The sequence below is a fragment of the Miscanthus floridulus genome, chromosome 8, assembly GCF_019320115.1.
Source record: "Miscanthus floridulus cultivar M001 chromosome 8, ASM1932011v1, whole genome shotgun sequence".
NCBI classification, from domain to species: domain Eukaryota; kingdom Viridiplantae; phylum Streptophyta; class Magnoliopsida; order Poales; family Poaceae; genus Miscanthus; species Miscanthus floridulus.
The window spans coordinates 78,084,516-78,156,604 of record NC_089587.1 but is presented as its reverse complement, the minus strand read 5'-3'; the positions used below and the strand labels follow the sequence as shown (position 1 = coordinate 78,156,604).

Genomic DNA, 72,089 nt, shown 5'->3' with positions numbered 1-72,089 from the left:
GGCCAAATGCCCTCCAATTTTGACAGGAGCTAGATACCTAAATTATCTACAACTCTTGTATTCACTACATCCACAGAAAATCAAAATATCATGGGGAACTTTCTAAAGTCCCCAGATCTGTCCAGAGGGACATAATGCAAACGAATAATTAACAACTTATGATGTAAACACACAATTGGACAAAACTAACTCAACTCACATGTCATACATGTCACAAGAACACCAGCAAGTAGGGTGTTCATCACCAAAACATTTGCCTCTAATACCTTTCTTAATTTATTTAATTAATTAGAGGAAATAGTAATCATATATGAAAACTACACCATTCAATTTACAAAAATTACAGTAGATACTATATGCCCTAAGTAGACTACCATAAAAAGTTCACACCATTTGAGTAAGTATAACAAGCCTACACAAAATTGGTAAGGCAGAATGGCTTAAAATGGCATAATTAGGAAACCTTAGTGAAAAGTGTCAAGCAATAGATTTCATATTTTTCCAAGCATCCTTAAGGTACTAATATACTACCTACCAAGTTTCATGGTCATAGGATTCCTAGATAATTTACAAAAATTCACACAAGTATCCACCAATGATAAAAGGAAAATCTATAACCCAAAAACTACACATGCAATGACTCTCAAATTTTAACCAGAGCTTCTACTAAGCAATACTAGCTTACTCACAAAATTTCACAATTTTTGGATCAGAGAAACTCAAGATATGATTTAAATAAGTTTGCATGCATTCAAAAACACTTTTCAAGTTCCTATTTAATTCATCCAAAATTTATACATAATGTGCTCAAGACATATTTTTCTTAAATACTATACCTCACAGTGAGTCTAACAAAATTTGAATGATATCATTTGGATCTACACATTTCGAGTTACAAAATTCACAAAACAGCATTCAAATCAGCAATTTTGAACTAGCCCTATGAACAACAGTCACTGACGCGTGGGACCCGGGTGTCAGCCGGACCCACAGGTCAGCGACAGCGAAACAGGGGAGGCACACGTGACGGCGCGGCAGTGGTGGAGCTCACCGACGGCGACTCCTCCGGCGAAACCACGGCTACCAGCGTGTTCCCCAAAGTCTCCCGCATCGATTAACCCCCTAAGCCTAAACCCTAGCGGACCCTAAACACGCCGGCCATGGCGCACGGCGGTGCGCGGCCGCGTTCCGGCATGTCCGGACCGGCGTGGTTGGTAGCGTCTTCACAGGAGCAACTACACAAGATGGAGAAGACGAGACGAAGGCTAGGAATGGAGGAGCGGTGCGGTGGTGCGCTGGCCACGGTGAGCGCCAACTTCGGCGAAGCTCAGCCATGGCGGGCGGTGGCGGAAACGGCCGGAGGCCCTCACCTAAGGATGGTTGGCTCAGCTAGAAGGTGGAGAAGGTCGAGAAGAACATGGCGGAGCTACGGTGAAGGCGTAGTGCGCATTTTTGCAGTGGTGAGCAAGCTCTGCGATGGCACGGTTGGATCGGCAATGGCTAAGCGGCTGAGCTTGCTTGCGGCGCGGTGGAAGGTGACTAGAGTGGAGAAATTGAAGTGGCGAGTGCGTCAAGCAGGCGCGCGGGGGTGTTCACATCGTGGCCGGTCGTGCTAGGACGCCCGCGGCGCGTGGCCTGCGTGTTAGGTGACCGGTGATGAGTGGCACCACGTGGTGTTCGTTTTCTGAAAATGGACAGACACTGTAGCTGCCTGAAACGTTGATTCAGTGCTCCATCACTCCGACTGACAGGCGATGTTCGATAGGGATTAGCTCCTAAACCGTGACGTATTAGTGGAAGCAGTGAACATGAAAGTTGTAGAGTTAAGCTGGGTCTACAACTTTGCTTTAGAAACCAATAGCCAGTTCTCCATGGATCAAGAGTTGTATCAAGCCAAAGTTGGCTCAATCAAACTGAAATGGCATTTAGGACTTAGAAATATTTTCAAGTGTTGAATCAGCTTTCACTTCTGACTTGTGGGTCCTTTTTGAACATGTTGTGCACATTTTCATGACTTGGCTTCTAAACAAAGTTTGTTCCTTATAAAATTTTCTACAACTTTGTTTTAGGTTGCTCAGACATGCAAATATCCTAAGCTACACTTTTTAAACAGTCAAACAAAAGGGTTTAGGGGTCAAAATTGGTCAAACCATGACTTGGGAACCTAATTAGTCAAAATGATCAACATGAACAATGTCCCAAATGACATTATAGGTGTAACTAAGTTACTTAAAAGAATTTTTATCCACACCATACATTGGTCACACAAGAATCAAGCAAGGGATGTATTGAAACAATGAAAAACACATGAAATGTTACAAATCTTTCATAGTCATGTTTCACATGTTTCATGATCTTGTTGCATAGTATTAACTAACTTTGTTTCACTAAAGTGAGTGGCACATGTTGCACTTAAGTGTTGCACACTTTTCATTTCATAAAGGAAACAACACACATGAAACATAACGATACGTTGCAATGTTCCAAAAACATGTTTCGTGTGATATAAGCTTGTGAATGAATGAAGCTCATGTTCATGAAATGCAAGTACAAATGTGGAAGCCAAACACCTAGGGTTGTTACAGCCCTCCCCCCTTATAAAAATCTCGTCCCCAAGATTTGAAAAGCATACCATTGTTGATAGAATTCCTTATAACCATCCCTCAAATAATCTTTCCTTTCCCACGTTGCATCGTGTTCACTACCCTGATTACTCCACATGACTTTGTAGAACTTGACCACCTGACTCTGAGTCACTCGCTCACGAGTGTCAATCACTCGAACCAGGCTTTTCTTCAAAGGTCAAATCAGATTTTAACTCGATATCCCCTAATGGAACTCTCTCTTCAGGGACGCGAAGACATTTCTTCAATTGGGATACATGAAAGACATTGAAGATAGCACTCATCTCTAGAGGTAATTGAATCTTGTATGCCACTTTACCACTTTGTCCAATGATTTCAAATGGACCAACATATCTCGGCGCAAGCTTTCACTTCACACCAAAGCGTTGGACACTCTTTATAGGTGAGACTTTAGATAAACGAAGTCTCCAACTTTGAACTCAATAGGTTTTCTACGTCGATCAACATAACTTTTCTACCTAGCTTGAGCTACGGCCATGTGGGTTTGGATAGTATGGACTTGTTCTTCGGCTTCTTGAACAAAATCAATTCCATAATATCTCCTTTCACCGGCTTCTACCTAGTTCAACGGGGTTCTACACTTCCGGCCATACAAAGCTTCAAACTGGTGCCATCTTTATACTCTCTTGATAACTATTATTGTATGAGAATTCAGCTAGGGGTAACCATTTTTCCCATGAGCCCTTCGCCGAGATGACACATGCTCTCAACATATCTTCCTAAGATTTGATTCACTCGTTCAGTTTGCCCATTGGTTTGCGGATGATAGGCAGAACTTCTTACTAGCTTAGTTCCTAACAATCCGTGTAAGTGCTCCCAAAAGCGAGCAGTGAACTGTGGTCCTCTATCCGAGACAATAGTACGAGGGATCCCATGAAGTCGGACTATCTGATTGAAGTACAACTCTGCATAGTCGGTTGGACAAAGTCTATGCAGGACAGGAATGAAGTGTGCCGACTTGGTCAGTCGATCAACAATCACCCAAATTGAGTTAAAATTCCTCTGAGTAGTAGGGAGTCCAACAATAAAATCCATACTTATCTCCTGCCATTTCCAACCTAGGATAGACAGTGGCTGAAGTAATCCAGCTTTCATGTGCACAGCCTTGACCCGACAACAAGTGTCACACCTAGCCACATAAGCGGCTATCTCTTTCTTCATTTTGGTCCACCAAAATCGAGGCTTCAAATCATGATACATTTTACTACTACCAGGATGAATAGATAATTTAGAGGAATGAGCTTCGGATATGATGTGATTTCTAAGCTCTCTATCCTTCAGAACTACCAACCTATCCTTGAACCATAACACGCCTTCCTCATCTACTCGAAAATGTTTGGTTTCTTGCTCTTTCATCTTGCTGCTTGATAGTGAAACACACCGGCATCTATCTTCTGTAGCTCGATAATTCGACTCTGTAGAGTACAACTGATAGTGATGTTGTGAAGGACTACAGGATGAAGGAGCTTCGACAACTAGACATCACTCTCAATCAATGAGTGGCAATGAGACTTTCTGCTTAAGGCATCCGCTACGACGTTTGCCTTGCCAGGGTGATAGTGCACTTGGAGGATTATAATCCTTGATCAACTCGAGCCATCTTCTCTGACGCATATTCAACTCTAGGTTGAGTGAAGATGTACTTGAGACTTTTATGATTAGTGTAGATGTTGCACACATTGCCAAGCAAATAATGTCTCCATGCCTTCAAAGCATGAACAACGGCAGCGAGTTCCAAGTCATGCGTTGGATAATTCACTTCAGTGCTTCCTAAGTTGGCGAGAGGTATAAGCAATGACTCTACCCTCTTGCATAAGAACACCTCCTAACCCAATACCTAATGCATCAGTAGAACACATCAAAAGGTTTCTCGATATCCGGTTGTGCCAAAACCGGAGCTGAAGTTAGAAGAGTTCGCAGGGTATGGAAAGCCGCATCACACTCAGGAGTCTAGACAAACTTCATGTCTTTTTGCAGCAACCGAGTCATAGGCTTGGCTATTTTAGAGAAATTCGGGATGAAGCGACGATAATAGCCAGCCAACCCTAGAAAACTCCGAACCTCATGCACCGAGATGGGAGCCTTCTAGTTCAATACTTCTTGCACCTTGGTGGGCTCGACCATAATTCCACCATTGGACAACACGTGTCCAAGAAAAGGTACCTCACGAAGCTAGAATTCACATTTGCTGAACTTTGCATACAGCTGGTGTTCTCGCAATCTAGTAAGAACCACCCACAAATGTTCAACATGATCTTCTTCATTCTCAGAATAGACCAGGATATCATCTATAAATACCACCACAAATTTGTCTAACTCAGGCATAAACACTGAATTCATTAGATACATAAAATGTGCAGGGGCATTGGTCAATCCAAAAGACATAACCTAAGTACTCATATAGACCATATCTTGTAGAGAATGCAGTTTTTGGGACATCCTCAGGCCAAATTTTGATTTGATGATACCCAGATCTCAAATCAATCTTGGAAAAGACTTTTGCTTTAGACAACTGATCAAATAAGATATCTATGCGTGGCAGAGGGTACTTATTCTTGATTGTAACTGCATTCAAGGGTCTATAATCTACACACATGCGTAGAGATTAATCATTCTTCTTCACAAAGATAGCTGGGCACCCCCACGGAGATGAACTAGGATGGATAAGGCCTTTCTTTAGAAGTTCATTCAACTAGGTCTTAAGTTCGGCTAGTTCATTGGGAGGCATTCTATATGGCCTTCTAGAGATGGGAGCTATGCTAGGAAGCAACTCTATCTTAAACTCCACTTCCTGATCTAGGGGCAATCCAGGCAAATCATCAGGAAAAACATCCAGAAAGTCACACACGACAGGGATATCTGCCAGAGACTTCACTTGCCACCGAATTGGTCAGTGCAAGAAAGATTAATGTCTTGGGGTAACTGTACTAGAAAACCCTCCTGATTACCAGGATCTCTGAGCATAACTACCCTAGTCGATGTATCAATAAGCACTCCATGACGGCTCATTCCAGTTCATTCCCAATATCACATCGATACCTAGCCCTGGTAAAACTACCAGATCAACCTGATAACTTTACCCCTCTATCTCAATTTGTACGTCCCCAACTACCAGCTTGGTTGGGATAATACCACTGGTAGCCCTAATACAATAACCCTCACCCTCAACAGTATATGTTTTCTGCATAAACTTGGATGCAAATGCTGGACTAATAAAGGAATGCGAAGCACCTGAATCAAATAGTACAACTATGGGGTGTTGATCAATCAGAAACTTACCAGCAGTCACTACCTCTCCTAAAGGAATCTCAGTAATATTAGTGTGGTTCACTTGTCCCTAACGACCACCTTGGTAGTTATTCTTCTTAGGGTAAGGGTACTCCCTAGCCCTAGTGGCCTATCTTGTTGCAGTTCTAGCACGACATGTTGCTTGGAGGAGCCCTAGAACTGCCCTGACTGGTAGTGCCCTTGGGAAGAGCAACTATAAATGCCTTGCAAAACCTAGTCTTGGCGGGATTCTTCTTCTACGGTGGGCAAAACTTAGCGGCTGACTGCTGGAAGGATGGAATGGAGCCCTCTGGGTGACTGGGAACCTTGGATTGTGAGGCACCCGCCTCATAGGCCCTCTTATGACTTTTTGAAGCAGCATACACAGCATTGTTGTTCTCTTGCGATAAAGCATTACTCACAAACTCATTAAAATGAGCATACTTGCAATTTCCCATGGTCTTCATCAGTTTGGGGCTAAGTCCCCTGCTTGAAGCTAGCAATCTTCTTGGCATCGGTGTCCACAAACTCGGTAGCATACCTTGCAAGGTTGTTGAAAGCTTGCAGGTATTCATTCAGGCTCTTATTCCCCTAGGGTCAGCTTCATGAACTCTGTATGCTTGATCGCCATGAGACCAGGAGGAATGTAATTTCCCCTGAAAGCAGACTTGAACTGATCCCAAGTGATTTGGGCATTAGCGGGCATAGTGGACCTGATGATGACTCCACCAATTGCCAGCTTGGCCCATGCAGTTGGTGAGATGCGTACTCAGTCTTCAGCACCTCAGTCAAGCAGGAGCAGATGGAACTTCTGCTCGAGAGTATTCAACCACTCATCAGCTTGTAGAGGCTCCTCAGCCTCCTTGAAGATTGGGGGTTTCGTGTCAAGGAAATCCTTGAAATCACTGTATTGATTTGGTTCCGGTCCTTGGCAGTGGACCATGGCCATCACGATTCGCAATCATACGGAGGGCCTCGGCCATAGTGCGCTACCCTTCCGCAAGCATTGCTATTAATTCTGTTGGTGTGGGATGGTGGTGGTGGAAGATCATCATCATCACCCGCACCGATGGAACGAGTATGAGGACATCTGCACAATGTGCAACCAGTAATTATTGATGATGTCAGCACATTGGAGAGGAACAATATAATCAGTGCCAAATTGAATTTACTGACTAAGAATGAAAACTTCATACAATAAACAGAGGCAATAATTCATTCTCCAATCACCACATCATCAAGTAAATTACTAGCATCATACGCAGTGCATTCCAACATGACAAGTTTTAAACTTAACCATTACAATACGCATCCCGAAGGTAGCGAATTAAAGTACATTACATGCCGAGTTCGAATTTAATAGGGTACATCCACATCAGTCTTCGTACTTAAGTTCATTACATCAATGACTGCAAAAGCTTAACTAGTGAGACTTGCTAACGAACTACTCGTCGAAGTGATCGCTGTCCACATCGGAGACACCTTGGACTTCTTCTGGGTCTTCCTCTTCTTCATTCATCTACCAGCTCAGCTGCATTGTCATCCATCTGCACGTCCTCTTCTTCCTCATCGGCCTCAATCACTTAAGGTCCACCCACATTTGGATACCTTGGTATGGGGCGAGGAATAGGAAATAGATGGTTGTGCAGTTGATGGTGCTCAACCTGAAGCTCTTCAAGTTGTTCTTGTAGTGCTTGCTCCCTTTGAAAGGCGTTGTGGTTAGCCAAAATCCAACCCCGACGTCTTTCTTCTGCTAACTCTAAAGCTGCATCCCTATGACGGGTCACACGATCCAACTCTTGTGTAGCCTCATCTCTCTCAATAGTGAGGTTCATCAGCTGGTTATGAAGCTCGTCTCTCTCGCGTGATGTTTGACCCCACTTTTGCAGACGATAATTTGCAATACCGTGAATCTCCTCAACTTCTTGCTGAGCTCTCCCACATGCATCCGCCCTACGGTGATACTTGCGGGCTCACAACCTGAACTTGTGCTAGGGCTTCCATTGCCTTGCTAGCTTCATCTAGCGCACTTGAAAGGGTGTTTTGCCTGACTCAACAAAACTTCAAGACTGCCATCATAGCACTCATTCCAGTGTTGTCGCTCTGCACATGTTCGCCACGGCCTTGAACCAAGGCCTGACCAATGTCCTGAGTCCACTCAGCCTCAGTAGGAGCCACTCGGGGAATGGATGAAGCAGGTCCACCCACTAACTCATCCCCGAAGCTCTGTGCTATATCCATCAGCACATCTAGGGCAGCAACCTGAGCGACTTCCCATGGGCTTCGTCCATCAGTCTCAATGCTCCACCCATGCCACAACGGTCTTGTGGGGTTTTGTGGCACTACAAAGGTCATGACGTACCATGGTACATCTCCCAATGGTACCGCCTACCTCCATGTGTAGCTGGGTGCCTCCGGGTACCCAACTGAACTAAGCACCCTCCAGAGCAAGGTGGGAGTACCGAACTAGTCCAAAAAGGTGCTGCTACCAGTAGGAAACATGGGCGTGGCTATCTGTATCAAAAAGGGATGCAATTCATGTGAGAGGATTATTTTGCTGAGAGATTGCACTTCACACTTGGGATAAGCAATTATAAGGGAGGGAGTAATGCAATATGAACGACATGAGTGAATATGATGCATGCTCAGTTCTGTACATCCTCACAAACCTAAGAAAATTTAAGCTTTAGTAGGATATACGGTGGCATACATACGTTCTCTCAATTAGCGGTAACTAGTTGATCTACACGGTGCGTTGTTAGCGTACCTGCAGAAAAAACTTCATTGCAGCCCAACCCAACAAGATATAATGCTAATTACACAAGTAGTAACTAAGATACTCTCTATATATACATCCCCCGATATATATACTTCGGTATCCAAACTACCCGACAAATGTACCCACAATTAAGTACCTTCATATATACATGTATGCAACATGTAAATACTCCAGTAACCACAACTAACTCTCTCCTAGACCGACGGTTGGACGGTCATGCTCTCGCAACTCACACTTACCGTTAGCGTAGAGGCAATTGATCCATACATTACCATTCAAACGAATGGCATCCATGCAATATCACGCCGCATGGACAACGAAATAGAAACAATCAATTCCCCCAAGTTAGTAATTATATATAAGCCACCTTGAAGTCCTTAAGTGGGCTATATAGGATGTGATCACCAGTATACCATAAAAATTTTGATTTTTGAAACACTTATATATAACTATAAGTTGGAAAACCGTTTTTACAACAAAAGCTTTTGTTTTAAATAGCCGTAAGACATGTTTAATGTTGAATCTAGCTCTGATGCCAGCTGTCACAGAACCGACCAATTTATAAGAGCACAAGTACAAAAATAACCGCCGAAAACGATCAAATTCTCGAACTTGAGCCCATATAAACCCGGTAGTCAACTGAAATCTCAAAGGATTTCAAACCAACTTGCATACAACCAAGATCGCAGTAATTCAACATAACATATCGTACTTTACAACATTTCATAGACGTTTGCAAATAGATTACATCATCACAGAGTCATCGTTATTACAAAACAAGTCTTGTAAAACATGCGGAAGCAAATAGTTTAACTCACACACCGAGTTCAAATACACATACTAGTTCACTGATCACAGCCCGCAAAAGCATTCAGATAAGAGAACAGAGATCATGCCCATGATCTAGTCTTCGTCACCCGCCGGGTGGAGACAATACTTACAGAATCCCTGATATAGAAGGTCATCTGCAACAAGAGGGAAATAAACCCTGAGTACGGGAATGTACTCAGCTAGACTTACCCATCGAAAACCAAACAAATGACACCAAGGATTATGCATAGCTTAATGTAGTGGATCTGCCTGACACTTTCTTTTTGCAGAAAAGCATAAGTAATAATGATCGACTCTTAACCTGAACTAGCAGTGACTTTTAGCCATTAACCTGTCAACTATATTAGCACCTGTACTAAGCAATCATTTTATTAGGGTGCAAACATTAATAACCATATTAGGTATTCATTGTGGCAACCTTGTCATCATCATCCATTTCACCATATCAGTTAAATTAATTGAATCTACTGTTGCCGCTGCTCAGTCAAGTTCTCACTATCCGGGAGAGACGGCGATTCGAATCGATTCCTATCCAGCTGGAGGGGTATTCCTAAACACAAACCCTGCTTCCCCCATCAGGGTCGCAAACAAGTCACCTTTGGTATGATTCAGGAGTCATGAGTCTGAACAGATCGGCATTCTCTGAGAACCACTCTGCCAAGGTTGTTCGGGACTCTAACCCGCCTTGGACTTATACCAATGGCTCTCCGCACATCCTTACTACCTCCAGAATGCACGCCACTGCTCGCGTCCCTAGCCTGAGTCGAGCTACTAGGCTTCACGGTTGGAACGACTTGTCCAGCCAGCTAAGTGTTACGCTGCATTCAACATGACATGAGGACGTACAACGTATCGGTCCTTAAACGACTTAGACGGAGTCACTATGTCCAAACCTACACAAGACTCCGCCCGGTCTTAATTCATTATTAACATGGTTCTTTTCCACGATAGCAAATATAGCCAACCATGATCCACCTCATCCTAAAGCTCGTAGGTGATAGGACATCACTTGACTTTTACCGCACTAAGCATGGCTAAGCATTTAACCCGTCCTAACTTAAATAGGATTCCAGTGCGATATCTAGACAAGGAAGGATATATAATGTAGCAATTGGTTCCAACCAATTCCTTATACTTAATGCATCATCAACAATAAAATATACTCAATGTATTTGTAAAAACTATGGGAGGCTTAATATGCTCCAGGGCTTGCCTTTCAGGAACGAGGAAGGCTGGTGGTCAGGGCACTCGGGCAATTCCTCCGCAGGCGACTGCTTCGCCAGGCTTCCTACACTTCGGGTTCCTCCTCCTGGTTGGCTCCCTCGAACTCCTAGCAACGTCACTCCCTTCGGCACACCTATTGCATGAATGCGCAAGATAAATATCATAGATGCATATGAACGAATGTCAGGGATGCTCGGAGAATGCGCATGTTCGCTGTAGTTTGCATATTCCAACTTAAGCCCTATTCAAATCACTTTCACTTACCTAAGTTTATACAACCTAATGTATAATTGCTCATCTTCAGTTAATGACCTAGCACCTGCACCTAAGCATATTCTCAAGTTAGGCTAACCCCTAACAATCAACTGGAAACATTGCATCAAGCATACACTCAAGCATTTGTATTTCAGCAAAAATGAAGACTATGTAGCTGGTACAGTAAACTAGCCATAACTGAAGATTTATAAATCCAATTGACACACAACAAGACAATCTGGAAAGCTTATGAAATTGTCTACAATTCATTTTCAGACCTCAAAGCATGATTCAAAGCTTTACCAGGTCGAATTCATAAATCAACAGAACTCTATCCTCATAAGGCAGAGAGTAAGCAAAAGCTGGAAACCTAACTTTAAATAGCTTGTAGTTTCTAAACTACTGGGCCAAATGCCCTCCAATTTTGACAGGAGCTAGATACCTAAATTATCTACAACTCTTGTATTCACTACATCCACAGAAAATCAAAATATCATGGAGAACTTTCTAAAGTCCCCAGATCTGTCCAGAGGGACATAATGCAAACGAATAATTAACAACTTATGATGTAAACACACAATTGGACATAACTAACTCAACTCACATGTCATACATGTCACAAGAACACCAGCAAGTAGGGTGTTCATCACCAAAACATTTCCTCTAATACCTTTCTTAATTTATTTAATTAATTAGAGGAAATAGTAAACATATATGAAAACTACACCATTAAATTTACAAAAATTACAGTAGACACTACATGCCCTAAGTAGACTACCATAAAAAGTTCACACCATTTGAGTAAGTATAACAGCCTACACAAAATTGGTAAGGCAGAATGGCTTAAAATGGCATAATTAGGAAACCTTAGTGAAAAGTGTCAAGCAATAGATTTCATATTTTTCCAAGCATCCTTAAGGTACTAAGATACTACCTACCAAGTTTCATGGTCATAGGATTCCTAGACAATTTACAAAAATTCACACAAGTATCCACCAATGATAAAAGGAAAATCTATAACTCAAAAACTACACATGTAATGACTCTCAAATTTTAACCTAGAGCTTCTACTAAGCAATACTAGCTTACCCACAAAATTTCACAATTTTTGGATCAAAGAAACTCAAGATATGATTTAAACAAGTTTGCATGCATTCAAAAACACTTTTCAAGTTCCTATTTAATTCATCCAAAATTTATACATAATGTGCTCAAGACATATTTTTCTTAAATACTAGACCTCACAGTGAGTCTAACAAAATTTGAATCATATCATTTGGATCTACACATTTGGAGTTACAAAATTCACAAAATAGCATTCAAATCAGCAATTTTGAACTAGCCCTATGAACAACTAGTCACTGACGTGTGGGACCCGAGGTGTCAGCCGGACCCATAGGTCAGCGACAGCGAAACAGGGGAGGCACACGCTGATGGCGCGGCAGTGGTGGAGCTCGCCGACGGCGACTCCTTCGGCGAAACCACGGTTACCAGCGTGTTCCCCTAAAGTCTCCTGCGTCGATTGACCCCCTATGCCTAGACCCTAGCGGCCCCTAAGCACGCCGGCCATGGCGCACGGCGGTGTGCAGCCGCGTTCCGGCATGTCTGGACCGGTGTGGTCGGTAGCGTCTTCACAGGAGCAACTACACAAGATGGAGAAGACGAGACGAAGGCTAGGAATGGAGGAGCGGTGCGGTGGTGCGCTGGCCACGGTGAGCGCCAACTCCGGCGAAGCTCAGCCATGGCGGGCGGTGGCAGAAATGGCCGGAGGCCCTCACCTAAGGACGGTTGGCTCAGCTAGAAGGTGGAGAAGGTCGAGAAGAACATGGCGGAGCTACGGTGAAGGCGTAGTGCGCGTTTTTGCAGCGGTGAGCAAGCTCTGCGATGGCACAGTTGGATCGGCAATGGCGGAGCGGCTGAGCTTGCTTGCGGCGCGGTGGAAGGCGACTGGAGTGGAGAAATTGAAGTGGCGAGTGCGTCAGGTAGGCGCGCGGGGGTGCTCACATCGTGGCCGGCCATGCTAGGACGCCCGCGGCACGTGGCCTGTGCATCAGGTGATCGGCGATGACTGGCGCCATGCGGCGTTCAGTTTTCTGAAAAACGGGATAGACACTATAGCTACCTGAAACGCTGATTCAGTGCTCCATCACCCGACTGACAGGCGATGTTCGACAGGGATTAGCTCCTAAACCAGTGACTGTATTAGTGGAAGCAATGAACATGAAAGTTGTAGAGTTAAGCTAGGTCTACAACTTTGCTTAGAAATCAATAGCCAGTTCTCCATGGATCAAGAGTTGTATCAAGCCAAAGTTGGCTCAATCAAACTGAAATGGCATTTAGGACTTAGAAATATTTCAAGTGTTGAATCAGCTTTCACTTCTGACTTATGGGTCCTTTTTGAGCATGTTGTGCACATTTTCATGACTTGGCTTCTAAACAAAGTTTGTTCCTTATAAAATTTGCTACAACTTTGTTTTAGGTTGCTCAAACATGCAAACATCCTAAGCTACACTTTTTAAACAGTCAAACAAAAGGATTTAGGGGTCAAAATTGGTCAAACCATGACTTGGGAACCTAATTAGTCAAAATGATCAACATGAACAATGTCCCAAATGACATTCTAGGTGTAACTAAGTTACTTCAAAGAATTTTTAGCCACACCATACATTGGTCACACAAGAATCAAGCAAGGGATGTACTGAAACAATGAAAAACACATGAAATGTTACAAATGTTTCATAGTCATGTTTCACATGTTTCATGATCTTGTTGCATAGTATTAACTAACTTTGTTTCACTAAAGTGAGTGGCACATATTGCACTTAAGTGTTGCACACTTTTCATTTCATAAAGGAAACAACACACATGAAACATAACTGATACGTTGCAATGTTCCAAAAACATGTTTCATGTGATATAAGCTTGTGAATGAATGAATGATGCTCATGTTCATGAAATGCAAGTGCAAATGTGGAAGCCAAACACCTGGGGTGTTATAGCGTATGCCCCCCTAGATGGCTATCACGTCCCAAGTGCTGGCTAATTTTGTTGCAGAGTGGACCAAGATCCAAATGCCACCAGTGATCATCGACCAAGAGTACTGGACAATGTACATCGATGGATCGCTGATGAAGAAAGGCACTAGTGTAGGGCTGGTGTTTGTTTTGCCCCTCGGGGTATGCATGAGGTACATGGTTTGCCTCAATTTCCCTTCCTCCAATAATGTGGCCAAGTATGAGGTACTCATCAATGGCCTACGCATTGCCATCAAGTTGGGTTTCCGATGGCTTGGCATCCGGAGCGACCCCCAGCTAGTCATCAACCAAGTCATGAAGGAATCAAGCTACCACAACACCAAGATGGCTGCGTATTGCCGAGAAGTCCACCAGCTAGAGGATAAGTTTGACGGTCTTGAGCTCAATCACATTCTGAGGCGTCTCAATGAGGCGGCCAATGCGCTAGCAAAAATAGCATCCGACCGAGAGCCAGTGCCAACAGGCATCTTCAGCGATGATCAGTACAAGCCCTTGGTCCACTATTAGGAGCCAAAACAAGTCGGTGATAGGGCCGCCTACCCTAGGCTCAAGGGCTAACCAACTGTCGGCTCCATCCAACCCTGAAGTCATGGAGCTTGACGAGGATCCAGCAATAGAGCCCGACCATCTGGCCAACTGGAGGATGCCTTACCTTGACTACCTCCTATGTGAGGTGCTACCAACGGACAAAATGGAGGCTCGGTGGCTCACGTGTCATGTCAAGTCCTTTGTCCTTATTGAGGGCGAGCTCTATAGGCGAAGCCACACCGGGATCCTGCAGCGCTGCATCCCCATTGAACAAGGAAAGCGGTTGTTGAGCGATATCCATGGTGGGGTCTACGGTCACCATGCCATGCCTAGAACCCTAGTCAAAAGTGTGTTCTAACAAGGCTTTTACTGGCCAACCCCTAGTAGCCAACACTGAACATATCATGTGTACCTACAAAGGGTGTCAATACTACGCTTGGTAGACCCACCTGCTGGCCCAAGCACTCCAAATGATCCCCATCACGTGGCCATTCATGGTCTGGGGGCTCGATCTCGTCAGACCTCTCAAGAGGGCGCCTAGGGGCTATACGCACTTGCTTGTCGCCATAGACAAGTTTACAAAGTGGATAGAGGCTCGACCGATCTCCGCGATCAAGTCCGAGCAAGCCACGCTATTCTTCCTTGACATCGTCCATCGCTTTGGGGTCCTAAACTCCATCATCATGGACAAGCGACACATAGTTCACTAGAAAAGAAGTTCCTCTGATTCTACGATGAATACCACATTCACATCGATTGGGCCTTCAGTGGCGCACCCTCGCATGAACGAGCAGGTCGAGCGCACGAATGGCATGGTCCTACAAGGTCTCAAACCTAGGATCTTCAACTAGTTGAACAAGTTTGACGAACGATGGGTCATGGAGCTTCCCGCGGTGCTCTGGAGCCTGAGGACTGACCCCTAGCCGGGCCACCGGCTACACACCATTCTTCATGGTCTACAGTTCCGAGGCTATCCTCTTGACCAACCTCGATTATGGAGTGCTGAGGCTTAGGCATATGATAAACAGGGAGCCAAGGCATCCCTCGAGGATGCCATGGACCAACTAGATGAAGCGCATGATGATGCCCTCCTTCGCTCGACCAAGTACCAGAAAGCGTTGCACTGGTACCACAACCATCGAGTGCGGGGTCAGGCCTTCAATGTCGGAGACCTAGTGCTCTGCCTCGTCCAGAGCAACAAGAACTACCACAACCTCTCTCCGCCGTGGGAGGGACTATATGTCATCGCAGAGGTGCTCTGACTAGGCACCTACAAGCTCAAGACCATCGACGGCGAAGTCTTCGTCAACGCCTGGAACATCGAATAGCTACGTCGTTTTTACCCTTAATATACACACACTTTCTCTTATCAGTTTCGCTACCAACTCCCTGATCTTTAGTGCACCCAACCCCAACAATGATAGGGGGTCGAGCCTCACTCGAGGACTGATATGAGCATATCTATCTGGTAGACATTCTCTGCACCTGACCCTTTCTCACATTAAGACCCAGAAGCGAGGGTTGCGAAAACAGACACTAAGTAAAACTGGTGAAAGGTCCTTGTGTGGTTTTGGTAATTGAGTGACAACCTAGGTGGACTAATTGTGTTTATGTGAGATACATAGGTGATTAGTCCATAGGTACATGTGTGTGAGCAACATATGCCATGAAGGTGAAAATGGCTTGGAGATGTTGCAAAGCTCACACATGTGATGATGAAGGAGCTCATTGCAAATGAGACATGACAATGAGTCATGTGATCAATGTAGAGAAGATCAAGACAAGACTTGGCTTGATGAACCGGTTGCAAGCGTGAAGGGCAAGTTGGAGGCTTTGGAGCGATGGACCGTGTGGCGGTGAAGCTTAAGCAAGACTTGGCGCTGATGGACGAAGGCAACGGTGAAAAGCAAGTGAAGTCAAGATCGATGAACCAATATGATCACGTGATGATATGAAGTGGATCATATCATTGTTGATTGTGTTGGTGCATGTGTTGCATCGACATTGAAGGAGATGGAATGGAATGCGCAAGGCAAAGGTATAACCTAGGGCATCTCATTTCACTGGTTATAGGTGTGTAGAGAAGTTTATGACTGGGTTTAGGATAGATGGCCGTACTATAAAGAGGGGCAAACTTGTTTACATATCGGTCATCTAGTGCCACTCGAGTGATCTAACTTTGCATCATCGCTAGGATTGAGTGGCGTAGCAAGTTGAGTGGCTAATCCTTTCGAAAAATGATTGTGAAAATGCTAACACACATACACATGGTGGTGTACACTTGGAGATGAAGTTGGAGTTGATGTAGATCAACTCGGTGATGGAACAGAGGTGAGAAGGGTTCATAACTCCACCAGTGGAGTGTTCGCATGTAGTGTGCGGATAGTCCGACGGTGCCACCGGTGCCCTATACAAAAAAGACTAGGGTCTCATAGAGTGGACCTAGACGCTGGTCACAGTGGTGACTGGACGCCAGGGTCCTGCGTCTGGTCAGTGGCAGCAGAGAGCGCGTAGGCATTGGTCTTTGACTAGATGTTGGCACTGAAAATGAACGGACACTGGCAGGGTGCGTCCGGTTAGGCTAATGTACGGTGATGTAAGCGACGAGAGAAGTTGGAGAAGGACCGGACGCTGATGCTATGTCCGATCATGACCGACCGAACGCGTCCAGTCGTGACTGGGACCTTACTAGGAAACGATCGGATGCTGGGGTCCTATGTCTGGTCACTTTGAGCAGCTGCGTCCGGTCATCACTTGACCGTTGAGATCAAGCGACTATGTTTGAACTGGTAGCAACACAAGGCGAGGATCTATTGACCATACACTGAGGTCCTGCGTTCAGGTCGATCTGACCGGCGCGTCTGGTCAACCCAATATTTGCCCAGTGAAGGGGTAACGGCTAGTTTAGCCTATGGGGCTATAAATAGAAGGTGGTCTCGGCCATGGCTGGTGCTGAGCACCTCGGGGGACTTTGTGTCTATGCTTGAGAGTGCTTGGGAGCCCTCCATCTCACATATGCTTGATAGTGATCATTCGATTGTGTGAGAGAGCGATTCTAGTGCAATTGCATCATGAGGTTGCATCGAGTGGCACTAGGTGATTGAGTTGCAAGCCGGTGGTGCTTATTACTCTTGGAGGTTGCCACCTCCTAGACGGCTTGGTGGTGGTCTCTGTCGAAGCCCGCAAGAAGCTTGTGTGGTGCTCTGGAGAAGAGCTTTGTGAGGGGCATTGTGCTCGCCCCAAGGGAGCCACGAAGAGCAACTCTAGTTGAGCGTGTCATTGAGCTACCCTCACTTTCAGGGTAGGTTCTTGTGGTGCTCGACGTGCAGGCTTGGTGGGTGATGCCAATTAGCCGCTAAACCACCAAGTGAGCGGTCGGCACAACGGGGACGTAGCGTGTTGGCAAGCACGTGAACCTCGGGAGAAAATCATCGTGTCAACCTTGTTATTCCTGTTGGTTTGCAATCCCTTTACACAAGCTTGTGATTACTTTTATATACAGTGTGCTTGTGTAGTTGCTCTTGTAATTAGTTAGCTTGTGTAGCTCACTAGTTACCTTCTTGCTTGTGTAGCATAGAAGTAGCTCCCTTGCGTGGCTAATTTGGTTTGTGTAACCTTGTTAGTCACATTGCTTAGTTTGTGTAGCTAAGTATTTGCGCTCTCTAATTTGGCATTGGTTGCCTTGTTATTGAGCATTGCTAGTGAGCTTAGTTGGCTTTGTGCTTTTGCTTACTAGCATGTGTAGGAGCTCCCTCATTGCTTGAAGTACTAGTGGCATAGGTTTGTGTGACCTTGCTCCTAGAATTGGTTAGGTGAGCTCTAGCTAGCCTGGCATCTTTGTTGCTTAATTAGGATCATAGCGAGGTGCTAGAGAACATATATAGAGTGGTGTAGTCTTGGCTATATCGATAGTTTTAATTCCGCACTTGTTTCAGTTAGCCGGCACGATTAAGTTTTAGTAATGACTATTCACCCCCCTCTAGTCGCCATCTCGACCCTAGAACTAGGTCAGACTGCAAGAAACCTATGCCCCAGTGCCTACGACGTTTTTGCTCACCAGTGTGATCAGAGTTTTTTCCACACCCTGAGCTTTTTAGCCTTAACTACGGAAAGAGTTGGTACACGTCTAAGAGTATGTCCACCTAGCAAACATTCTCTATGCCCGACCCTCTCTCATGTTAAGATCTAGAAGCAAGGGTTGTGGAAACAAATGCTGAGTAAAACTGGTTGGACTGTAAGAAACCTACGCGCCAGTGGCTACGATGTTTTTGCTCACCAGCATGATCAGAGTTTGTTCACCCGCACCCTGAGCTTTACAGCCTTAACGACGGAAAGGGTCAAAATGCATTAACCTTTTTATACAAAAAGGGGAGAAGGGCTAAAAATCTATTTGGCCATAACGAAATTTAAGAGCTTGTTCACTTGTTATGAGTTCGCCGCCTGGCTTATCTACCTAACTAAATTCTTGGGGAGGATGACCTCATCCTCTATCTCCACAGGAAAGTCCTATGCCAGTGGGTCACCCAAGTTGGTCAGACGGCTCGGGCCGCTGCCGAGAGACAGGGTAAGGAGTAGTAGGTTGCCCCATGCGGGTTATGCCGACTCCATCATGAACGATGGACCCAGATTTCACTTGGACATATCTGGTAAGAGCTCCCTGAACCCGTCACTCGAGTCATAAAGGTAAGTCTTGTGCCAGTGGGTCACCCAAGTTGATCGGATGGCTCAGGACGCTGCCGAGAGACGGGTCACCCTTGATTTACGCACATTTCCTCTTATTAGTTTTGCTATTGACTCCTCGATATTTAAGTGACACCCGACCCCAGCAACGACAAGGGGTCAGGCCTCACTCAGGGGTTGGTAAGAGTGTCTATTCAGTAGACATTCTCTATGCCCGCCCCTTTCTCACGTTAAAACCTAGAGGCAAGGTTTGCGGAAACGAACACTGAGTAAAACTGGTTAGACCGCAAGAAACCTACGCCCCAGCGGCTACGTGGTTTTTGCTCACTGGTATGATTAGAGTTTGCTACCCGCACCCCGAGCTTTGGCCTCCGCCTTCCCAGGAAGGGTTTGGAAGGGCCCACCGACGAAATCTTCATCGAGGAGAGGCCAGTAGGTCACCCAAGTCAATTGGATGGCTCGGGCCACTGCCGAGAGATGGGTAAGGAGCAGCAGGATGCCCCATGTGGGTTATGCCAACTCCATCATGAATGACGGACCCAGATTCCACTCAAACATATCTAGTAAGAGCTCCCCGAACCCATCACTCGAGCCATCGAGGTAACTTTGCCAACCCCATTTTACTTTTCCAGTGCATGAGCATTCATTCATCCATTCTCATACATCCAAGCATCGCATATGCAATTAGTGCATCACAACGCTTTGCATCGTGTCACGAAGCGATAGTCGTCTCATTCGATATGAGTGGTGACCAACCGAGATTTGAAGGCCGCCTAGCGTCGAATAGAGCTAGGGGAGAAAACATAGATGAGCCCCAGCAGCCTTCGCCCTACCCGCTTAGAAGCGGATAGGGTCATCTCGACCTTCTCATTCGCTCCTAACCTCGAGCCAAGCCCACAGAATCTCCATTGAGGGGAGGCCAGCAAGCCACCTGAGTCGGTCTCCGGAATGACTCTGGCATCTATCGAGAGGCGGGTTAAGGAGTAGTGGAATGCCACTATGCCGACCCCATCACGAACGACGGACCCGGTGTTGACACCGTTTTTTGCACGTGTCAAAATGATCGGAGTGGACTAATCGGCAAGGGGAAAGTTACTGTATACTCTGATAGCCGATGAAAGCCAGCTTGTAAAGATGGTTGCCGATAGCTGGTGGTGGTCGATGGAAAGGTTGATTTAGACTCGGGCGTTGCCGATGAGGTTGGAGGTGTTATTGTCGATGCCGATGAAGGGAGGCTTGAAGACTACTACCGATGAAACATTGAGTATGCCGATGAAGGAAGACTTGAAGACTACTGCCGATGAAACAGGGAGTATGCCGATGGGAAGGAGGACGGTGAGATTTCCATCGTAATTGAGGCGGATAGGGAAATAGATAGGAGTTGATTTCCTTTTCTATATTTGTTAGAGTATGATTCATGTAAGAGTCACGTGTTTCCTTAGATATGGGCTTGGTGTCCTAGTTGTGTTTGGTTGTGTCTCTTTAGATTAGGGTATAAATATGGAGTGAGGGGCAATGTAATTAGGATATATCAATCAATATCAAAACCAATTTTTACTCCTATTTGCATCTACTTACTTTTCGGCGACTTCGTCAATTTGCATTATTTTTCCTTTTTACGAGTTCTCATTGATTCGGCAAGCTACATCGCTTCAGTGCGACCTTCGGCGATCCTCGAGTTCCGCGTGAGTATCTCTTGGCCATGACTTCCGGGCGTATCGCTGTTGTCAGGACCAAAGTGCTCATATCTTCATCCTTGTCGATTAACAGGTCAAATCGACTGGCACGCCTTGGATATCAATTCGGGTATTGGCCCTTTGTGTTTGCAGATCCACTTTTGCATCAACACATCTTTTGGCATGCCCGGTGGGACCAATCAATCCGATCAATATGTTCAATTCCGAGATCGATTCAGGGAACATTATCGCGGTATCAGAAGAAGATCTTAAGGAAGAGCAAAGGCAGGCTATGGAAAAGGCTGTAGAAGAATACAGGCAGCTTTGTCTGAAATCGTTTAGCCTGAACAAGAGTGGACAAGTCATCCAGAAGCAAGATTTGTCGTTGCCTCGGCAGGTTACCTTTGACTCCAATCCTGGTAAACTTCAAGAGATGGTTAATTCTGCAGTAAATCATGCTTTAATTAATCATTCCAATGTGTTGTCCAATACTGTTCATAATGCTGTGGTTCGAACTCTCAAAGAAGGATAAACGGCATCACATTATGTTGGGCCTGCCTATCACCAACCAGAGCCGGTATCTGTTAATACTCCATCGGCTCCCTCGGCCGTTGTGGGTACAGAAGTTACTTCTCCTCCAGTATCGACAGGCTTACCTAATATTCAATCTACACCGATACGATCAGATCTGGTAGGACGAGTTCAGCTTAATACAGATCTAGCGGCATCAGCTATGTCAGGCCCTGTGTCTCAGAATAGCCAGATTCCTGCTAATTGGTGGGGATATGGTATGCCTCCGGAGTCATCTGCTTTCAATCCTGGGTTACCTCAAGTATTTGACGCAGTAGGAAAAGCTCCTATACCATCGGCTGTTTCGCCGATGGCCCAAGTGCCTCAATATGCCACAGCAACTACTGTGCAACCAATTCTAGGGGGTTTCCAGATGCCTTTGGTTCAAACGCCCAGTTCAAATCCATCGGCAAGCTTACTGCCGATGCAGTAGAAAGCCCCTGTTATGAGTCAAACTGGGGTTTAGTTCATGCCTCAAGCTGGTTATAATTATCCAACAATGTCAGCAAATTACCAGCCATCGGCAAGTTTTATACCGATGAGTTCTAGTAATGGTTGGTCAGGACAGTTACCTGTTCAACATACAGTTCAGCAAAATCAACAGATTGCAGGGATTCAACAAGGTTATATGCAAGCTGGTGTCCAGAATCAAGCATCGGCAGCACAGCCGATGAATCCTTTCCAATAGGTTAATGGACCACAAGTAACGGCGAATATGCCGATTGCTGGAGATCGTGGGCCACAAAGATATGTGGAGGGATATCAGCAGGCACTTCCTGTAGAAATTCAGCCAGTTCGTCATCAGGAGGCGGATGCTTTTTGGGCCGATAGGATAGCAGAAATTATGAAGGATCAGTTTGGGATAAAGCCCAAGGTCAATACTTATTCTTATCGGACTCCATATCCTCCTGCATATGATTTAATTCCTCTCCCAAATCGGTACAAGGTACCAGATTTCACTAAATTCTCTGGGCAAGATGACACATCAACAATGGAACATGTCAATCGCTTCATTATTCAATGTGGAGAGGCAGCTAGCAGAGATGAATTAAGAGTTCGATTATTTTCATCATCTTTGTCTGGATCGGCATTTACGTGGTTCATTTCATTACCACCAAATTCTATTATTACCTGGGCTGATCTAGAAAAACAATTTCATAAGTATTTCTTTGCTGGAATCTATGAAAAGAAGCTTACTGATTTAGTAAAATTGAGACAACGCAATGATGAATCGGTAGAGAGCTTTGTGCAAAGGCTACGAGATGTAAAAAATAAGTGCTACAGTCTGGTGCTGGATGATCGGCAGCTTGCCGATCTGGCTTTCCAAGGGTTATTGCCACATCTTAAAGACAGATATGCTTCTCAGGAGTTTGAAAGTCTCAGTCATCTTGTGCAAAGGATCTCTGATCAAGATACTAGGGTTTTTGAACCTAAAAAGAATTGGAGTAAAAAGGTATCATTTGTTGAAGAAGTAGGAGATTCTGATTCTGATGAAGAACCAGTTATCGGCTTAGCTGAGTGGGTTAAGAATAAAAAGCCGATATCTTGTCCCTTTGGTCAAAAAGAGCCAGAAAAGTTTACCTTTGATATCACCAAGGCCGACAAGATATTTGATCTTCTGCTTCAAGAGGGCCAAATTAAGCTGTCACCTAATCATGTGATCCCATCGGCAGAAGAGTTGAAGAAGATCTTGTACTGCAAATGGCACAATGCAACTTCACACAGTACAAATGAGTGCAAGGTGTTTAGGCAACAGTTACAATCGGCTATTGAATCTGGGAGAATTAAGTTTGGTACTTCCAATGCCCAGAGGCCGATGAAAATTGATCAACACCCTTTTCCAGCAAATACGTTGGAGGCCAAAGGGAAGACCAAAGTATTGACGTCAGAGGCTGCTGAGAAAAACGCATCAGTGGATCCCCAACATCGGATAACTACTGATGATGCAAAAAGTAAGGGTTTGCTGGGAGAAAGCAGTAGTTCCAAAAACCCTCCTCGACCTGGCATTGTGATTACTCATCGAAGGCAGCAGGAGGGTTGGCGTCAGCGTAATGATCGATATCGATAACAGCAAGAAGAAAGACGTCGGGAAGAATGGCATCGGCATAAAGATCATTGGAGGTGCCCATTTTTTATCCATTGCTAGGAAGAAGGTATTAAATTGCCAACTGTTGAAAATTGCCCTGAGTGCAATGGTTATTATGGGGTCAATCGGTCAGAAAGGAGGTTTCAACCTGGCAATCAGGGTTTATTTATCAATGAGCCGATCAGAGGCAGAGCATCAGTGCATGATCGGCTGGGGGGCAGACTTAGTGTACATGAAAGGCTTGGTAAACGCGCTGGATATTTTCCAAGGAATCAAGAGGAGCTTGAGGAAATGGCAAATGCAAGAGTTCCCGATAAGGAAATATTCTACAGGGACCCTAATATACGCCGTGTAGAGTCAACTAGGACCTGTTATTAGCCAGTTTGGAAAACCAAGTTTCCTCGATGGTGCCCGGAGGGTCTGACAAAGACGCAGAGAAGGAGGATGCAACGTGAGCGTCAGGAGGATTTATACCAAGAGGAAAATTCCTCCAATGAGAGGTCCGGTCATCAGCAGTGGCAGGTAAAACACAAAAATAAGGGTCCATTGGTAGATGTTAATATAGTATTCATGTTACCGATGGAGTTTTTGGCACTATCTGATAATGAGGAAGAAGTTGTTCTCTCTGATCAAGTAGCTCAGTTGACACTAGATCCAATGATGGCTGTTTTTGAGAAACCTACCGATGACGAGAGACAGCATCTTAAGGCTTTGTTTGTGAAGGGCAGAGTTGATGGGCAGCCTGTGTCTAAGGTACTTATTGATGGAGGGGCTGCGATTAATATTATGCCTTATGTGATGTATCGGAAACTTGGTAAGGGAGATCAAGACTTAACCAAAACCGATATGATGCTGAAAGATTTTGAAGGCAATGTGTCACCGGCTAAAGGGGCAGTATGCGTTGAATTGACCATCGGCAGCAAAACCTTGCCGACGACGTTCTTTGTTATTAACGGCAAGGGTGCATATAATCTGCTTCTAGGGAGGGATTGGATTCATGCTAATTGTTGTGTTCCTTCTACAATGCATCAATGCCTCGTACAGTGGATTGGGGATAAGATTGAGGTTGTCCCTGGTGATTCTTCTTATATCATCGCATCGGCAGAATCAGATACTTATGAGCGAACTAAATGCATATCAGGAGAAGCTTGGGAAAAAGAGTTCCTTAGAGTTGCTGATTATGAAATTCCACCGATCCAAGCAGTCGGTTCTGAAGAAGAGTTTTAATGGATAGGTTTGCCGATGATGGAAAATTAGGTCAAGGGTTCACATCGGCAGATGATTTAGTAGAAGTAGATATCGGTGATGGCGATAGGCCAAGACCTTACTTTTATTAGTGCTAAGTTAGATTCCAAGTGTAAGCAGCAAATAATTGATGTGTTAAAAGAGTATAAAGATTGTTTTGCTTGGGATTATACTGAGATGCCTGGATTAGACCGATCGGTAGTTGAACATCGGTTACCTATCAAATCTGGATTTCGGCCACATCAGCAGCCAGTGTGCCGATGCAACCCTAATATACTTCCTGATATTAAGGCCGAAATAACTAAATTAATTGAGGCAAAGTTTATTCGGCAGTGTCGATATGCAGAGTGGATCTCTAATGTGGTTCCTGTTTATAAGAAAAATGGAAAACTTCGTGTTTGTATTGATTTCAGGAATCTCAACAAAGCCACACCGATGGATGGCTATCCAATGCCGATGGCTGAAGAAGATATTCCCAAGACTGCTTTCAGATGTCCAGGTCATGTGGGGTTGTTTGAGTGGATAGTTATGACGTTTGGTTTGAAAAATGCCGGCGCTACTTATCAGAGAGCTATGAACTTTATTTTTCATGAATACATCGGCACATTAGTGGAGATCTACATTGATGATGTGGTGATTAAGTCTGGAGATGTTACAAAATATTTAGCCGATCTACGAAAGATACTGGAGTGCACAAGGAAGCATGGATTGAAGATGAATCCTAATAAATGTGCATTTGGTGTATCGGCAGGACAATTCTTGGGTTTTATGGTACATCAGCGGAGCATCGAAATCAGTAGGAAGTCTATTGATGCGATTAACAAGGTGGTTGCTCCTATCAATAAGACTGAATTGCAATCTTTGATCGGTAAGATTAATTTCATTAGAAGATTCATATCTAATCTGTCGGGTAAGATCAAGGCTTTCAGTCCACTACTTAAATTGAAAGCCGATCAGGAATTTGTATGGGGAGCTGAGCAGCAATTAGCCCTCGATGAAATTAAGAAATATTTAACAAATCCTCCAGTGCTAGTTCCACCTCAACACGGGAAGCCTTTCAGGTTATATTTGTCAACTGATGATACAGTTATCGGTTCAGCTCTTATTCAAGAATTTAAAGGGAAAGAACGTGTTATTTATTATTTGAGCAGAAGATTAGTGGATGCTGAGATGAGGTATTCGGCCATCGAAAAATTGTGTCTGTGTTTATACTTTTCTTGTGTCAAATTAAGGCATTATTTGTTATCTACCGAATGTACGGTCATATGCAAAGACGATGTAGTCAAGTATATGCTGTCGATGCCGATATTAAGTGGTAGAATCGGCAAGTGGATTTTAGCATTATCAGAATTTGAACTACGTTACGAATCAACTAAGGTAGTTAAAGGGCAAGTGATGGCTGATTTTGTCACTCAGCATTGTAATACAGTGGACTCTCTGGAGGTTGCTCCCTGGACACTTTTCTTCGATGGGTCCACATGTGGTGAAGGAGCAGGTATCGGTATTGTGTTAATTTCACCTCAAGGAAGGAAGTATGAGTTTTCATTGCCGATTGTTGCTACGTCGACGAACAATCAGGCTAAATACCAAGCCTTGATAAAAGGGTTAGAATTACTGAAGGAGATACGTGCCGATGCTGTTGAAATCTTTGGTGATTCTATGCTAGTTATAAATCAATTGGCTGGAATTTATGAATGCCGAAGTGAAGCTTTGATTTCGTATTATGAAAGATGTTTGCAATTGTTGAAAGGATTTAGAGATTTTCGTCTTGAACATATCTCTCGATTGCATAATGAGGAAGCTAATCGACTAGCTCAGCATGCTTCAGGGTATCAGCCTATTCAGGAAGTGCTAACATCGGCAGTTGATACCGATGACTGGAGGAAGGAGATTGTTGATTATTTAAAGGATCCATATAGAAAGGTTGAGAGATGTATAAGGTTCCAAGCTACCAAGTATGTGCTCCTCGATGATGAATTATATTATCGGACTATAGATGGAGTTTTACTTAGATGTGTTAGCAGTGATGAATCGAAAAGCTTGATGGGTGAAATTCATGAAGGAGTGTGTGGGGCGCATCAATCGGCTTTCAAGATGAAATGGATGATCAAAAGGAATGGATACTATTGGCCGACTATTCTTGAAGATTGTTTTAAATATTTTAAAGGATGACAGGGGTGTCAAAAGTTTGGTAATATTCAAAGAGCGCCTGCATCGGCTATGAACCCTATAATCAAATCTTGGCCGTTCCGGGGATGGGCTATTGATCTCATTGGTCAGATTTATCCGCCATCGAGTAAAGGACATAAATTTATTCTGGTTGCTACCGATTATTTCACAAAATGGGTTGATGCAATTCCTTTAAAAAAGGTGACATCGGTTAATATGATTGATTTTGTGAAAGAGCATATTGTTTACCGATTTGGTATTCCTTAGACTATCACTACCGATCAGGGCACTATGTTTACATCAGGAGAATTTGATGAGTTTGCTGTAGGTATGGGAATTAAAGTTTTAAATTCTTCTCCATATTATGCTCAAGCTAATGGTCAAGCTGAGGCTTCTAACAAAGGGATCATCAAACTCATTAAGCGCAAAATTGAAGAAAATCCTAGGAGGTGGCATACAGTATTAAATGAAGCCTTGTGGTCATATCGGATGTCATGTCATGGTGCAACCAAAGTAACGCCTTATCAGTTAGTATATGGACACGATGCAGTATTGCCTTGGGAAATTAAAGTTGGCTCTAGGCGAATACGTTCTCAAAATCAGCTGACAGCCGATGATTATAATACTCTTATGAAGGATGAGTTGGAAGATGTGGCGGGTCATCGGTTAAGGGCTTTAGTTAGCATCGAGGAAAATAAGAAAAGAGTAGCCAGATGGTATGACAAGAAGGTGAAGGTAAAGGAGTTTGCCGATGGAGATCTGGTCTGGAAATTGATTTTACCGATTGGGACTAAAAGTTCAAAGTTTGGAAAGTGGTCTCCTAATTGGGAAGGTCCATATCGGATAAATCAGTCTGTTCCTGGTAACGCATATATTCTAGAAACCCTCAAAGGGATTGCATTTCCCAGAGCATTAAATGGAAAATATTTAAAGAAATATTACCCTAGTATCTGGATGGATGCATAAAAGTATAAGTGCCGATAACAGTCCTATCGGCTAGAATTATGCAAGGATGACAATGTCTCATAAAGTGCCGATACAATAAACAAGATTACAAGTTTAACAAGGATTGGATAGCTAATATCGCACGCAGGCGGATCTGGTTAGCTTCCTCCATTTCTTTGATGTCGTCATCGGCAGCACCCTCCACAGGCTTGAGTTTTTTCTTCATGGCCAAAGCTTTGTGAGCCTGGATGTCTCTTTCTTGCTAAAGGCCCTTGATGGCATTGGGTAGCTGGCTTTCTTCTTGTTGAGCATGAGTTAAGGCTACATCGACTTCTTTCAATTCAGCCAATAAAGCCATCTTTTTTGCCGATAAATCCAAGATTTTCTGCTTAAGTTCAGCACCCGAAGTCTGCAAGTTGCCGATGCTCTTGTGCTTCTCATCGGCAATTTGTTTCAGTTGTAGCATCTCTTTTTTGAGTTGAGCCTGAGCTGCTCTATCGGCAATACGTTGAGCAGCCCGTTGATATTGTAGTTGGCGGCTTTCTAAATGGGCTGCTGGGAAGAGTACTTCTTCAACATCGGCAGGGACCTGGCCACGGATTGTTTTGAAAATTGCCTTTGCGGGGTCCGAGTCATCTACCAGTTGGGCGGTATCCTGCTGTAGCAAGTTCAGAAGAGCTTCCAACTTGGACTTAACTTCTGCCGATATTGTTCCCAGTGCAAGGGAAGAACTTGTTTCCTCTCCATCATCGTCAGAAACGTCAATGGCAAAGGAAAATAGGCTGTTTGGGGAGTCTTGTTCCTGAGGAAAAGAAAAAGAGGTCAGTTGAGGATAAATATGAATATTATAAATCGACTAGGTCAATTGGCTTACCTGTTTCAAGGCAATTTCCTGTGCTTGGCTAGAGGAAGCAGCCTGGAGTATGCCGTGTGGAGGATCGGCTGAACTTGCCGATGGAATATCCTCTGTGGCCTCATCAGTGGTTGGCCCTTGGGGTATGATGACCGATGGTATGTCCTGTACAGGAGGATTAACTGCTTGCTCAGTTGCATCGATTGACTCTGGCCGGCTTGCAGACGTTGGGGCAGATGGGGGGATCGGCATGGACTTCTGTCGTTTTGGCTGTGCCTCGACATCTGTTAAGGCTTTGCGCTTTGCTTGGGCCTCAGCAACGGTTGGCTGGGGGGCATCGGCACTTGTTGGTTGTGGAGCTTGAACATCTGGTACGCTTGCCGATGTACCCATTTGTTGCTGCAAAACAAGTGTAAGGTATGATATTTAGCAGATAAAACATGAAATCAAGGGGATACCTCTGAAGGTTTGTCAGAAGAAGTGGTGCTTGATATCGGAGGAATTGCCGATGATGATCCAGCAGCGGCTCTTACACCCTGAAGATTAATGTTAATACAGTTTGTGATCGGCATAAGTAGAAATAAACAAGGTTGTTACCTTGAATGCCTTGACCAAGGTTGTAGCAGCGGCCGATGGAGTGGCCCTGGCTGTAGCCAATTTGGATTTGGAGGTGATGGTCTTGGTACGGATCTTCTGGTGAGTCAAAGCGGCTAAGGTGGGAGCGTTGTAGCCGATCGGAGATATCGGGGAAACAGGCCGAAGATCGAAGGGTTTTCCACTTTTGCTCATAGTTGGTGCTGGGTTGTTAACCTGTCACGAGAGAGTTAGTTACCGATATATGAAAGGAAAAAGCGGAAGGGAGCTAAAAGGAACTTACTGCGTCATCGGGAATGGCGTATTCAGGGTCGATCATGTGCCGATATGTGTGAACAGATGTTGCAAACAGTTGTTCCCTCCACTCTCGCCACCATTGCTTATATGATTCGGTGATGAAAGATACTGGCGTCCAGATGGATATATCGACATTCATAGTATCGGCATCGGGGGAGAGTTGCACTACCCTGTTCCAATCTGTTCCGCAGGTGATTGTTTCTCTAGGTTTGATCACATCGGCAAAACAAAGTTTGATTGGCAGTTGCCCAAAAGCCAATTGACGAGATACTGCCGATGGGTTGTAGAACTCATATGTGATATTGGTGTTTTTCCCACTACCGAATGTGTTTACTGGAATCGCCCTGGGAGTAATGATAGCCATCATGAGCTCGTTATCTTGATTCAGAGTGTCATCGGCAAAATTGAAAAGAAGGGGGAATCTGTTTTCTTCGTCAATATAAGGCACCCAGGCCCTATGATCACGAGAAAGACCATTGTAGAAGCTTTGAAAGAATCTGCCGATCTGGTCTTCATTGGCTTCTGTTCCAGGGAGGACAATTATGGCTTCACCAAAATTGAGAGGTGAGCATGTTGCCGATTCCTCATCCCCAAGCACATGGTCTTTAGCAATTTCTCGTGGGAATTGTTGGGCAAAGAAGTCCCATTGCAACCGTTTGTGCATATGGGTATTCAGCCACATGTTGATGAACCACCACGGGCCTCCTAAGTTGCCGATGGGTTCGCCAAGCAGAAGTTTCTGAGATACTTGATGAAGAAGATGATAAGTGGAGCTTAGAAGATATCGGCCAAGAGGGAATCTTACGCCATTGGCCAGGAGTTCAGCAGCGGGGAGGAAAGCGTTAGTTGGTCCTACTGATCGACCACAGAAGATAAATTTTTCTAACCACATATTCAAGAATGTGGCATGTTCCCTCTGATTAACTGTCCCAGTCTTCTAGCATTCTTGGATGTATCCTGTCCAACCGCCGATGTTGCGGGTATTCACCCTATACTCAGATTTTCTGCCATAAATAGAGCCTTCATCGGCAGTTGAAATATCCAAACCAGTGAGCATGTATACATCGGCAAGTGTGGGAGTAGCTGGGCCATGTCCAAACATAAAAGTGTTTGTTGTGTCTGACCAGAAGTAAGTAGCTGCAATCATCATTGATTCATTCTTCTGCATATCGGCAATAGATAGCCTAATGCATTGGTCTAACTTCCGTTCTGCCCAGTATACTTGCATCGATCTATTAACCCTCAAGTACCAATCTTTCCACCCTTTGGTGGTTTTGGGCCAAGATCGGAATGTGTCTTTCCATAAATTCAGAGAGAAATTTTGGGCTCTAAAAGGGATTCTGTTAACCTCTGCATTAATCAGATCGGTTGGATCTGGGTTGCCCATTGGTCCTAGGCATTGGACATGCGGCTGATCGGTTGGAATAACTAATTTGTTGCGTAGTTCCTAAGTTTAAAGGATCCGGAGAACAAAAGAAAGGAAAAATCACCAACTGTATGGATTTGCAAAAACTAGGGGAATCAAAGTAAAAGGTAATGGAAGTGGAGCGAACCGCAGGGACGTCGAAGTTGATTGCCATTATCTTGAGGAAGATGGGGGCACGAGCCGGAGAACTTGAGGTTAACGCTGGAGAAGAGTTCTTGTTGGTTGAGGTCGCGCAGTTGTTCGTCGGAGTCGCCGCCGGAAAGAGAAAATATCAAAGATTGGAGTCTGAGGGTAGAAGGCGAGTGTTCCGGAGGAATCTATTTATAAGCCGCTTGGAGTAGGGGTATTTTGGACTTATCTCTATACCGCGCGCATGTAGGTCGAAGTGGTTCAGATGGATATGGTAATTGTTCGCACGATAATCAGGGGATTGTACAGATGGGTTGATGGCAAGTAATCATGACTTGGAAGAGATATCGGTACAGGATATTTTAATTCTGAAAATGACAGCATTATCATGTTAGGATCTTGCCGATGGGTTATTGTTTCGGTATCTTAACCATAATCAAGGCAAGAATGGTTGGCGATTGTGCGATATTTACTGAAGTGCGTGAATCAGGATTAGATTTGATTGGATTTGATAACAGATCAAGTTTTGGCTTGGAGAATGAGTTATGGTAATCGAGCGAAGGCAAGCGTTATCTGGAGTAAATTTCGGAGCATTAATGGTTTTATACTCCAAAATTAGGGGGCATGTGTTGACACCGTTTTTTGCACGTGTCAAAATGATCGGAGTGGACTAATCGGCAAGGGGAAAGTTACTGTATACTCTGATAGCCGATGAAAGCCAGCTTATAAAGATGGTTGCCGATAGCTGGTGGTGGTCGATGGAAAGGTTGATTTAGACTCGGGCGTTGCCGATGAGGTTGGAGGTGTTATTGTCGATGCCGATGAAGGGAGGCTTGAAGACTACTGCCGATGAAACAGGGAGTATGCCGATGAAGGAAGACTTAAAGACTACTGCCGATGAAACAGGGAGTATGCCGATGGGAAGGAGGACGGTGAGATTTCCATCGTAATTGAGGCGGACAGGGAAATAGATAGGAGTTGATTTCCTTTTCTATATTTGTTAGAGTATGATTCATGTAAGAGTCACGTGTTTCCTTAGATATGGGCTTGGTGTCCTAGTTGTGTTTGGTTGTGTCTCTTTAGATCAGGGTATAAATATGGAGTGAGGGGCAATGTAATTAGGATATATCAATCAATATCAAAACCAATTTTTACTCCTATTTGCATCTACTTACTTTTCGGCGACTTCGTCAATTTGCATTATTTTTCCTTTTTACGAGTTCTCATTGATTCGGCGAGCTGCATCGCTTCAGTGCGACCTTCGGCGATCCTCGAGTTCCGCGTGAGTACCTCTTGGCCGTGACTTCCGGGCGTATCGCTGTTGTCAGGACCAAAGTGCTCGTATCTTCATCCTTGTCGATTAACAGGTCAAATCGACTGGCACGCCTTGGATATCGATTCGGGTATTAACCCTTTGTGTTTGTAGATCCACTTTTGCATCAACACCCGGATTCCACTCGGATATGCCCATTAGCGAGCTCACCAAGCGCGACACTCGAGCCATCGAGGCAAGTGTCGTTAGCTCAACCTCTTCGGTTGCGGAAACCATGGACGGGGTGACGCATAAAACTCGTCCGACCCCTACCGAGCCCAATGGGGCTCAGGGGCTCAAGCCGCCCGACACCGACTCGGGAATCCGATCGACCGAGGTTCAAAGGTTGGCCCGCGAAGGGCTCGAGGCCGCCTCACATCAAATAGAGCTAGGGGAGAAAACGCATATGAGACCTAGGGGCCTTTGTCCGGCCCGCTCAGAAGCGGACAGGGTCATCTCGACCTTCTCTTTCACTCCTCATCTCGAGCCAAGCCCACAGAATCTCCATCGAGGGGAGGCCAGCGGGACACCTGAGTCGATCTCCGGAACGACTTAGGCATCTGCCGGCAGGCGGGTTAAGGAGCAGTGGAATGCCACATGAGGGCTATGTCGACCCCGTCATGAACGATGGACCCGGATTCCTGTCGGACATGCCTGTTAGCGAGCTCACCAAGCGCGACACTCGAGCCATCGAGGCAAGTGATGTTAGCTCAAACCCTCCGGTTGCGGAAACCGTGGACGGGGGTGACGATCACAAAGACGAGCCGACCCTCGATCGGACCCCCGCTACGCGCGGGGGCTCGAGGAAAGTTGGACTCGCGAGGAGACTGAATGCGCGGTCGCAGAACGATGGCTTGGATCCTAGGGTGGGGGTACGAACAAAAACTAAGAATAATGTTTCTAAAACGAGAGACACTTTCTCCTACTAGTTTCGTTATCGTCTCCTTGATCTTTACTGAAACTTGACTCCGGCAACGGCAAGGGGCCGGGTCTCACTCGGGGGCTGATAAGGGCATATAGATATACCCTTTCTAAAAGAGTCGTCGTGCCTGATTCTTTCTCACGTTAAAAACCTAGAGGCAAAGTTTGCGGAAATGAACGCCGAGTAAAACTAGTCGGACTGTAAGAAACATATGCCCCAGCGGCTACGGCACTCTTGCTTACCAGAGTAACCAGAGTTTTTCTCGCCCGCACCTTGAGCTCTACAGTCTTAACAAAAGGAAGGGTCGGAACACATTAACCCTTTTTTACACATAAAAAGGGAGAAAGATCAGACTTGTTTAAACGAAACAAAAGAACAGACTTGTTCAAACGAAACAAAATAACAAGCTTGTTTAAACACAAGGGTCGGAACTTGTCCGTTTATTAAAAAAGCGACCGCCCGACCTATTTACTGAACTTTTTGTAGCACACATGCTCGGTGGAACAAAGTAATTTTAAAAGAGTTAAATGCACCAGAGATCCATTAACTTGTGAGGAAGTTTCAGTTGAGTCCATCAACTTCCAAAGTGGCTTTTTGGGTCCATAAACTTTTAAAATAGCTCGCTGCAGTCCATACCTATTTATTTAACCTTAAATTCAAAGCATATTTATAGAAAACCCCTTCCCACACACATGCAAGTGCATGCATGGCTCTCTGCGCAGGTGCCCCAGGCGGGATTTTCACCCGGGTGCATGCATGGCTCTCCGCCGCTCTCTTCTCCGCGCTCGGGCACGACGGCGTCTTCAACCCGCACGCCTCCGTCTATCGTCCCTGGGCGGCAGTCTGCGCTCGGCCCGCCGCTGCCCCCGGCTTCGCAGCGCGGGGCGGCAACGCCACCAGCAACGACCCGAACACCTCCGCCGGTGTGATCGGTGCGCGTCGGGGCCCAGTGGCTGGCGCTCCAAACCGTCAGGCGCTTCAGGATGTCGCGACGAACCCGGCGAGCTCGGATAGTCGGATTGGTTGGCCTTCCTGCTCGATCAAGACAACGGCGAGCTCAGAGCTCATCTGTGTGTGTTTGCTTTGCTGTTGTTTTGCTTTTGCACGGTGCAGGGAGACAGCTCTGAGGGTGCTCGTCAGGGTGGCGGCGCGGAACTTCCCCGAAGTACTGCAGCAGCTATTCAGGTGCCTAATCGAGGGATGGATGATGGAACAGAGCAAGGGCCCGGAACTGCTTGAGCATTTCTTCGCCACGTTGCCTTACAGCCGTTGCTCGGTATGTAATGTAGCTACCCACAACAGCCCTGGAGGACGACATACGTATTGCTACTGATGGGGTTTTTTTCTGATGAACTTCCGTTTAGATTTTCACCCGTGAGCTCGCCGTCCCCCGCTTCCGCGACATGGCCACGTCCTATTTCGGGGGGATGAGCGTGATGCTATGCCTGGAGAACGCGACGAAGCATGAGCTCGGCCATGATCTCGAGGACACCATCTTGACCCATGCCGTTGAGATCTCCAAGAAACAATACGGGTGAGAGCTGAGCATATACCATTACAACATGAGTTCATTCACTGCGTGGTTCTTCTCGATCGCCACTCCTAACGTTCGTTCTCAATCTGGAGAAACTAACGGGCGGGCCGGGAAACCTCCTTCTGGCCGGCATTCGCATGCCGCAGCAGCGTCTTCTTGTAGGAACTATTCAAGAGAGGCCATCACGATCAGCTCGAGGACCGCATCAGGGCGTTCATCGTGGACGATCTCGTGGCGTGGTCCACGGACACATACGGGCACTTCGTGGTACAGGCGTGCTTTCGCCCCCGCGCTAGTCCGTCTCCGGTGCCTCCGTTGCAGCGCGGGCTCGAAGCGTTCTTGCGCCTGCCCGACGAGCGGCTCCGGGAGTTGGCGATGGACTGCAATGCCTACCACGTCCTCGGCTCGCTGCTCCAAACCAGCGTAGACGTAAGTATTCGCCTATCCTTCCTATCACGCCAACAGTGGGCCCGCGCCGGCCGGCCGCTCGGTCGTTCGTTAGCTGAGACTGGCGTTTCATCTGTGCGGAACGTGCCATGCAGCACGGAGCGGCGCCGGCGGAGGCGATGCAGCTTGCAGAGCGGATCTTGGGGATGCCGCGGACGAGACGGATGCTGAACTCCGTCGTCCGGCGGGTGATCGACAAGAGCAAGCCGTAGCTATTTTGCACTAGTAGTCGACGATTTGCTCCGCTGAGTCAGAGCACGCCACCATGCCTTAGACTGTACTCCGACTGCGAATTGTGTGTTTGACTTTGATTGATTGGCATTGCTTGCTGACGTACACGGCCAAATGTCTCTGGTTTCTCTGTACAATGCTACGGGTCACTACTGTACATCTCTAAACATTTCGTACAGCTTAGGCTTGTGTAGTACGTACTACTACTACTCCGTAGCCAGCATCTCTGCTTGTATCCATCCGCTAATGTTGTGTCAGATTAAAAGTCGTTGCAATTTGTGCATGCATGTACCCGAGCGCGGAGAAGAGAGCGGCGGAGAGCCATGCATGCACCCGGGTGAAAATCCCGCATGTGGCACGTGGGCAGAGAGCCATGCATGCTCCTGCATGCGTATGGGAAGGGGTTTTCTACAAATGTGCTTTGAATTTAAGGTTAAATAAATAGGTACGGACTGCAGTGAACCATTTTAAAAGTTTATGGACCCAAAAAGTCACTTTGGAAGTTAATGGACTCAACTGAAATTTCCTCACAAGTTAATGGATCTCTGGTGCATTTAACTCATTTTAAAAAGACTTACAATGTTTTCGGCTAAAACCATAGAATGCATTACCTGCATTACTGGCTGAAGTGAAATAGTATAGGGCATGCATACTCCTACTATAAACGCAGGTCCAAGTCAAAGTCAAGTCACCATCCAAGCCGTGTGTCAGGCACTAGTTAAGTTGGTGGTTTCGGGCCTAAAAACACCTTTAGCAGTAGGACCAAATCATGATTTTAGCCATTTGATAAAACAGAGAATGGACGACGCATCATTTAGTTTGGGTGTATATATGCCCTATAATCTGTCCCAGTAGATGCAATGATAAGAGCTTAATTGTCTAAGTGACTAGCTAGTGTATATATAGCTACTATCTAAATTTTTGTACGAGTTTATTGTTGTTGTCAGATTTTGTTTTTTGTCAAAATTGTTTGAAACTGTTGTAATTTTGTTTTGCCTTTAGTGTTTGTGTACATCTAGAGTCAAATTTTCTGAATGAAAAGGTTAAAACTGACTGAGATCGATGTTCCAAAATTTTCATTGCAAAACAAAAAATGGATCAAAATACGACACGGCGTCTCTAAGAGTCGTTTTGTAGTAGTGTTGTTTTCACAAAATTGAAAACCAAATAATATACATAAGCGGCATTAACAGATCGCCCAGCTCACGCTTGAGCTGAAGGCAAAAATTGTTCAGCTGTTCACCTCTTGACCTCTCAACCAATAAATTGCGGCCATAAAACAAGGTTCAAAGCTCATAAAGCTCAAAGCTAATGCTTCGTGACGAAGAACAAAAACAGCAAGGATAAAATATCTTAATTAGCACCACAAACCAGTCAAGTCAAGTCAAGTCAAATCACCGCGTGCGCCGCGTTTTTGTTTTGATGGACGACGAAATTAATTAACTTAGTTCGTCTTCGTCCTTGCATTGGCATCGTGCAACTTTCACTGGAATAAGAGGAGATATCAGGCACTATTTATACTGATGAAGTGATGAGGACCACAACAAAAATAAGAGGCGGCCATTGTTGTTGTTTAGCATATACGATTCCATGCATATACGCAGTGCACACATGAAGACAAAGGTAGTAGTAGTAGCGAGGAAAGCAGTTTTAGCACTTGCTGCTGTAGTTGCGACGCTGCTGCTGATGCTCCCGCCCGGCGGCGGCGTCTCGGCACCTGCAGCTGCGACAACAGCCACGGGGTTGCTGGGCAGTAACTACTACTGCACCAGGAGGTGCGGCAACATCAGCATCCCGTACCCGTTCGGCATCGAGCCAGGCTGCTACCACGCCGCCGGCTTCAACCTCACCTGCAAGAATAGCTCGCACCATCATCAGCCACCCAAGCTGTTCCTCGGCGACGGCACGGTGCAGGTGCTGGACATCTCTGTCGAAAACAGCACGGTGCGCATCAACAGCCCCGCCGTGCAGTTTCAGTATGATGATGGTAGTGGCCGCACCACGAACAGCAGCACCAGCACATGGGGGTTCGGGCTCCCACGGAATGGTCCCTACTTCTTGTCGGAGTCGACGAGCATGCTCCAGGTGATGGGGTGCGACATCCAGGTCAGCATCCAGGGGGGTGTCAATAACAACTTGGTCAGCTCTTGCACAGCTATCTGCCCGTCAATAGAACCCGGCTTCATTGTGGGTGCGCGAAATGGTAACTGTACGGGCATTTTCTGCTGTCAGACAAGCATCGTTCTAGGTTACTCTTTCTACTCCATTCAGATGAACTTGCTTTCTGGCGGACCACAGGGTCTATTTCTACCTGCTGTATACATAGTGGACAAGATTTTCAATGCCGACCATCTTGACATGCTCGTCCACGGTACTCCTAAGGCGCTTCCGGCCACACTAGATTGGATAATTAGTAATTCGACATGTCTGACAAATATTACCGCCCCCGAATGTCTCAGTAACCACAGCTATTGCCAAGACTCCTTTACCGATGGCCATGGTGGCTATCTATGTCAATGCTCAGATGGTTATCAGGGAAATCCTTATGTTCTCGGTGGATGCCAAGGTATTTTTACCGGCAGTTCCAGGCCTGTCTTCAAAATCTGCAGACATGCATTCTTTCTGTAATAACTCGATCTCTCCTAGCTAATTACTATTTAAGCATTTGTTTTGCTACAGATATCAACGAATGCGAATTTCCATACCAATATCCTTGCTATGGTGTTTGCAAGAACACACCCGGGAATTTTACCTGCCAATGCCAAACTGGCTACACAGGAAATGCTTCTGTCCCAAATGGATGCATAGGTACATGACGCAAATAAAAAAAAACACTTGCAATTTACACTGCTTTCTCCTGTTACATAACCGCAACAAATGTTTTGGACGGCTACATGGTGCCATAAGATATTTCTTTTACTAGTATTTATTGTTAAAATTCAAAAATAATATCATGATATACATTTGAAGTCAAATATACTATTGCAATTTCAACATTAGTTTCTAAAATATACTGTTAAATATATTTGAATTGTCTGTCATTTTCTATTAGTTTAGGTTTTTGGTTGAACCAGTCGGGGCATATAATTCAACATAGTATTAGACTAGAGGTAATGTGTTCGAGGAAATTGAGATCTAAACCCTGTTTGGATTGACTAAAATAAGTTGCTAGCTGCTAAAAAATTCTAGCTGACCCAAACAACCTAACTTGTAGCCTATTTTTAATTATTCAATCACCTAGCTTATAAAAAGCTATTAGCCATGCCTCTGGAAATAGAATTTGACCACCTGTGTTAGTCCTTTCTCTAGTAGTCACTCAGATTGATACTTGCACACCCTAATATGATAGTAATACTTTATAATATAGCTTTAGCTTACATTTATATTATCGTCGACCGAGTCACGCCATAAATATATTTGACATGACCATCTACATGTATATGAGCCTATCTAGCTTATATTCAATTGTTTGAGATGAATGTGACACTTGATTTAAAGAACGTCAGATACAAATCTAAGGGCCAACAAATCCTGGAGAGCCAGCAGCGTCGAGTCACAACCAAACCCAGCAGCACCCAACAGAACTAGATCAAACCAAACTCAGGAACAACCAGTTCCAATTAGACCAAGTTCAAACCAGTCAGAACGAACAAGACCCAATTCCAACCAGTTGGAACGTACCCGGTTTGAACCGGTCAAACTAGAGTTTCCAACCACAGTCAAAACCACAGCTAGAACCATATCCAGTTCAAACCAATCAGCCAGTTTGAACAAAGTCAGAATTAAAACTAGACCTAGCTTCAACAAGTTTCAACCAGACCTTGAACCAGTTAGAACTCAGTTTACAATAGTTAGAACCTAGTTTGAACAGACCCAGCAGCAATAAGTTTCAACCAGATCCAGTTTGAACTAGTCAGATCTAGTTCTAACTAGACCCAACAACAAGAGATACGATAGTGTACATTAAAATCGAGTGGCTACAAAATTATATGACAGAAGATGATGACGACATCGAATCCAGTCCCTATATATAATTTTGTGTGCTGGGGGACTCTAAAACACTCAAGTGCCATGTAGCTTTCCTCCATATATAACATCATTTAGTTTTATCCATTGATACACATGGCATTACAATACATATGCTTACTACGTGTTATGGTATTCTTCCAAATATGTAGTGTGTTAACTTGTCTATTTTGTTATGCATGTATTTTCCAGACATAGATGAGTGTGAGAAACCGGAGGCATATAGTTGCTATGGAATCTGTCAAAATTTCCTCGGTACATTTCAGTGCCAATGTCCTAATGGAACATATGGAAGTCCATCCACAAAAGATGGTTGTGTCGTTACTACAAAACAGAAGAATTCCTACACAGGTGACAAGCCAGTATATGTGGACGCTGCCTATTACCTTATATTTTCCATATTATAATCACTATTTTATTAACTTTTACTTCTGCATATGCTAGAAACTTAGGAGATATCCTTATGAGAAATTTGCAGTAAAATTTAGGATATACCACTAATAGGACTATCTTTTCACACGGTCTCTCCCAGGTCATTTCTAACATAAACCTGGTAACATCAATCCGGTTATGATAAAAATTCTACTTACAATTATTCAATGTGTCTTTTAATCTATATTCATTTTTCCCTCCTCTGATAGCATTGCTTCGCACCTCACACACCTCAAATATGTATTTAGTTGAAAACTTATGTGAGTTTTGTTAGCTTTAGTTGCATCCCAATGTACTAGGACTTCATGAGTCTAGATTGTGGCGCCTTTCAAATTTTGATGCGATTAGTAGCTAAATAATTTTAACCTTGTATTAAGTAGAAACTACATTCTCTTTATTATATATATGGATATGCTTGATCTAAGCATCAGGCTAAGTAGAAACTACATTCTCTTTATTATAAATATGGATATGCTTGGTCTAAGCATCGGGCTAGCTAGGATACAAGTATTCCTTTTTTTAATGGAAACTATGATTCCAACTCCTTAATTTAGCCCATTGATCTTCTTTTTTCAGGTCTAAGCATTGGGCTAGGAGTAGGCGGTGGAATAAGTCTTTTGCTAGTACTAGGTGCTCCATTCATATCACGTAAAATAAAGCTACGAAAGGAGAAAAAAATGAGAGAAATTTTTTTCAATCAAAATCATGGGCTACTATTGCAGCAACTTGTATCACATAATGGAGACATTGGAGAAAGGATGACAATTACTCTAAGGGATCTAGAGAAGGCTACAAACAATTTTGATAAAGCACGTGTGATTGGTGGAGGAGGACATGGCGTTGTGTTCAAAGGAATTATTGATCTAAAGGTCGTGGCAGTCAAGAAATCAAGGATTATAGTAGAACGGGAGATCAACGAATTTATAAATGAAGTCGCCATTCTTTCTCAGGTCAATCATAGAAATGTGGTGAAGCTATTAGGATGTTGCCTTGAGACAGAAGTCCCGCTACTAGTTTATGAATTTATCTCAAATGGAACCCTATATCAACATCTCCATGTTGAAGGACCATTGTCTGTACCATGGGTTGACCGAATAAGGATTGCATTGGAAGTTTCTAGAGCTCTATCCTACCTACATTCAGCTGCTTCAATGCCTATATATCATAGAGATATTAAGTCTAGCAACATACTTCTAGATGACAGTTTAACAGCAAAAGTATCTGACTTTGGCACTTCAAGATACATCTTGATTGATCAAACTGGAGTAACCACAGAGGTTCAAGGAACAAGGGGTTACCTAGATCCCATGTACTATTATACAGGGCGACTAACAGGCAAGAGTGATGTCTTCAGTTTTGGTGTTCTTCTTATCGAATTGCTAACCAGAGAGCAACCATTTGTCTATCGGTCCAGGCATGGTGATAATCTTGTGTCACATTTCAGAAAGTTGCTCGCAATAGGTAATCTTGTTGGCATAATAGATCCTCAAGTCATGGAAGAGGAAGATGGAGAAGTCCAAGAAGTAGCTACATTAGCAACAATGTGTACTAAATTGAAAGGGGAAGACCGGCCTACAATGAGAGAAGTGGAGATAATACTTGAAAGCATACTGGTTAAGAAGAAGCAGATTCCAAATATTTCAACAACAAGGAGGTATGATATTGAGAATAATGAAACACCGGTTCACTGCATGTCAATTGAAATGGCAACTAACCAAACAGACAGGCGACTTGCTATGGAAGAAGACGCGAATAGTAGCGAAATAAGCCGGCAGTATACTATGGAAGAGGAGATATTGTTGTCAGGAAGCTACCCCCGATGAACCTGTGCTGTCATGAACAACAATGTTCCTTCGTCCTTCCAAATTATTGTTCTGCAAGCTTTCAGTGGATGCATTTTCTTGATTGTTGATTTCCACAAATATAATTCCTTTCATGAATACTATGAAGACATTAGTATTATGTGTAATGTCTATGATGAACATAATTTACTTATTGATTTGTTTTCCTGTTTTCTGTAAGGACTACCACCACCACGAAGTTTAAAACAGAGTAAGTAATAAACGTGTCTCTATATTCTTGCGGTATTGTATTCTCGGGACCTATTTAATCTGTGCATGTAATGAATAGTACTGCAGTTTTGATGCTGAAATGTAGGCCTCGACAAATACAAGTTGTTGCAATGAAGAAAATAAATTCAGCCTGGTGATTCTGTTAGCGCGGCCAGATCATGGCTGTTGGTAGCACTGTAGGAGTCCTTCCCGTCCGCGAAGCAGTGCAGGTGCAGTGGTAGTGACGTCGAGGCAGGTGCTTACCAGGAGCGAACGGCCTGAGCGTGTGCTTGCCGGCCGGCGAGCACGTTCGGATCGAAGGAATCCACGTTCAGAGTTCAAACTGGAGCACCGTGTGGCATGGCAGAAGCAGGTGGCGCTGTCAGAGTTGTAACCAAGTGAACCGATGGAGTGTGTTAGCCAAATTGTTGCACTTGCTTGTAATTTTTCGTTCTGAGTCATGCATCAGCTAGCATAGGGGCAGTGCGTGATCGATGGCGTGCTTGATCACGACTTGGCCCGGTTTAGTTTGGTCAGTCTGCGCCATGACGCACTCAGCGCACGCAGCGCGCGCCGCAGCAAAACAGCGTGGCGCACTTTGTGCGGGATGGTGCGGGGAGGCTTGGTTGTTACAAGTCTGAGATTGTAGCATGCATATGTGTATAAGAGCATCAATAACAGACGAAAGGCGTTGCGTTTTAGGCCGCCAAAAATCATCTTTTCTCGTGTAAGTTTGTTACTCGCGTTTCCATCTACTCGCGTTCTTGCCGCGATCACCGCGCCGTCTCCGGCGTTCACGATCTGAGCTTGCTGCGGCGTTCGGTTAGTGGTATCAGAGCCTCAAGCCGCCGGAGTAGGAGGTGCTCGGAGGACGAGAGAGGTTGTAGAGGAAGCAGGGTGGTTTGGTCCACCGGATCCGAGGAGGTGAAGGCGTGAACTCTGACGTCGCCGACATGGGTGATGCCAGCGGTAAGGACAAGGACGTGATGGAGCGGGCGTGGAACCAGGCGGCTGGAAATCTGGTATGGCCTATGTTAACCTGCACCAATTACCAGGAGTGGTCCGCACTGGTGCAATGCAATCTCGAAGGCATGTATCTGTGGGATGCAATCGAGTCCGACAAGGTGGAGCGGCACCGGGATCGGCTCGCTCTGGGTGCCATGATCCGTGGTGTGCCCCAGGACATGCACTCCATTCTCTTGAACAAGAAGTCAGCGAAGGAGGCATGGGAGGCAATCAAGTCGATGCGTCTCGGTGCAGAACGTGTAAAGGAGGTGAATGCACAGAAGCTGCTGGCGGAGTTTGAGACGATCGCGTTCAAGGCGGGCGAGACAATCGACGACTTCGCCGTGCACATCACCAGACTCGCCACTGACCTGCGTGGTTTTGGTGAAGAAAGCGTGGATGACACGCGTGTCGTGAAGAAGATCCTCTAGGTCATTCCACCGCGCTACAACCAGGTGGCAGTCACGATCGAGATGTTTTGCGACATCAAGAAAATCTCCATCGAGGAGCTTGTGGGCCATCTGCGGGCGGCGGAAGATCGCTTCGAGCCGTCGATGGAGCAGGTGACGGATAAGACTGGCCGACTCCTGTTGACGGAGGAGGAGTGGGTGGCCTAGAACAAGAGCCACATCGTGCCGGACACGTCTTCGTCGTCCGGCTGGAAAGAGCGATGGGCGCTATATGAAGAAGGGGAGATCCGGAGCGCGCGGCGGCGGCGGCGGCAACGAAGCGCGTGACTCCGGTGTGAAACTCACGTCGATGGGCACTCCACGATGAAAAGGCAAGTGCCACAAATGTGGCATCTATGGGTACTTCGCGAAGGAGTGCAAGACGAAGGAGCTGAAGGAGGAGCGGCAGGAGGCCGCTCACCATGCGAACGCCGACACTGAGCAGCCGACGCTCATGGTGGCGCAGGTCTGCAATGTTGTGCGGACCACGAGCTCCACCGCGCATCGGGTGTTCCTGAATCAGGAACATGTGTCCCCGTCGAAGTACGATGAAGGCGCATGGGTCCTCGACACCGGGGCCACGAATCACATGACTGGGTGCCGGGCATCGCTGGCAACTCTAGACGAGACGGTGCGCGGCGCGGTGCGGTTTGGAGATCGATCCACGGTGGAGATCTAGGGGATCGGGGCTGTCACGATCGCCGGCAGGAATCAGGACCATCGTGTGCTCACTGAGGTATACTTCATCCCATCCCTCAAATGTAATATCGTGAGTCTTGGCCAATTGGAAGAAGGGGGTGTCGCATCGAAATCGATGACGGTGTCCTGAAGGTGTACGAGCGCCGCCAGGCTGTGAACCAGGAGAGGGGTGTTCTGATCTGGGCAGAGAGGAGGAATTGCCTGTACATAATGAAGGTGAACCTGACCTCGCCCGTGTGCCTGATGACCAAGATGGACGAGACAGCGTGGCTCTGGCATGCATGGTACGGACACTTGAATTTTAGGTCTCTGCATGAGCTGGGTGCCAGGGAGATGGTGGAGGGTATACCCCTGATCCGGCATGCGGAGCAGGTGTGCGATGGTTGCGCATTGGGCAAGCAGCACCGCACACCATTTCCCCAGGCCTCGACGTACCACGCGACGGAGAAGCTTGAACAGGTGCACGGTGATCTGTGTGGGCACATTACGCTGCCCACACCCGGCGGGAAGTCGTTCTTCTTGCTCATCGTTGATGATCACAGCCGCTACATGTGGCTCGAGCTTCTGGCATCCAAGGATGAGGCGTTGGTGTATTTCAAAAGGATCAAGGCAGCGGCCGAGTTGGAGTCAGGCCGTCGCCTGAAGGCGTTCAGGACGGACCGTGGTGGTGAATTTAATTCAGGTGCATTTGTGGCTTTCTGTAACGACCACGGCATCAAGCACTGTACCACCACGCCATATTCCCCACAACAGAACGGAGTAGTAGAACGGCGGAATCATACCGTCGTGGAGATGGCTCGTTGCCTGCTCAAGAGCATGCGAGTACCTGCTTAGTTTTGGGGTGAAGCAGTCAAGGTGGCGGTGTACCTATTGAACCGATCGCCGACGAAAAGTCTGAACGGGAAAACTCCATTCGAAGCTTGGTTTGGAAAGAAGCCAGGGGTCAAGCATCTGCGTACGTTTGGATGTGTTGCTTATGCCAAGCGTGTTGGCCCCGGCGTAAGCAAGCTGGCGAACAGATCAGTTCCAGGTGTGTTCTTCGGCTATGAGCCGGGGACGAAGGGATTCCAAGTGTATGATCCCGTGAAGGGCAAGCTGATGGTGACCAGAGATGTGATATTCGACGAGAAGAAGGCATGGAATTGGGAGGGGAATGACAGCAGGCTGAGCAATGACGAAGCAGCGCCTGATACTTTCACAGTTCAGTGTTTTGACACTGTTCCTGGTCCGACAATAGGGCCTGGCGCTGATTCTGAAGGGAGCGCCGCCTCTGAATTTGATGGCGGTGAACCGGTCTCGCCTGCTGCATCAATTCCATTAGTGGGGGTGCATCTAATACACCACCACACACCCCAAGTGCTAGCCCGGGTACACCAGGTCCGATGATCCAGTGGGCAACGCCGCCCACCAATGCCTCTGAAGATTCTGATGGTGCTCCACTGCGGTTCAGAACCATTCCCAATTTGCTTGAAACAACCGAGGAAATGCAGGGGTTCGAGTACATTGGGCTTTATCTAGTAGCAGCAGAAGAACCAAGGTCGGTGGATGAGGCTCTGTCTGAAAACTGCTGGAGGCGGGCTATGCAATCGGAAATGCAGGCAATTGAAGAAAACCGCACCTAGGATGTCAGTGATCTGCCACCGAAGCAAAAGGCTATAGGCCTGAAGTGGGTTTTTAAAGTCAAGAAAGATCCAGATGGAAATGTTGTCAAGTATAAAGCAAGGTTAGTGGCCAAGGGGTATGCTCAACGTCAAGGAGTAGATTTTGATGAAGTATTTGCTCTAGTTGCCAGGATTGAGACTGTAAGGGTGCTATTGGCACTAGCAGCACAAGGTGGATGGGAGGTACACCATATGGATGTGAAATCAGCCTTTTTGAATGGTGACTTAACTGAAACAGTGTTTGTGCAACAACCTCCAGGTTTCATCATTGGCAATGGAGACAAGGTGCTCAAATTAAGAAAGGCACTCTATGGCCTTAGGCAGGCACCTAGAGCATGGAATGCTAAACTTGATAAAGAGCTAGTTGCTCTCGGTTTTGTGAGAAGCAAGCTAGAACATGTTGTATACAGAAGGAGATGCAAGAACTCATTTCTACTTGTGGGGGTGTATGTTGATGATTTGATCATCTCTGGACCAAATGTCAGAGACATTAAGCAGTTTAAGTCAGAGATGATGAAGAAATTCAGCATGAGTGATCTAGGTCTCCTGAGCTACTACTTGGGGATAGAGGTGAAGCAGGGAGATGGGGGAATTACATTGAGCCAGAGCTCTTATGTTGTAAGGATACTTGAGGGGGCAGGTATGAAAAACTGCAATCCTTGTGATACACCCATGGAGTGTCGGCTCAAGCTCTGCAAGAAGAAGGAGGGAGAAACTGTAGATCCTACTGCATATAGGAGCATAATTGGTAGCCTCAGATACATTGTCAACACCAGGCCAGATCTTGCATATGCGGTAGGTGTTGTCAGTAGGTATATGGAGGCACCAGGGAGAGAGCTAGCACTGGCTGCTGTTAAACATATTTTGAGATATTTGAAGGGAACAGTCGGATATGGCTGCAAGTATGAGAAGGGAACTAAAACCCATCTTGCTCGGTACAGTGACAGTGACTTTGCAGGAGATGTCGAGGATAGGAAGAGCACCACGGGTGTTGTATATTTCCTTGGCAATAGCCTGGTAACATGGGCATCACAGAAGCAGAAGATAGTCGCGTTGTCTTCATGTGAAGCCGAGTATGTGGCGGCAGCAGCAGCAGCGTGCCAAGGCATTTGGCTAAGCCGGTTGATAGCAGATATGATGGGAACGAAAGAGGCGACAGTGAAGCTACTCATGGACAATATGTCTGCCATCGCTCTTAGCAGGAACCCAGTGCACCATGATCGCAGCAAGCATATTGATACTAAGTATCACTTTATTCCGTGAGTGCATCGAAGAAGGCAAGGTGGAGGTGGATCATGTTGGGACTGCGGGGCAGCTCGCCGACATCTTCACCAAATCACTGGGGCGAGTCAAGTTCGTGGAACTGAGGAGTGCTCTGGGCGTCGTCGATGTGCAACAAGTTTAGGGGGTGATTTGTTAGCCAAATTGTTGCACTTGCTTGTAATTTTTCGTTCTGAGTCATGCATCAGCTAGCATAGGGGCAGGGCGTGATCGATGGCGTGCTTGATCACGACTTGGCCCGGTTTAGTTTGGTCAGTCTGCGCCATGACGCACTCAGCGCACGCAGCGCACGCCACAGCGAAACGGCGTGGCGCACTTTGTGCGGGATGGCGCGGGGAGGCTTGGTTGTTACAAGTCCGAGATTGTAGCATGCATGTGTATAAGAGCATCAATAACAGACCAAAGGTGTTGCGTTTTAGGCCGCCGAAAATCCTCTTTTCTCGTGTAAGTTTGTTACTCGCGTTTCCATCTACTCGCGTTCTCGCCGCGATCACCGCGCCGTCTCCGGCGTTCACGATCTGAGCTTGCTGCGGCGTTCGGTTCCATCAGAGTGGACTCGAATAATTGTCAGACTAGTCGCTGCCGACGTGCACAGCGCGTTATATAGTATGTGATTATGTGAGATGTCATCCTCAGGCGGCCGGCGTAGAAAGATGCATGATTTGGATGCACGTACGTACGTCAGCACGATATACTATAGGGGCAGGCCGACGAGCGAGAGAGGCGTGGTCAACGTTGGGTGAACTTGATGAAGAGAGCTGACGACGACTAATATATAGGCTACACTGGTGGTGCATGCAATTGGCGATGCCCTGGAGCTGGAAGTGTGCGTAGTACGCTGTGGTTCATCGCCGACGTACGTAGTACTATATACGCATGCAGTTCATGGAGGGCAAGTGGATGAAATTGAGCTGGACGGCCATCAAGGTGATGTCATGAGTTCTCGGCATGCAGCACCTTCTGCTGCGCTGGTGCCACTTGGAAGAGTAAGCACTAGCTCCATATATGACGTCAATCAAGGAGAGAAACGTTCACTGACTATAAACACCGTATATCATGCCCTATTTATAGAGGGCACATGCATGAGTAGTGCTTAATTCCATAGCCAAACAAATTGAAGAGCCCTTAAATTAGTTTGTTAATTTACTTCTCCATTTGTGCTCACACACATGAACAAGAAGCTAGGTAGTGGAAAAGCTGTATTAGCACTTGCTGCTGCTGTAGTGGCCATGTTGTTGCTGATGGTGATCCCGGCGTTTGGCGCCGCGGCAGTACCACCAGCTGATGCGACAACAGCCACTTTTGGGTTGCTGGGCAGTTACAACTACTGCACCAGGAGCTGCGGCAACATCAGCATCCCGTACCCGTTCGGCATCGAGCCCGGCTGCTACCACGCCGCCGGCTTCAACCTCACCTGCAAGAATAGCTCGCACCATCATCAGCCACCCAAGCTGTTCCTTGGCGACGCCTTGCAAGTGTTTGACATCTCCATTCCCAACGCCACGGTGCGTATAAGCGTCAGTCCGAAGGTGATCGAAATCCAACATAGTCATGGTAGTCTTATGGTGAATAGAACATGGGGAGTTTCCCTGGCACAGCACGGGTCATACCCGTTCTTCCTGTCCGACTCGTACAATATGGTGCTAGTCGTGCTAAGTTGGGTGATAGCTAATCATTCTTGTCCTACAATAACTGCAAATGTGTCTGCTCCTGAATGCCTCAGTACCCACAGTTCTTGCCAAAACACATTACCGTCATTGTTATTTTTTGACGGTAGTGGGTACACGTGCCAGTGCTCCCATGGCTACCAAGGCAATCCTTACGTCGCCGATGGACCCGATGCATGCCAAGGTAACAGTAAACTTTAGCTTACCTACATTATTAGTCTTCTGTAAACTTAAATACCAAAAATTAATGTTCATGTGCGTGTCCTTGTTTATTTAGATATTGATGAGTGCACTACTCCAGAGATCGAGCTACTCTTGCTACGGTGAATGCAAGAATACGCCGGGAAGTTTCCTTTGCATGTGCCCTGCTGGCTACAAGGGCAATGCTTCAGTCCCAAATGGATGCAGAGGTACGCTATCACAATATGATACACTACTGGAAACTCATTTTCGTCTGTGTGTGATTATTTTTTCTGTGCGTTTTTGGCGATACGCACAGAAAAATTAAAATTATTCTGTGCGTTTCAAATAATCCCGTCAGACAAATACAATAACACACAGAAAAATGATATGTTTTTTCCGTGCGTGGAAATATACACACGGAAAAACTTCACACTCACAGAAAAATTTCAATTATTCTGTCGGTGGTCTCGATACGCACAGAAAAATTATGTTCACGCACAGTAAAATTGATATTATTCTGTTGGTTTTTTTTGAAAACACACAGAAAAAACATACACACGCACAGAAAAATTGAAACGACCACTAGGATTTGGGGTTCGCGCTCTCATTTTGGCGTTCGCGCTCTTCGTTTCGGTGTTGGCGCGTTGTCACGAAATGAAAATACATTAATGAATAAAAAAAAGCAAAAGACTCCTAACCCTAACCTGCTGCCCGCCGCCCCCAACACGCACACGCCCGCCCCCAACTCCGCCACACGCCCGCCTGCTCGCGGCTCGTCACGCACGCGCGCCGCCCGCCCCGCCGCCGCCACCGCAGCACCGCACGCCCCGCTGCCGCTGCTCCGCACGCCCCGCCGTGGCACACGCCCCACCGCCGCCGCGGCACACACCCAGCCGCCGCCGCTCCGCATGCCCCGCCGCAGCGCCGCCGCAGGACCTCCGCAACCATGCCGTCGGCCGATTCAGCGTCTCCCGAAGTTCCTCGCCTCTAGATCCGCGCCTCTCCAAGCTCCCCGCCAGCCACTGCCACTGATTGTGCGCCCTCCCTCTACCTAGCTCGCCGGCGGCCGCGCCCTCTCCCGTGCTCTGGCCTAGGTCCGCTGGGGTCCCGTGCTACAACCTTCAGGCGAGCTCGGCTCTGGTCACCCGTCGATCCACGCTGTCCTGGTAAGTGAGACTCGTCTCGTCGCGTAAGAGGATTTAGATGCAGGCTCCGTAGCGGTAGGGTTCCTGAGAGCTTAGATTTGTGTGGAAATTTTTTGATTTGAGCTTTATGATCTGTTGGATGCTGAAGACTGAAGACTGAAGTGTTCTAGGTGAAAATGTTTAGCTGACAAATGAAATCTTTGAGCTGTGCTGCTGTGGATGTATTGATATGTCCAGTGACGGAGCTCGCTAGAAATTTTAGGTGGATGTTTTCTTATGTCCAGTAGCAGTTTGTAGTGACATAATATATAATTCATTAATTCAACATATGCAAGAGATATAAAAGAACTAATATGCCAATTTGAGAACAAATGAGCTAGTGTATGATATATGTGAGATAAATACAATTAAAAGCAGTGCATAAGCATAACAACTAAGATATATATGATACATATATTGCTCAGTTGTGCACTTGCGCCTAACCCACGGCCACGTTGTACGACCTTTTTTTTAGGAAACGCCGTACAACAAATGAGATTGAATCATAATGCAGTTGTATTTGAGTGTCTACTTGTATGATTTTTGGAATATGATGTCCTGTTATTCTACGGTTTATTTGAGTGTCTACTTGTATGATTTTCGGAATATTTGTCCTTTCATCCAGAATAATGCAGTTGTCATTGTTGTGACATCTATTTATTTGCGTGTCCTTGCTGCAGTGAAGATTTTGTGCTAAGCGGAGTGCTGCATTGAAGATTTTGGGCTAAGGAAGGAGTGCTGCAGTGAAGTCTTTGGGCGGCAAGGACTGAAGCTTCCTATTGGATTTGTTGTGTACTACTTTCAAGACTAAAGAATTGTTGAGGACCTCTGATTGAGACTCAAGGTACACTTATTTCTTCACTGCATAAAATTGTTGTATGTTGTTATGCTAAATTCTACTTGTGTGCCCACTTGTCTGAGTTTAGAATGTCCGTTCTTGCTCTAAAAATAATTGAGCTTCCTTTGTTGTGGTATCTAATATATTAATATTTGAAACAGAATTAGTTAATATGTCAAACCGAACATGGATGTATAATGGTTGGCAACGTGGCAAAGCTCCCTCAAATGAATGGGTTGATGGAACCAATGGATTCTTGAATATTGCATTTTCAATTCCTGGTGTAGCTGAAAATGATACTATTAAGTGTCCTTGTGCACAATGTCGGAACTACTTTAGGCATATAAGATTAACTGTAGAGATGCATTTGTGTTGGTATGGTTTTAAGGAAGACTATGAAACTTGGACTGAGCATGGTGAGGGGCTTATTTCACATGATGGATATGATGGTGTGGGCAATAGAGAGGGCACTGATGAAGTTGATCAGATGGATCAAATGTTTACCGCAAATTAAGGCAAGTGAGAATAATGCTAGTATAGATATAAGAGAGCAAAAAGGAGGCTGCAGCTCCATATATATATGTCCAATTTACCATTTATTTTTCAGTTTCTTCACTTCACTGATAGGTTCCTGCAGCCTGATTTGTTTTGCTGCAGTGGTTTAAGTACAAGCAAACTAAAGGTCCAATTTGTTGTTTTTGTATCTATCTAAAAGAATATGAAGCACAGGGTGGTTGGGGAGGAGACTCATGAGCAGATCCTTCCTGTGTGATATTTTTAGTATGGCTAAATTGCAGCGTCAGAAGATTGTAGAATGGACACTAAGCATGTAACTAATAATGCCTTTATTATGCTGCTGCTGCTGCTAGTATTTGACTCTGCACCTGAGATCTTGCTAGCAACAGCATGCTGTCATCAGGAGTTTATTGTGCATACATACAACCTACATAGTATATCACAGGATGTATGTATGCATGAGTCCACAAGACTTAGCCTTCCACATGGACCCAACAATCCAATCATATATCCAGACCATGCATTAGCACTAACACACTTAATAAGCAAGCACACCCACCTGTCCATCCTCCATCCAAAAGTACAAGGTTTCCACAAGTATGGATGGAGGAAGCAACATAGCAGCAAGGTTCATAAAATATTTATGATTGACTGATCTAATGATTGTGCTGACCTGTTACTATATAATATTTATTCACAGGCAATTCAGTTATATTTACTTCCCGGCACCTTACAAATACACTACTCAGCTTGGGGTCATAGTTAGAAGAGAATATCCAGGTGTGATTGTGGAGGTGGATGAGAACGGTGATGAATTCAAGCGCCCAGCTCTGGATTGGTCTGATTATTTTCATAAAAATCCTGAAGCTACGGGAATGACAAGGGGAGAAAAAGTGGTTTCCGAATTTTGGGTAAGATATGTTCAATCTGAAATTTCTGAGCAACATCTATGCAATCTGAAACCTATGTTCATGGTTCTGTACACGTGCAGCGTTTGTTCCAAGTTCCAGAAGGAGATCAACAAGCTGCTGACTGTGTTCTAGAAGCTTGTTTGAAGAGAAGGGTGAGGAACATGATGTATCAAGTCCGTGTTGATGCTGTCAAGAAGTACTACTGGGAAATAAAACACTTACCCATAAAAAAGGCCGTAGCATGCCACATTGACCTCGAGTATGAGCAATACAAGCAAGGAAAGCTTGAGGGGTTCAGTGATGAGGTGTGGCCCCTCCTTTGTGCTTATTGGTGCTCAGATGATTACAAGGTAAAACGTAAGAGAGGGCAAACATCTCGCTCAAGTAATGAAGATATTTCTCAAAACCGAGGAGGATCTAGACCATTCACAGAGACACAACAAGTATTGGTATGCATGTGTATATTCTTTCATCTCTTTGTAGAAACTTAGTAGCCTATTGTATATTCATATCTCATTGGAAAATTTACTATTTTTTAGGAAGCTAACTTTGGACCACAGAACGCAACCCCTATTAATACATTTGCTGCGATGAAATCTGGCATGAAAAGCTTGGATAGCACTGGTAGATGTGGTCCAGTCAGTAACCAGAAAGCACAGAAACTCATGGTATGTATGTGACATGTGTGCTGAAAAATTTCATGACTTCAGGTCATCAGGTTTGGGAGTTACATTTTTCTGAAGTTTTCTGCTAGGTTATGTTCATATCTGCGTAGCAATGCTTCTTTGTGCTTTTTCACCCTGTTAACTTAAGAATCAGGTCTATGTTATAACTAGAAAGATGTGGAGAACTTCTTAAGATTTTCAAAATGTTAAAGAACATATTTTTCTGTGATCTGGATCTCTAGTTATGATTTATTAAAGTGACTTTCTTGCTGCTGTCCAAAAAATTCAGAATACAAAGTTAGCATATTTTGGCTATTTGTACATCTCTAGACCATGTTTCCTTGTTCTGGTCTTTGTAGGATGACTACTTTGCTGCTGTTAAGAGGATAGAATGTGCAAACGAAGAGGATGGAGACGGTGCAGACATGGAAGTGGATGGGCATGAGGTTGAGCAACAACAATATTTAAATGAGAAGGCGCTATATGATGTGTCTAGTGGTGCCCCGAGAAAGCATGGGCGTCTTGCCATAGCACATGGTGCGGTTAAGTATTCAGATGTGAGGGCAGCCGGAAGGGAAAGAAGCGTCCGTCCATCAAATTCAGCGACTACGCAAAACATATCTCGTGAAATGGAAGAGCTACGTCGTGCAAATGGAAGGCTAGAACAAGAGAATCGTGACAAGGACAATGCACTGCAGCAAAGCAACGTTCTTGTAGGCTTGGTACTGGTATGTGCTATGCTCTTGTAAATACTTCACCAATATTATATGTGAATTATCTAATAGTTGATATGAAGTATCTATGCTTGCAATACACTTGTAGAATCTTTATCGGGAGACAGGAAGGGCTGTGCCAGAAGAAGCGTTACGACATTTGTCCGCTACGCAAGCAATTGTGAGTATATCTTCATTCCACAATCAATATGTTTTCTAGCTGTCAGATCCATGACTTAGAGATTTTAAGATGGAAAGGAACTACAAACTGATTAGTATTTTGTGGGGTCCTATTCAGAATGGCAACACAGAGTACAGCAGTGAGGAAGTGGCCTCATCTTGATTGTTGTATAGCTACTGCAGTGAATTTGTATGGCTATTGCAATGAGGAAGTGGCCTTATATTGGTTTGTAATGTTTCACACCTCCTTGAAAACCTACAGTTGGAACACTTTAAACTTTGTCCAATCTTACTTACTCCTGTAACCTTGTCCAATTTAGAAGCTTTGCTAAAAGTGTTATATTGTTTGGAGACAATTCCACTTACTGTTGTAACTTTGTTCACATTTAGGCAACTGGTTCTTCTCATGCTGCCTCAGAATCTGACAACAATGCTAATGATGTTTGCCACACCAATGAGGATCTCCATGCTGTAAACATTGGCAACAATCAAGGTTCCGACAACAATGGAGATCATGCATCGATAATCTGATGGTTTAGTTGCAAAACATGGATGTGGTGGTAGTTTCTTTTGTAGAGTTGTGCTTATGCACATGAACTAGTAGCTGCCTCTTATCCGTTAGCTTTAGTTTTACCCGATGATGCATCTCAGCTAAAACTTGAACTGCTGAGATGAGATGATAATGCTTTTGAATGTATCGATGCCGGACCATTTGGACATCATCTACTTATAGCCTGGATGCTATGAATGAATGTGTTGAACATTTGGATGTTTACATGTGTGCTATTTATTATGCAGTAATGAAATTATTGTATGGACAATCTCTATTTTAATATGATGTTGGTACTGTTCCTAAATAATTATTGTATCTAATTTTTCTGCATGTTTAAGTGTGTTTTTTCTGACGGTGCTTTGTAAATGCCCGTCAGAAAATATTATATTTCTGTGCGTTAGCCGTGCCCGTCAGAAAAATAAGCTTTTCTCTGTGAGTGGGCAGCTACAACTCTGTCGGGATGATAACGACAGAAAAATTATTTTTCTGGTGGGTTTTTACTTTTTTTCTGTGTGGTTTCACACACACTAAAAATATATTTAATCTGGGCTGTCACATTTTTCTGTGAGTGTACTACGCACAGAAAAATATTTTTCTGACGGTGAACACACAGAAAATATCAATTTTTCTGACATCATATTTCTGTGTGTATTTTTCTGAGCGTTCACCGTCAGAAAAATATTTTTGTGACGGTATTCGCATTTTTCTGTGCGTTTTCGCACGCACGGAAGAATGTGAGTTTCCAGTAGTGATACGACCCAAAAAAAATTGATGTATTCCAGGACAAAGAAAAAAGCACTAGTAATAACAAAGAATGCAGTATTTAATCTTAGTATGTCACAGTGTCCCTGTGTGTTAGCCACACTAGCTACACAAAGATATTTAGCATGTTTATCAATCTAGCTTCAGTTAGAGTTTTATCCGGCTAGTACTGGGAACCAGAATATATATCCCTGTGGATGGAGAATTTGTTTCGCGGATATTGTCCGACCAACAAGGAAATGCACCGTTAATTAACCTGATGATTTTCCTTGAGTGATATGGAAATTCCTGATTTCAGTAGTGAGTAAATTGCATTATCAGTGCTTACAGAATGCTATGTGTTTCTTACCAATATCCATATAATGTGTTAACAATTAATATGGATGTCTTCTTTGTTGTGCATATATTTTATAGACATAAACGAGTGTGCCAATCCAGAAGCGCATTCGTGCTATGGAACCTGCCAAAATTACCCAGGAGGTTTTCATTGCCAATGTCCTAATGGAACTTACGGAAATCCTCACTCAAAAGATGGGTGCATTACAATACAACAAAGAAAGAATTCATTCACAGGTGACAAGCCACTACAACTTAACCGACTTATTAACTTACTTTCCATATTATTATCATTGTTGTGTTAGATGTGCTCCTACCCTATAATGCTTGTTTGTGATGATTCCAATTTATGACTTTAGACAATCCATTTTTCTCTTTCTAGGTTTAAGCATCGGGCTAGGATTAGGCGGTGGAACAAGTCTTTTGCTAGCACTTGGTGCTCCCTTCATAACACGTAAAATAAAGCTGCAAAAGGTGAAAAAGATGCGAGAGAAATTTTTCAAACAAAATCATGGGCTACTATTGCAGCAACTAATATCACATAATGCCGATATTGGAGAAAGAATGATCATTACGTTAAGGGATTTAGAGAAGGCTACTAACAATTTTGACAACGAGCGTGTGATCGGTGGAGGAGGGCATGGTACTGTATTCAAAGGAATTATAGACCTACAAGTTGTGGCAATCAAGAAATCAAGGATCGTGGTGCAGAGAGAAATAGGAGAATTCATCAATGAAGTTGCTATTCTTTCTCAAGTGAACCATAGAAATGTGGTGAAATTATTTGGATGTTGCCTTGAGGCAGAAGTCCCGCTACTGATTTATGAGTTCATCTCAAATGGAACTCTTTATCAGCATCTCCATGTCGAAGGACCAATATCATTACCATGGGTTGATCGAATAAGGATTGCGCTTGAAGTTGCTAGAGCTATATCCTATCTACATTCAGCTACTTCTATCCCAATATTCCATAGAGATATTAAGTCCTCCAACATACTTCTTGACGATAGGTTAACAGCAAAGGTATCAGACTTTGGAGCTTCAAGGTATATTCCAATTGATCAAACAAAAATAACTACAGCTATTCAAGGGACCATTGGTTACTTAGATCCTATGTACTATTATACAGGTCGATTGACAGACAAGAGTGATGTCTTTAGTTTTGGTGTTCTTCTTATAGAATTGCTTACTAGGAAGAAACCATTCCTTTATAGGTCCAACGATAATGATAGTCTTGTTTCACATTTTGAGAAGCTGCTAGCACAAGGCAACCTATTTAGCATAATAGATCCTCAAGTCATGGAAGACGAAGATGGAGAAGTCCAAGAAGTAGCTACACTAGCATCAGTGTGTACTAAACTAAGGGGAGAAGACCGTCCTGCAATGAGAGAAGTGGAGATGGCACTTGAAAATTTGCTATCTAAGAAGCAAATTCCTCCATGCAATACGGCACCAAGACCCACTGAGGATGAAACTATAATCCAAGACATGCATGAACGGATAACAAATGAAGCAAGCAGACAATACAGTATGGAAGAGGAAATAATTTTGTCAGCAAGCTACGCTCGATGAACTTGTGCAGTTATGAATAATGATGATTAACTTAAACAATTTGTTTTCTTCTACTGTAAATGATTATGTATATGTTTCGGTGATTTTCATGAATAATATAAATATTGCAGCTATGCACTTAATATTTGTTGGTTGAACATCAAATATTATTAGTTTGCTTTCCAGTTTGTTGCAACCTGTAAGGACCTAGGAATCTTCATTGTTGAGTTAATGTAGCTGATTATTACGATGATGTGAAGCCATGCAAAATGCGATGTGTAGTATAGTTGTTTGCACATTGGAATTAATGTGGGCACAAAAGCAATCTACACCTGACAAATGAATGTGCCTTTCCTAGATGGTGTACCAGTTGCATGCCCATTGTCCTTAACTAGGATTGGAAACAAATTAAGAATGGTGTTGGATGAATTCAAGTGGCAAAGAATCATCCAAAATCAAAACACTGCCTTTAAAAGGACAAGTTTACAATCAAAATAGAAGAAAGGATATGATCTTGCTGTCCGAGAGGCCGGGCCTCTAAGAGCGGATGCCATTTGCACCATCCCCTTCTTCTATCCCTTTCACAGAACATACTTACTCTATCAATATAAGAAACAATAATACTTCTTTCAAAAAAGATATAAGAAACAATATGACACACCTCAAAGAAAAACATCACTTGTGCTAAGTGTTACCATTTGTACAAGAAAATGAGACATAGGAAGCTTGTTTAGTGAAGTACGTTCTGAAAGCTTTGTGCAAGTGCAATAGAACCCCTATTTTGCCATGCTCTGAAATTTGTACTTACGTTTGATGTATGTCGGAGCTAGTTTGCTCCAAGGACTAGTTTAATCGCTACAGCAATTCGCTTTGCACGTTACAGTACTTCACCCAGGCCTTTCGGGAAAAAATTCCGTGGAGCATGGCTCCAGTTGGCACCCGTGCATATATTAGTCGGATGAAGGACACGTGTCGACCATATACATCGAACGGCCGCTGAGAGCGGCCCGTCCGCAGCTCCTGCGTGGTGCACCAATCGGCTCCCGGCTACGTTGCGTCTCGGCTCATCGCTCCAGTCGCATCTGTATGACAAGGTTCGATGCCCCCAATTGCTCGGTGGCCGCCGTCGGAGGAGAAGCCGACGAACCACTACTGCAAACGCGTGCTTTGCCGAGGGCCTAAGGATTTACCGAGGGCCAAATCTCGGGCACTCGACAAAGACGCTCTTTGCCGAGGGCCAGACACAAGAGCCCTCGGCAAAGAACGGCCCTCGGTAAAGAGGCCTTTGCCGAGGGTACGACCCTCGGCAAAGACAGGCCCTCGGTAAATCAAATCTTTGCCGAGGGCCGAGGCCCTCGGCAAAGATGTCCTCGGCAAATTAGGTCCGTTGGGTCACGGCGGCCATTTCCCGTCAAGCTTTGCCGAGGGCCACCCGTTAGGCCCTCGGCAAAAGTTTTTTTTCCTGTGCAACCAGGTTATTCGGCAATTTTTTTTAAGTCTTTGCCGAGGGCCCTAGACCAGACCCTCGGCAAAGATTTTTTTAAAACCAGTTTTTCGGCCAAATTTTTTTTTTATAAATCGCCTTTGCCGAGGGCCCGAGGCTAGGCCCTCGGCAAATAAGCCATTTGTCGAGGGCCAGGATAGGCCCTCGGCAAAGATTTTTTATTTTTTTTTAAAAATTCTTTGCCGAGGGCTCAGATCCACGGCCCTCGGCAAAGATTTTTTATTTTTTTTAAAAAAATTCTTTGCCGAGGGCCACGGGGAAGGCCCTCGGCAAAGAGCCCTCAGCAATTTTTTTTTGGTTTTTTTAGCCCAGTTTTTTTGTGGTGCTACAATACATTGTTTTGAACTCAATTTTAAAATTTAGGCCAATTTTGATTTTGTTTTGTATATTTCCTTAATTTATTTCGATTCTTTGATTTTTTTCGAATATGTCAAATTTGAACTGCAGGTGCATGGAATATTGTAATATAGTGTTTCGAAAAATGTTATTCATGTTAATTGGTGCATGTTGAGTCCCTATCCACGACCCCGCATCAAATTTTCACATGTGGAGATGTCTGGGTTTCAGGCATCCGACGTCACAACTCGCTCGAAGCCTTCTCAATTTTTTACCACAGCCTACACATGCGATAACATGGCATCTCGCCAAGTTTCGTGATTTTCGGACTTCGTATGGATTTTATATAATTTTAAAACACTTTTCCGGCAAGTTGGTCGTCGTGTTACGCGAACAAGATGCGTGAAAATTTGATGCGAGGTCATGGATAGGGACTCAACATGCACCAATTAACATGAATAACATTTTTCGAAACACTACATTGTAATATTCCATGCACCTGCAGTTCAAATTTGACATATTCGAAAAAAATCAAAGAATCGAAATAAATTAAGGAAATATACAAAACAAAATCAAAATTGGCCTAAATTTTAAAATTGAGTTCAAAACAATGTATTGTAGCACCACAAAAAAAACTGGGCTAAAAAAACCAAAAAAAAATTGCTGAGGGCTCTTTGCCGAGGGCCTTCCCCGTGGCCCTCGGCAAAGAATTTTAAAAAAAATAAAAAATCTTTGCCGAGGGCCGTGGATCTGGGCCCTCGGCAAAGAATTTTAAAAAAAATAAAAAATCTTTGCCGAGGGCCGTGGATCTGGGCCCTCGGCAAAGAATTTAAAAAAAACATAAAAAATCTTTGCCGAGGGTCGTGGATCTGGGCCCTCGGCAAAGCACCGAACCCTAAATCGGGCCGCAGCCCAAATTCCCGATCGGAAATTGTGAAAAAAAAACGGTCGACCTCTCCCTCCTCACGCGCGTCCACCGCCGCCGCGCGCCCGCTGCTGCGCGCGCCGGCTAGCCCGAGCCCGGTCGCCCCGCGCGCCCCACCTTCGCGCGCCATTCCCGGTGGCCCCACGCCTCCACCGCCGCCGCGCGCCCGGCCGCCCCGAGCCCAGGAGCCCCGGTCGCCCCGCGCCTCCACCACCGCCGCCGCGCGCCCGCCCGCTGCGCGCCGGGCCACCCCGCGCGCCCCACCGCCCCGCGCTCGGCCACCCAGCTCGCCCCAGCGCCCCACCAGCGTGCCCCGCCGCCCCACCACGCCCAGTGGCGGCCGAGGTCGCGCCCTGCCTCCGTTCCCTGTCTCCGTCGAGCAAGGGGAGGTCGACCGCCCCGGCCGGCCCTCCGACGGCTCCCCCTCACCGGCCTTTCCGCCCCGACCCCAGCCCCCAGGGCGCCCCCATCACCGGCTGCTGTTGGAGGGGAGGAGGCAGAGGGTGAAGTTGGAGGAAGAAGAGAAGGAGAAGAGGAGAAGGAGGAAGGGGAAGAAAAGGAGAAGAAGAGAAGGAGGAAGGGGAAGAGAAGGAGAAAAAGGGGAAAAGGAGAGAAGAAAGGGAAGAGGGGGAGAGGAGTACTCCAACGCCGCTCGACCTCGCCGGAGAAGAAAGTGACCCCCGCACCGCGATGCCCGACTCCACCGCAACCCTAGGTAAAACTCTCATTGTCGGCCTTCGTGCCGTATGTGGTTGTGTGGGCCTTCGTGCCGTAACTTGATATGAGGGCCTTCGTGCCGTTGTGGTTGTCGGCCTTCGTGCCATTGTGAATGTCGACCATCGTGTCATTTTTTTGCAGGTTTTGGAAACCTCCCCGTGCAGGGGAGGTGCTGCTAAAATTTTGAACAAAAAATAACCTATTGTCTTTTTATGCAGGAGAAGAGTACGTCGGAGGGGACCCGGAGGACCCCGATCGTCTTCGTCGATGTCACAGTTCTGCCTACCCTGCGTCGCCACACCACTGCGTCGATTCGCCACTGCCCCGCTAGCCTTACTTCACCGACACCCTTGGTATAAATAACCTCTTTTTGCGCATGTCTGTCGTAGCCCGCGCGTAACCCAGTTAGGCGTCTCCCGTCCGAAAGAGATACGGTCGTAGGTATGCGGATCTTTGCGTATCTGCGAGCGTATCTGTTTCGGATTGTCCACGTTTTTTGGATAGCCCGTGGATGCGTAGATGGGTTAGTTTCCATGGTCCGCTCCGGTCCGAGAAGGAGTTTCGGCAACACCTCCCTGTTGTTCTCTAGATACACACTCTCCCTTGCAGGACGTGTATCTGGAGAACAACGGGGAGGTGCTACCGAAATTCTGTCTCGGAGAGGAGCGGAGCATGGAAACTGACCTCATCTACGCATCCGCGGGTGGGATTAGGACCTATCCTCACCTATTAGACAGTAGGAACACCGCGTAGATGCAATTGATGGTCACAATACTCTATGCTGTAAATGTTAAAGGATGGAGGACCGTCAGTGGATGTACACGGGCTGGAGAAGCGGGAGTGACTACGACTATGAATGGGTGAAGGGGACAGATGGTTTCTTGAAACATGCATTTGGCCCAGGGGCAGGAGGACATTCTCTAGTTTGGTGTCCCTACAGCAAATGTGACAACAGGAGAAAAGTAGATGAGAAGACCATGGGTAGACATCTTGTGTTCAATGGTTATATGCCTGGCTACCAGCAGTGGATCTACCATGGTGAAGCAGATCGTATAAGAGCGGAGGTGGTGAGAGCATGCCTCGAGGCTTTTGATGATGATGCCGGGGTAGCAGACATGCTAGATGACGCCCACCAAGCTCACTTCGCTGAACGACGTGAGAAGGAGGAGATGGAGGAATCCGCGAAGGACTTCTACAAAATGTTGGACTCGGCACAGAAACCCCTTCACGAGCATACAATGATTTCTCAGCTAGATGCGATTGGACGCGTAATGGGGTTGAAGGCCGAGTTAAACCTGAGTCAAGAAGGCTTCGATAAGATGTTGGCCGTGTTTGGCACCATGCTACTGGAGAAGCACACTTTGCCGATGAACTTGTACGAGGCAGAGAAACTCCTTCGTATGCTTAAGATGCCGTATGACAAGATACATGTTTGTCCGAAGGGGTGCGTCCTATTTAGGAAAGAATACAAGGATGCAAATTACTGTCCGAAGTGTAAATCCTCTAGGTACCTGGAGGTAGACTCTGGTGATGGTCAGAAGAAGCAGCTTCCGATCCCCGCGAGAGTGCTACGTCACCTTCCTTTCCTACCGAGGATCCAATGGCTATTCATGACTGAGGAATCCGCGAAACAGATGACATGGCACAAAGATGGCAAACGGTACAATCCTGGGAAGATGGTACATCCGTCTGATGCTGAAGCATGGACGTATTTCAATGACAAACATCGTGACAAAGTAGCTGAGGCTCGTAATGTACGTGTCGCGCTGGCAACAGATGGGTTCAATCCTTATGGAATGATGGCTGCCCCATACACATGCTGGCCTGTTTTTGTTATCCCCCTCAATCTCCCTCCCGGCATCTCCTTTCAACGGCATAACGTATTCTTGTCGTTGATAATTTCTGGACACCTAGGGAGTAATATTGGTGTGTTCATGGAGCCTGTGATTGATGAATTGATCCACGCTTGGGAGAAGGGGGTATGGACATACGATCGAGCTACAAAGACAAGCTTTAAAATGCACGTTTGGTACCACTACTCCCTGCATGACTTCCTGGCGTATGGGTTATTCACCGCGTGGTGTGTTCACAGGAAGTTCCCATGCCTAGTATGCAAGGAAGCCATAAGGTTCATTTGGTTGAAGAAGGGTGGCAAGTATTCGTCGTTCGACCAGCATCATCAATTCCTCCCTCTAAACCATGAATTTAGAGAAGACATCAAGAGCTTTACGAAAGGTGTCAAAGTGACAGACCCTAAACCACACTTGAGGACTGGTGCCGAGGTTCGTGTTCAGATAGATGCTCTCATGCCCAATGAAGAAGGTGGTTTTATGGGATATGGTGAGGAACATATGTAGACTCATAAATCCGGCTTGACGAGGCTCCCCTATTTCGATGACCTTCTTCTGCTACATAACATTGATGTAATGCACACTGAAAAGAATATCGCTGAGGCACTTTGAGGAACTCTCATGGACACTAACAAGTCTAAGGACAACGTTAAGGCTAGAGTGGACCTAGCGACGTTGTGCGATAGACCGAATCAAGCGATGCAACCTCCTAGTGGCCGAAACAAGAACTGGAAAAGGCCTAAGGTCAATTTCGTCTTGCAAATCGATCAAAGGAGGGAGGTACTAAAATGGATGTAGATGTTAATGTTTCCAGATGGATATGCAGCAAATCTTAGCAGGGGAGTGAACTTAGGCACTCTGTGAGTCAACGGGATGAAGAGTCATGACTACCACATATGGATTGAGTGGCTTCTTCTGGCGATGGTCCGAGGCTATGTCCCTGAGCATGTCTGGCAAGTGCTGGCAGAGTTGAGCTTTTTCTTCCGCCAGCTTTGTGCCAAGGAGATATCTCGGACCGTCGCTCAGGACTTAGAAAAAGCGGCACATGTATTGCTCTGTAAGCTGGAGAAGATCTTTCCATCCGGCTTCTTCTTACCGATGCAACATCTGATTGTGCACCTCCTGTCCGAGGCATGTTTGGGGGGGCCCATGCAGGCCCGTTGGTGCTATCCAATCGAGAGATGTCTAAAGACTCTTCGCAAAAAATATACAAATAAAGCCAGAATTGAGGCTTCCATTGCAGAGGCATGCCTTCGGGAGGAGGTGGCAAACTTCACAACGCTATACTACAAGCCAAACCTTCCTAGCAATCATAATCCACCCTTTCATTACAATACTGGCGAAAATGAATCGACCCTGAGCCTTTTCCAAGGCCAACTCGGCAGCGCAAGTGGATCAACCCCAAAGCTATTGGGAAATGAAGAGTGGCGCAGTATCATGCTATATGTGTTGAATAACCTTACCGAGGTGCTACCGTTCATCAAGTAAGTTCTCAACGAACTTATTTCAATATGCCGTCACTATTCTGCATCCAACCCCATTGATTCTCGTTCGGACAGGGAATTTGTTTGTGAATTCTGGCATCAATCAAGGGATCCTACCTCGCATGAACAAGACACCCTTGTTTCGCGGGGTGCGGGAGCGGGGAGGCCTGATTTCATTTCTTGGTTCAAACAAAAGGTAATGTCCAATTTAGCTCATACGTTCGATCGTCCAAGGTGATCGTACGTTTGATTAATATAACGATCTTTCATGATTCACCTTGCAGGCCTAGACCAATTCGTCCATGAGCGACGAGTTGAAACAGGTTGCAAACGGCTATGATGTTAGGGTGAAGTCATTTACCGGCTATGACGTGAACGGATATCTCTTCCACACAACAAGTTACGAGCAGATTCGGCCCAAACGAAAAACCACAAATAGCGGAGTTTGTACGCTCGGCACTGATGGCCTCGACTATCATGGTAGAGTTAAGGAAATCTATGAACTCTCATTTCATGGAGACGAACCTCTTACACCTGTCATGTTCAAATGCCACTGGTTTAATCCTCGATCAACGAGACGAACCGCTCATCTTGGGCTAGTGGAGATTCGAGAAGATTCCATCTATCCTAGAAAAGATGTCTACATTGTGGCTCAACAGGCCGTGCAGGTGTATTATACTCGATACGCTAACCAAGACAAAGAGGATCTTAAGGGTTGGGCTATTGTGCACCAGGTATCTCCACATGGTAAACTACCTGCCCCAAACGATGATGATTAGAACTTCAACGCAAACACATATGATGGTCAGTTCTATCAAGAAGATGGGCTACCAGGCACGTTTGAGATAGTCTTACCCGAAGCAATCGAAATGGAAGTAGACAACGAAATGGTTGATGACGAGGTCGATGGAGATGTGGTGGTAAATGCCAAGGACATAGCAATGCTTGAGCGATTACTTCTAGGCAATGACGATGATGACAACATAGAACCTTCGGATAGTGTTACCCATTTGGACAATTTTGACAGTGATGATGAGACCTATGATCCCAATCATGAAGATTATTCCTAATACATGTAATACTATGGTTTTATAATTTGTGTTTTGTTTATATATTTTGAATCTATTTCTAATATATGTACTAATTAGTCTTGTTCATTCTTTGTGATTGCAGGTGATTGGACAAAGATGGTGAGCAGACGTCCACGCCATGACACGCCCTCGGTTTACGGGAGAGACCACCCTCTCCTTCGAGGTGAGGGGTCATCGTCCGGGGTAGCGTCCACAGGAGGTGACGAGAGGAGGACCAGGGGCAGCCGCCATAGGAGGCAGCGGTCTCCTCCCTCGACACATGACGAGGTGCTGGAGGAGGAGCATGTGACGGCCACGGCCTCGTCCTCATCAGAGGACAAGAGGGGTCAGCAGACGGGCGAGGGAGACGAGGCGCTCGAGGGTGAGGGAGGCGAGGCGCTCGAGGGCAAGGGAGAGGGTACCGCTACCCGGACTGTCTACGAGCGAGGTCCCGCGAGCCTCCCTCCGGTTCCGCTTCCTCACAACCGCTCAGTGATTCGGCCTATGGCAAAGAGGTAAGTAACTATGGATGTTATCACAACTACTTCATAAGATATGTTGGAAATCTTAAGAGAAACTAATAAATTTTCTTAATCACTTGTGCAGGGCCTGGTTGGTTTTGTCGGGTACTCCAGCATGCACCCCCGCGGGCATCCTTGGTGTTTTGTGCAGGAAATGGTACCCCGGCATTATGCAACTGTATGAAGAGCCAGTGGTGCAGGAGCCGGCCTCCAACTGGGACAGGTATGCGCTGGTCACGGATGACACTTACCGCAACAAGCAGGAGCGAGTATTGGCAGAGTTTTGGGTAAGTCTCTCTCGCACAACATTGCTTAATACATCGCATTCATTGGTTAAATCTTTTATCGAAATAATGAATGGATACATCGGTTTTGTATGCAGAAATATTTCAAGGCCAAAGAAGGACTTGAGGCCCAGGCGGATCGGGCGGCTGCCGCAGCTTGTAGGAAGTACGTCACCGAGATGCATCACCATGGGCGCGTCCAGGCCCACATAGACTACTATAGGTCGGTACTTAGGTAGTCCCTCCCCAAGCCTCAAGCAAGACGGATTACGCTGACTCGGGACCAGTACCTTGAGGTAGGCAAATAACATTCATAATGATTCGTTTTGATATTAAGTAGGTTCAATTTCATCTTCTTATATGTCAAATACTCGATGACTTGTAGGTGATTCCCTGGTGGTGCCGATCGTATCCCGAGTGTTGGGCCATGATCGTGGACAAGTGGTTATCACAGGACTTTGTTGACACGCACTAGAGGCAGCAGGAACAGCGTCTGATGAGGCAAGGTCCAACTCACCATCAAGGCAGATGTAGCCTCCCCGGATACAAACAAGCATACGTAAGTGATTTCTTTCATTTATTTTGACGCTCAATTCTGCTTGATTTCTCACCATCTTCCCATCTTTCTCGTAGGAGGCTGCGCACCCGGGCGAGGAGGTCTCGGAGTTCTCTGCATGGGCTATGTCCCACATGGGTAGGGCGTCGTCCTCTGTCTCCTTCGACCCGGCTACCCCGCCCCAGGTGTACTCCAACCCAAACGTGTACACTAAAGTCCAAGAGTACACGTCAACGGTAAGGCAGATCTATGGGGAAGATTACAATGTGCGCACTGAGCCCATTGATGCAGAGGCGATCATGAGGCTCAGAGGAGGCAAGAAGCACGGGTGGCTGTGGATTGCAGACGGCGCCATCGACTCCACCACTGTTCCCTCCCTCGACGCTATCCGAGCACGGAGCACGAGCTCCAGCCAGCCCATACATCCACGACCTTCTCCAGCTCTACAGCAGGTCCAAGCACTCTAGGTAATTCTTGTTTTACTCATCGTACGTAGATATTTACACACCTAAATTAGATTTGCATTACTTATACATTGGAGTGAAATATTGTAGGCCGAGCTGCAAGAAACAAAAAGGCAAAGTCAAGAGCAAAACGCGGAGCTGACCGCACAGCTGCAGGCCCAGAAGGTCGCATTCGATGCCGCGCAGAAGCAGATGGCGGAGATGATGGTGATCATGCAAAGTCTTGGGCAAGCATCGGGTGTACCTGTGCAGTTTTCAGCTCCTCCACCTCCTCCACCTCCTACTCCTGCAGCTACTTCTGTAAGTATGAAAGTTCACTTTTCGCTTGTGCTTTGCATGTATGTCGGCCTTCGTGCCATTGTGGATGTCGGCGTTCGTGCCGTTGTGGATGTCGGCGTTCGTGCCGTCGTTTCTTGCAGGTTTTGGAAACCTCCCCGTGCAGGGGAGGTGCTGCCGAAATTTTCAATTGAGTCTAATCTTTTTTATTCCTACAATACTAGATGCAATCTCTAAGTTCCAAAACTGTTTTCCCGGATTACTCACACATGCAATCTCTGCTCCTTTGTGCAGCTTCCGTCCGCGGGTTCCAATCAACCCGCTAGTGCGTCACCGGGTGATCCTGTTTTTCCTTCACCATCGTCTCATAGGCTAGCTTGATGACGACTCGTGCTAGGTGATGTGGTTGGACTTTAGCGTGATTTGTGATTTATGGTTGTGACTTGTGCTTGGATTTCATTAACTTGTCGTAATAAACATGTGAATGATGATGAACATGTGACTTGTCGTTGTAATATATTGTGATTTGTGGTTCACAATTATGGTTGTGATATATTGTGAGAAAATGGGTTCTGTGTGATATATATATATATGTATATATATGAAATGCTTGTGTCGATGGAATGCAAAAAATAAAAAAAAAATTCTGCCTCTTTGCCGAGGGCAATGACCAAGGCCCTCGACAAAGAAGGGTCCTTTGCCGAGGGCCCAAGCAATAGCCCTCGGCAAAGATTTTTTTGGAAAAAAATCCTGACAATTTCTTTGCCGAGGGCCAGGGAGCAGGCCCTCGGCAAAGGGTTAAAAAAATCAAAAAACCATTTCTTTGCCGAGGGCCGGCCCTCGGCAAAGAATTTTAAAAAATCCTGAAAATTTCTTTGCCGAGGGCCAGGGAGGAGGCCCTCGGCAAAGGTTTTAAAAAATAAAAATAAAAAAATTATTTGCCGACTTTGCCGAGGGCCGGCCCTCGGCAAAGAATTTTTAAAAAATCCTGAAAATTTCTTTGCCGAGGGCCAGGGAGGAGGCCCTCGGCAAAGGTTTTTAAAAAAAATAAAAAAAATTATTTGCCGAGGGTCGGCCCTCGGCAAACAAATTCAAAAAAAAACCATTTCTTTGCCGAGGGTGGGCCCTCGGCAAAGAAACCGCCAACGGCGCCGGCGCCTGACGGCCTCTTTTCTTTGCCGAGGGCCGTCCTGGCCCTCGGCAAAGGCTTTGCCGAGTGTCCGATAAAGGGCCCTCGGCAAAGACCCCTTCGCCGTCTAAAAATTCCCCGAGGGGTCTTTGCCGAGGGCAGCCCTCGGCAAAGCCTTTGCCGAGGGTTCCTGGGCCTTTGCCGAGGGCTAGAGGCCCTCGGCAAAGCATGCGCCTCCAGTAGTGAACCGGGAGAAGCCGATGAACCGGGCAAGGTCATGCTGCTGATGGTGGCTGCATCCACCGTGAACGGCTCGGCTCTCCCATGCTCATCCCCTCCAACTTCTTCACCACCACCACCGTCCTGTTCGCCAGCACACCATACACGGTCGAACCCGCGTGCTCCTAGCTCCTCCTTGAAACCCTTGGTGGACCGCTGTAGCTCGAGGTGCGAGAACTACACACCGGCGCACAGGACGCGTACTCCACCACCGCGTATGCTGCGCCAATGTAACGCTCACTACTAAAAAATATTTTTAGGGGCGGCCGGTAACTCTTTGTAGGGGCAGTTTACCCAGCCGCCCCTACGCAAGGGTCTCTACAAATCATGTATTTGTAGGGGCGATTCCCAGGCTGTCTATACAAATCGATTTGTAGAGGCGGCTGGTGTTTCCAGCCGCTCCTACAAATCTGTTTGTAGGGGCGGCTCGTATTACCAGCCGTCCCTACAAATAGATTTGTAGGGGTGGCTTGTATTACCAGCCACTCCTACAAACAGGTATTTGTAGGGGCGGTTCAATCTAGAATCGCCCCTACAGTACGTTTTCCCGTAAATAAAAAATCAAATTTACAATTCAAAATCGTGTTGCCGAACGTCCCACGACCAACATTCCAAACCGCGTTCGCGTTGCCGAACGCCCCGCGACCAACATTCCGAACCGCGTTCGCATTGCCGAACGCCCCGCGACCAGCGTTCCGAACTGCGTTCGCGTTGCCGAACGCCCCGCGACTGCGACTACAAGCACAAGAGTATTCTATAAACTACAATTACAAGTCCAATTCACAACAATATATACAATCCATCATTAAATATATAAATTCCATACACATTGTTATCAACGTCCTAGAGCTAGTCTTTCAGTCTCACGAAGGTGTTAGTACTAAGGATTTGTACCTAACTCAGACTCTCGGTCATGGTAGATGCCTCTGACGTGTACAATCTGGTCCAATATGAAGTTACAAAGATCGCCGACGAGCTCTAAGAGTTGGTCATCCTTGTATGGGTCTCTTTTCATTCCTTTCTCTTCTCTCCACTACAAGAGAACAAGTTTTGGTTTAGTATTTCATACCATTTACGAAGTTTTTATACTATGGGTGAAGAGGTTTAAACTTACCCTTAAGGAGTGTCTCCTGTAGGCACCGGTGTTACTCATTATAGAACATATATAGTATCCACAATGTACACTCCCAGACTTCTGCTTGGGGCACTGTGTGTTTTGCATATGAAAATGTTAAGTAATGCTTTTGACAGACATGTAATGGAGTACTGAAGAAGTAAGTTACACTTACCGCACATAGTGTTTTTATAGCCAGCTTTTCCTTCCTTGCTGGATCATGCCTTCCATAATGATTAGTGACATAGAACCTAAATGCCCTGTTCGAATTATTTTAGCAAATACAACTTGTTAGTATCCAAAAGTGAACGTTACAAGTATGTATACAAACATATAAGCTAATGAGAATTGTCGATATGTATACGTCTTGAGAATCGATATGAAGTCTTTGTATGTCGCCGGGTCCTTATCTAATGAATCAAAGACCCATGCCATGCTCCTCCCGACATCGACGGCTATACAAATCTAGTGGTTGCTGCATGGATTTAATCATAGAACTAGATAAGCTCTTTTGCATCAAATAAAATATATCGAACAAAGCTTTAAGTATAGAGTTGAGCTTACTCGAAGTTGTATGGTAGCCATATAGTAGAGTGTTGTTGAAGATTTTTGAAAGCCAGGGCAATGTATGTCGTAACCTTAAGGGACTCTTCCCTTAGTTTCGCCGTACGGATGTGCTCTTTCTCCCAAAGAGTCTTTGCAGCAGCTAGCTCTTTGGCATCAAGTTTCTACCATTTAGGATAATTGAAATTTGTTTGGGCTATAGCTTGAGGGTCCACATACCCGACTTTTACACTTGGCATTTGTTTGATAATGTGCACTTGCATTCTACAAATCACGATGTGGGTTAGTTACAATAAAATTCAAAGATTACATTCATATCATATCAAGAGGACAAGGACTTACAGGCACCATGTGCGAATTAGATTCATCTCCATTTCTCCCAGGTGAAAGCATGTTTGCATGTCATTGAAGTCAAAGACAATTTTCCTGGTTGGGCTTCCAAATGTGCCGGTGGGAAAGCATGCTTATATGATATTTATGCTCGTTGGGAGAACACGCAAGTACTAATCATGGAACATTCTCATTCCAAGTGGTAGGCACTGGATGTCCCAGTTTGGTAGGAAGGGCTTGCCTCTTTCATATGTTTTTGGGCAATCCTTTGACCATTTGATGGCATCAACATTTGGATACTGCTTTGTAATTTGGTGGAGTTTGCTAGTGACGGCCTCCTCAGAACCCCGTGATGGGACTTTTTTAACTTGGTTCTCAGGCTTGAACTGGTCATGGGAATACCACTTGGACACCGACAAGACGTCTTTGATCGGAACATAAATTGGCCTTATGGTGATTGGATGCTTCTTTCGAAGTTCCCATTCAGGCACGTCCTCATCTTCTTGTGCTGCAGCTTCTTTAGGAAGCACTCATTGTTCATGTATCAGCTGTGCTTGTTGAGAAGACTGGTATCTCATGATGCACTTGCTCGGTACGAGCTAGAGAAGGTTGTGGCATCTCATCAGGCACATGCTCGCTAGGAGGCGGGGAAGAATGTGGCACCTCAGGAATGTGGGGGTCACGAGACGGTGAAAATATCTCCCCGACCTCAACAACTCGCTCCAAATTTGGGAGAGGGGGAGGCGGCGAAGAAGCAGTCAATATAATGTCCCATTTGTGCCAGAGGATGAACTGCCCCATAACGTCTTTGAGTAACACTAGCCCCTCAGGAGTTGCGTAGTCTATCCTCCACTACATAAACTCGGGCTTCACTGTATGCACCTCGACCCTAGTGTAGTCCAGAGGTATCTTATTATTGTGGTGTAAGCCACTGGGAGGATGTGCCACACCCGTTGCCACCTCCATCACAGTGTTTTGTCGGCCGCTGAGAAACACCAAGGAGCAACTAGTTGGTTCCCATATGCGATCGACTGGGGTTGTGGTTGCAGTGGAACCTTGGCTGCTAGGAACTTTTAGAGGGCTGCCAACTAATGCCAGTTCTCTAGGTGGCGTCTCTAATATCCATGGCTCTATAGACAGTCCTTGCTCCTCCAGTGCCTTCGCAACTAGAGCCTTTACTTGGAGCTCAAGACTAGTCTCCCGATCTCAGTCATATTTCTTGTACATGTGCTTGTCCTCTTCGAATCCTTGCTTCCAGGTCATCCTTTTCCCTAGCCCCCTGGTGTGGCCTGTGTGCTCCTTGTTTTCCAAGCCAAGGCTAAGCTCGTCCCTCTCTCTGGAAG

General features: G+C 45.7%; 2 protein-coding genes and 2 pseudogenes across 4 annotated transcripts; all 4 read left to right on the top strand.

Moving 5' to 3' along the window:
* The first annotated feature begins 34,174 nt into the window (after positions 1–34,174).
* Positions 34,175–35,675, top strand: LOC136469438 (uncharacterized; annotated as a pseudogene).
* A 1,562-nt stretch (positions 35,676–37,237) lies between these two features.
* LOC136476767 (wall-associated receptor kinase 2-like) lies at positions 37,238–42,864 on the top strand. 3 transcript variants are annotated; one of them, XR_010763749.1, is made up of 5 exons: positions 37,238–38,246; positions 38,360–38,488; positions 39,899–40,057; positions 40,715–42,190; positions 42,277–42,864. XR_010763749.1 is itself a non-coding variant. In XM_066474714.1 (5 exons), exons 1-5 carry the CDS (start codon positions 37,271–37,273, stop codon positions 41,959–41,961), a joined length of 2,439 nt encoding a protein of 812 aa, XP_066330811.1. In that variant the 5' UTR covers positions 37,238–37,270; the 3' UTR covers positions 41,962–42,864. The 3 variants fall into 3 exon arrangements, 2 of the variants coding, with proteins under 2 accessions (XP_066330811.1, XP_066330810.1); XM_066474714.1 differs by having other exon boundaries at positions 40,715–41,792; positions 41,865–42,864; XM_066474713.1 differs by having other exon boundaries at positions 40,715–42,864.
* Positions 42,865–48,453: 5,589 nt separating this feature from the next.
* LOC136469437 (wall-associated receptor kinase 2-like) lies at positions 48,454–57,364 on the top strand (annotated as a pseudogene).
* Positions 53,174–54,672, top strand: LOC136475414 (uncharacterized). The gene is made up of 3 exons (XM_066472909.1): positions 53,174–53,251; positions 53,608–53,976; positions 54,532–54,672. The coding sequence occupies exons 1-3, from the start codon at positions 53,174–53,176 to the stop codon at positions 54,670–54,672; spliced, it is 588 nt and encodes a 195-aa protein (XP_066329006.1).
* Positions 57,365–72,089: the final 14,725 nt, after the last annotated feature.

Bases quoted from the DNA above. Each gene is read 5' to 3' on its own strand.
- LOC136476767 (XM_066474713.1), top strand. From the start codon at position 37,271: ATGCATATACGCAGTGCACACATGAAGACAAAGGTAGTAGTAGTAGCG. The intron at 38,247-38,359 runs GTATTTTTACCG...GTTTTGCTACAG, and splicing joins TGTTCTCGGTGGATGCCAAG to ATATCAACGAATGCGAATTT. The intron at 40,058-40,714 runs GTGACAAGCCAG...TTCTTTTTTCAG, and splicing joins ACAGAAGAATTCCTACACAG to GTCTAAGCATTGGGCTAGGA.
- LOC136475414 (XM_066472909.1), top strand. From the start codon at position 53,174: ATGAAATCTGGCATGAAAAGCTTGGATAGCACTGGTAGATGTGGTCCA. The intron at 53,252-53,607 runs GTATGTATGTGA...TGGTCTTTGTAG, and splicing joins AGAAAGCACAGAAACTCATG to GATGACTACTTTGCTGCTGT. The intron at 53,977-54,531 runs GTATGTGCTATG...GTTCACATTTAG, and splicing joins TTCTTGTAGGCTTGGTACTG to GCAACTGGTTCTTCTCATGC.